The 54,156-nt window shown below is 45.4% G+C and overlaps 1 protein-coding gene across 8 annotated transcripts; it reads right to left on the bottom strand.

Annotated features, from left to right (window-relative positions):
• Positions 1–25,292: 25,292 nt before the first annotated feature.
• On the bottom strand, positions 25,293–42,811 carry COPZ2 (coat protein complex I subunit zeta 2). Of its 8 annotated transcripts, none has more exons than XR_015946509.1 (11): positions 42,623–42,811; positions 39,827–39,895; positions 38,068–38,149; positions 36,485–36,576; positions 36,035–36,090; positions 35,135–35,212; positions 34,256–34,307; positions 33,949–34,076; positions 29,072–29,110; positions 28,105–28,215; positions 25,293–25,357 (listed from the first exon to the last, which is right to left on the bottom strand). XR_015946509.1 is itself a non-coding variant. In XM_035136239.3 (9 exons), exons 1-9 carry the CDS (start codon positions 42,746–42,748, stop codon positions 25,310–25,312), a joined length of 642 nt encoding a protein of 213 aa, XP_034992130.1. In that variant the 5' UTR covers positions 42,749–42,811; the 3' UTR covers positions 25,293–25,309. The 8 variants fall into 8 exon arrangements, 3 of the variants coding, with proteins under 3 accessions (XP_034992130.1, XP_088511039.1, XP_088511040.1); XR_015946510.1 differs by lacking the exon at positions 28,105–28,215 and adding an exon at positions 38,230–38,370 and having other exon boundaries at positions 39,823–39,895; positions 42,623–42,772; XR_004693804.3 differs by lacking the exon at positions 28,105–28,215.
• Between the last annotated feature and the right edge of the window lie 11,345 nt (positions 42,812–54,156).

Genomic DNA, 54,156 nt, shown 5'->3' with positions numbered 1-54,156 from the left:
AAACTATCAGAATGGAGAGATTTCACAAATAGTTTCCATCTATTATAATATTCATTTTCCAAGTATTATTTTATTGTTTTGAAACTAGTTGCCCGTATCTTGCTGCCAAAGCTGAAGAGCAGGCACAGTGATTCCTCCATGTCTCTATTTATGGGGAGCAAACCTGCTTTCTCCCACCCCGTTTCTATGGTTTATTCCAATTGCCTCTCATCTTGCCCCCTTGATAACATTTACTTTGCCTTTGCTTTCTTAAGCATATACAGTGCAGCTGCTTAAAGGTCTCTAAATATCTCTGTTAAACCATCTTAACTGCATGACAGATGCCCCTGGGCACCTTGGGACAAATGTATTACAAGATGTATACAAACAATGGAAGTCAAATACTTTAGAAAGCATCTTCTGGTGCAAATTTTGCCCTTCCCTCTTCCCAATTACTTATTTAAGTGGATAGGGAGTGAGAAGAAACAGGTGGTCGCACCAATACGGTATTTAAACTTAAGACTCACGTTCACACAAACAGATGATTAAATGTAACAAAACATTAACACACCTCAACTCCTGTATTTTTGTCACTGAGAGAGAAGTTAGTTAGCAGGAGCACAAATGCTTCTGTTGGTGAAGGATAGGGACGGCCCACCCACCTCAGGCATCAGGAGCCACAGGGGCGGCAGATCCTATTGTAGATCTTTGTTCCCCCTTGTTCCTGATGTTGATCTTCATTCACTCCTTCTTCCCTGGTGGAGGAAGGCATTTTGTGGTTTGCCTCACATGCGAAGATATCTCACGCCAGCCCTGATGAAGGATGAGAACTTTTACTCGTAAACAGATTGTCCACACATTACAGAAGCAAGGCTATTTTACTGTATGTCTCCTTCCTCACAATCTTCATTGAGAGATAAAAAGCAGCCAATGTTTTCAGAAGTGACTAAGTACTCATCATACATTAAAAGCACATTTGAAGTACTTGTTGTTGTTGTTTAGTCGTTTAGTCGTGTCCGACTCTTCGTGACCCCATGGACCATAGCACGCCAGGCACTCCTGTCTTGCACTGCCTCCCGCAATTTGGTCAAACTCATGTTCGTAGCTTCGAGAACACTGTCCAACCATCTTGTCCTCTGTCGTCCCCTTCTCCTAGTGCCCTCAATCTTTCCCAACATCAGGGTCTTTTCCAAGGATTCTTCTCTTCTCATGAGGTGGCCAAAGTATTGGAGCCTCAGCTTCACGATCTGTCCTTCCAGGGAGCACTCAGGGCTGATTTCCTTCAGAATGGATAGGTTTGATCTTCTTGCAGTCCATGGGACTCTCAAGAGTCTCCTCCAGCACCATAATTCAAAAGCATCAATTCTTCGGCGATCAGCCCCCGCAAAATAATAATAATAATGGGAGCTGCAGTTCGTTAAGTGTGCTGAGAATTGCACCGCAATGAGAGATAAACTACATATCCCAGGATTCTTTGGGGGTGGGAGGGATAGGCATTAAATGTATGGTGCATAGACAGCCATACTTCAGAATGGTTGCCAGTTCCTACAAAAGTACCTATTTGCCTTGCTACACTACACTACACTACACGCTAAAATTTCCTCTTCTAAGTATGAGAAACTGCTTTGCAGAGAATTGTGGGTAATTTTAGTACCATTTTGCAGAAAGGGGAAATGGCAACTCTGAGTGGTGAGGCCTATAGTATATTCCCTTAAGCACCTATAAAAATCACAAGATACATACTCTGGGCCTCACTCTCTTCTAGTGTAAAAAGGAAGAAATGTAGAGTTGCCATATTTAAAAAAGTAAAATTCCTGACACTTGCAAAGTAATTTTAAGCTTTTGGAGCTGATTCCACTGCTTTTTGGCAAAATTCCTCCCTGACACCATTTTTACTCTCTCTCTCTCTCTCTCTCTCTCTCTCTCTCTCTCTCTCTCTCTCTCTCTCTCTCTCTCTCTCTCATAATACTAGAATACTAGAACCCAGGGTTATCCAATGAAGCTGAAAAATGAAAAATTCAGGAGAGAGAAAAGTAAGTACTTCTTAGGAGTGTGGGGCTTCCAGCCAGGCCATTTTCGCCAAATCATGCCCACCTGCCCAGGCCCGTCTTAAGCAGGTCGGGCGCCCTGGCGCCGTGGTGCGCGAATCGCTCTGGTGCCCCCGCCCCGCTCCGTTTCTTCCCGCGGCTGGTGGGCGGGCGGAGCGTGGTTTCCGCGCGGCTTCGCCGTGCAGCGCCCTGGTGCCCCCGCGCCACCCAGCCTACCCCTAGAGCCAGCCCTGCACCTGCCTCACATCCAACATCATCTGTAACATCTAGTATGGGGCCAATAGAAGTGCGGCAGAAAGCAGGATTTAACTTGTGGGGAGTTCAATCCTCTTTGGTTTGGGTGTGCAAAATTCCCTGCAGGGAGCTCTCTTGTGTACCCAAACTCTGAGGAAAGCAGGATTGAACTCCTCAGACATCAGCTGATGCATGAGGAATTCAATCCTGCTTGCGCTCTCTCTCGCGCGCGCTCTCTCTCTCCCTCCCCTCCATGCAGGCCAACTTTTACAAATGGGTGGAACCACTGTCCTGTCAATCATCTGATGAAGGAGATAAAGATCTGGCTCACTTGACCAAAAATGCCCCCATCCCTGGTATAGCACATAGTTTAATTATGCCACAGGATGTAGTATTGGACATAAACTTGGATGGCTTTAAAGGAGAGGGGTATCTAAATCCATGGAAGATAAGAATCAGCGGCTGCTAGTCTTGATAAAAGGTAAAGGGACCCCTAACCATTAGGTCCAGTTGCGGACGGCTCTGGGGTTGTGGTGCTCATCTCGCTTTACTGGCCGAGGAAGCCGGCGTACAGCTTCCGGGTCATGTGGCCAGCATGACTAAGCCACTTCTGGCGAAACCAGAGCAGGGCACGGAAACGCCGTTTACCTTCCCACTGGAGCGGTACCTATTTATCTACTTGCACTTTGACGTGCTTTCAAACTGCTAGGTTGGCAGGAGCAGGAACCGAGCAACAGGAACTCACCCCATCGCGGGGATTCGAACCGCCGAACTTCTGATCGGCAAGCCCTAGGCTCTGTGGTTTAACCCACAGTGCCACCTGCGTCCCACTAGTCTTGATAGCTGCATACATTTACCAGTTGGTGTGGAACGCATTTGAGGAGAATACTATTGTGCTTACGTCCCGCTTGCAGGCTTCCTGTTGGCATGTTGCTGGCCACTATGAGAACAGGGTGCGCCCTTCTCATGATTATTCTTCTCATCTTCCAGGGTTATGCTGTGACTATGAATATAAATTCAGAGCCTGAACTCTTGCCCTTAATTAGACTCCAGTAACCATCAATCCTTTTTTCCCAGAGATTTCAGACCAGCCGTCCCCTGCACAGATTTCACACAAGGCCTCTCAAAAATATGTGTTTTGGAATCCTGCAGAGGGGAAGTGGCAGGGAGTCAATTTGGAGGAAATACATGGTGGGTAGAAAAGAGTTAAGCACCTGTTTTCACCACTCCCTGAAGTTGCTTTTCTGGGGGGGGGTCAATTTGAGCCTTGCTGAAATTACATATCTACACGGCACTGAGGGCTAGAACCTTTATTTTTTAAAAAAAGAAAGAAAGATGAGATTCTTAGTTATCCAGTATATCTGTGTGAAAGCATTGTTTGTTCAATACCGTTAATGGCTGTGAGATGGGAGGGATGGGATAGCATATTCCAAATTACTCTATATATCAAGAGGGGGGTGTAGTTCCCTCCCCGTCACCTTGACCCTGATGTCTCACAAGCAGAGACCAGAGACTGACTCTTCCTGGGACAGCAAGTGTGTTTTCCCCACAACTCCCTCCCTTCCCATCAAAGCTGCTCAGGTAAGCAGCAGGTAGAGACGGCACCACTGCACAATAATTGTTCTTTAATTGCTTCTCCTCCCTGCTCAGCCGCCGTGCTCCATAATAATTTCTTTTACTCTCTCCTGTCTGAGTGCGTTGAGGGCTGGCTGAAGATGCTCCGGATAAGGCAACCGGTCTCTTGCGCCATCCAATTGTTGTCTAAACTATCAATCAAGTGTGGCAGCTCGAGGAAATGTGGAGGGGTGGGGTGGGAAGAAGAAGAGTTCTGCTTGCATAAACAGACCCAGTGCTTTGCTACGCTTTCTCTTTCCTCCCCCCCCCAACCCCAACCCTCCACCAGACAAAAAACAAAAAGTGGGGGGAGGGGGAATCTGACAACATGGAGTCCGGCCCATCAATCAAAGCAGCTGGTGGAACAACCTCTCCCTAGTGTTAATAAATACATTTCCCTTCCTTTTATTGGATGCTTGTCCTAATTTGTTTCTCCTCTGGATTTCCTCTCTCCCCCCCCCCTTTCCGAAAGTGAAATGCTTGCCCGTTTTTCCCCTCGCTGCCACCCCCGTCAACTCCCAGCAGCCCTTGAGAAAGCAGATGTTAGGCTGCAGAAACAGAGCCAGGCTGAGGCTGGAGTGGCCCAGTAGGCCTCGGTTGCCATAGCGACTACTGAGACCGCCTGTTGTCAGCGTTGTGCCTCGTCTCGCTGGCTCAGTGATTATCTCCATCTCAGCAGCCCTCGCCATACGGTCTGGGCTATAATCAAATCCCCTCTGTTCATCCCCTCCGGAGAGCCGAACACCAACATCTCTGCCTCCCGCATGCCCCCATGATCAGAATGCATATACGTAGAGCAAGCATTCATTAGGAGACATTGCTAAGGGCCTCTCTTGAGTTTCCATTTGCAGGGGGAAAGGGCGGGAAGCAAACTGTAGAAGATAAAGCCCATGCATTTAGCCCCGCTTTAACTTCTCGTTTCATCCAGTTTTGATCCAACAGAATCAAAGTGAAAATTGTTTTGCTAGGTCTGTCAGGATCTCTAGTTCTGCCTTCAATTTCCACCACAAGATAGCTGGGTTCCTCTGGTTGCTTATAGCCATGGTAGAAAAACGATGGTCTGTTCATGTTGTTTGCTCTTAGCACCTGGTATACAAAGGTAAACTACATTTTTAAACAGAGGTTTTGTTTCCTAGCTTTAAAATCAATACTTAATAGAATGTCCAGCGCTCAGTTTACTGGTGGTATGGCCTTTAAGGGTGGCCACTTAAAGAACACTCCCCTCCCCTCCCCTCCCTAAAAAAATAGGGCAAAAGCAGCACCTATTCACATATGCTAATTCACCTGTATTGATGCAAATATAAATTGCTATAATTATACCCTATTGATTGGCAACTTTGAGGCCCCTGCTCTCCATCCCTAGTTCTCACGACTCTATCCTTAACAGGGACTTAGATCAGATAGCCCTTCAACCAGAGGACTCATGGAAATGGGGAACAGTTCTCTGATATCCCTTGAAATAGAGGACTGTCCTGTGTTAATGGCCTATCATGGAGGTTCAGCATAAATGTACTTTGACCCTCAACTCAGGGCCAATTGAGGGGGGCCAGGACTGGAGGACCATTTGGCCTGGACCTGGACCTCAAGCTCAAAGGGGCTCACAAATTTAGGCACTTTGGGCATTTAACAAGTTTTGCAACTGTCAGACCCTCCAAGTGTCCCTATTTTCCAGGGGCAGTCTCAGAAAAAAGCCATCGTGGTTTCTGATTTGATCCTGGAATGTTCCGCTTTTCTTTAGGACGTCTCTATTTTTGTCAGAGAAATGTTGGAGGGTATGAACTGTTTCTATGCATATCAAACCAAAACATAGCACACACTCTCAGCTTAGAGCTGCATATTTAAGCAAATAAGAGTTGTGGTTTGGTAGCAGACATAATTCTTTCTCTTTTGGGGGGGCTGATAGAGATTTTATCATATTAAAGTGTCCAAAATGTTCATTAATGTTCATAAAAATATATTGATTCTGAAGGCACAAAATTAGACCATGATGAACGCATCCTCACAGATCAGCTGCTTATATAAACAAACAGCTGGCTCTTTTTCTGGAGCCTTGTTTTGTTTTTGTACGTAGCCATGTTTTCTTTTTTATCATGGCTAGGGGCTCTAAAATGGCCCGTTCTGGACCTCTGATGTGGCCTGCCTCAGATAAATGGAGACAAACACTGCAGAATTACTACAAGGGATGCCTGAGTTCTAGACAATTTGGAAGAACCATCCTCTGTCCTGGTGTTGCTTTTTAACTGCTGCTGGAAATTTCAGACCCTCCATGTGTCCCTATGTTCCAGGCATAGTCCCAGATTTACAGAAGCCGTCCTAGTTTCTGATTTGATCCCCAAATGTCCCGCTTTTCCTTAGGACGTACCTATTTTCATTGGAGAAATGCTGGAGGGTATGGAGTTATGCAACCCTTGAGCCAAGGACACAAGTAACTAAACCACCTTTAGAAGACATCTGAAGGCAACCCTTTATAGGGAAGTTGTTTAATGTTTAATGCTTTCTTATGTTTTTATATATGTTGGAAGTTGCCCATAGTGGCTGGGGTAACTCAGTCAGGTGGGTAGGGTAATAATAATAATAATAATAATAATAATAATAATAATAATAATGGCTTTTTTTTCAGCTGGAACTCACTAGAACTCCGTTCCGGCATCTCTCAGGTGGGTGCCATTGCCATTATAAGAGAACAAGAGTTCCGACACCTCTTTTTCTCGAAAAATAGCACTAATAAGAATAATTGAATAGAATGTCCCTATTTTCATTGGAGAAATGTCCGAGGGTATGAAATTGATCAGACTCCTGAATACAGTAAGAGGCTTCCCCTTCATTGTTATTCTCGGGTCCTAAGACACCCTACTCTGAGAACACGTTCTATTACCCCCAAGGTGGCATATACAGTAGAATGAAGCCAGGCTGGGCACAGGAAGCTGCTATATTATGTTTTAAGGGGCCTGTCAACATGATGTCCCCATCCATGACAGAAGGAGCAGCCGCACCAAGGCCCCCTTTGGTCTCCCACGGACCTGATGGGCCTTTTGTACAGCCTTTTCCAGAGTCCATTGACTGTAGCTCTGTCTTTGTCAGCTTGTCAGACGGAGGTCGAGGAGAGAGTGAGGGACTTTGCTCTCAGGGCACGAAAGGATAAGATGCAAGGATGAGACGCACATATTGGGTTACAGTGCTGGCAGCAGAAAGGTTCAGCAATGCAGAGATTGCCCTCGGGTTTCTGGCCCCTGCTCCTCTACTGGCTTTGTTCTTCGTGTGCTTTTTATATGGGCAGTCTCTTAAGCATTGCTGACAGATGCCTCATTTGAAGTCCCTCCTTAGAGAAGGCCTTTGTGTATTCCACATAAGGAACTTCCAGATCGCAAGGACAGAAGCTTTTTCCCATACTCTGTTAACTAAGCACATTTTTTCACTCTAGTTTCTAGAGGGGTACAAGACCCAGTACAGCCCTTGACGTATACAGTGGTGCAGGAAAAATTGGTTGCTGCAAGACGAGTTGACCTTGATGTTCTGCCATTTACCATTTATTGTTTTTTTTAATATTTGTACAGCTTTTGCATGTACGGGCATTCTAGTCTCGTGCGGGGACACCTCTACTGTCCAAGCAGCAACAGTTGGCCAAACTCACAAGTCTTCCATTTTTCTCCTCTCCTACCATCATAATTCAGCAGCTGGATGTTCTCTACTATATTAGGTCATGGGAACCAAGGCAGTGAAAACCTGAAGCAAGTCAATCCACCCGGCTTGCTCCTGCTTTTCATAAACCCCTGAGCAAACATACCTGTTTTGTTTTTTTTAATAAAAAAAAGTTTAATCCTTAGAGATGAAAAAGAAAGCACTCTGCTAATTTTAAAATTGTCTGTAGAATCAGAAGTGGATCCTAAGGGTCACCTAGTACAATCTCCTACAGGGCAGGAGTCACAGCTAAAGAATCTCTGACTGATGGCCATTTAACCTCTGTTTAAAAACATCCAATGAAGGAGAGTCCGCCACCTTCTGAGACAGCTTGTTCCACCATCAAACAGCTCTTACCAGCAGAAAGTTCTTCCTGGTGTTGTATCTTGCATTATTCTTGATTACCATTTTCCACCCAGGTTAAGTCTCTCCCCCACCCCACCCCATTTTACATTACTGGCCTAGTTCTGACAAAGGGTGTATCTTGTCCAGAATCAGGTTTCTACTGTGTTTGACCAGCCATTTTCAGAAGGCCCTTTAGGGTATGAAGCCAACAGCCTTCCTATGTTGTCTGTGTGGTCCAGGTGTTGGGAAACTCAAGGCTGGGTTACTGCAATGCACTCTAAAAAACAAAACCATGCTGATAAAATGGTGCCAACCCAAAAGGTGACAGTGGACATGTCCTGAAATAGCTGTGAGTGTCCTCACCCACCTAATGTATCGCTGAGCAAATCAACCTCATCAAAAAGGCTGAATACTAGCATACCTGCCAAGTTGCTGTCGGAGAAATAAGGGACCAGGCGGAAGTAGCAGACTGGAAGTAGCGCTGCCGCCATTTTGGAACTGGGCGGAGAATGCTCAGTGCCCAGTTCCAAAATGGCCGTCGTGCCAGAAGTCGCACTGCAGCCATTTTTGAACTGGGCAGAGCAGCATCAAAAGTCGCTTCTGAGCATGCTCCGCCCAGTTCCAAAATGGCCGCGGCGCCAGAATAAACTGGGGGAAAACAAAAAAATCAGTTTTTTCAGCTAGGAACAGCTGGGAAAATGGGGATTTCCCGGGGAATACGGGAGACTTGGCAGCTATGTGCTAAGGCAAACTACACTTGCAGAGATCGTGCTACTGTTTAGGGTTGTAAAACTCCGGACAAAAAACGTTGTGGAGCTTTTGGGTGGCACACACTTCCTGGTTCCTGGTTCTGTTCCCTATCATTGACACACAATTGGTTGGGGTTTCTTTGCATAACAGCTTCTAAGCTGAGTCATTGCAGAAGTGAGATCCTCCACTATTCTTAACTTGCCCCAGATTTTAACAAAGAGATGGTAATTTTTTAAAACAACAGCAGCAGCAACAATCCCCCTACAATCATATAGTTTACTAGATCAGTGTTTTTCAACCACTGTTCCGCGGCACACTAGTGTGCCGCGAGATGTTGCCTGGTGTGCCGTGGGGAAAAGACGGCGGTGAGGCGGCGAGCCGCCGCGTCGCACCTGCAGGATCCCTGGCTGGCTGGCTGGCTGGCTGGCTGAGCGCGGCGCCGGATCCAGCGGCCTACCGGGCCGGCGCCCAGCAGCGCCGCGCGGAGCACCGGATTGAGGAAGCGGCCTGTAGGGTCGGCGCCCAGCAGCTCCGCACAAAGCACCGCCTCCTCAATCCAGCGCCGCACTGCTGGGCGCTGACTCTGCAGACCGGCTCCTCCATCCGGCACTCTGCAGGACAGCTTTCTTTTGGGCAAGGAGTTTGCAAACAGTTTAACAGCGCAGCCCTGTCCCTGCGCATTCGGAAGCGAGCCCTGGACCGCTCGGGGGGCCTTACTCCACCTCGCGCGAGGAGTGGGGGGCCCTAAGCATTGCCGTTTTCAGCGGCGGCAACAGGCGGGCGGTGCGCGGGATCCGTGGGCGGGGGGGGGCGCCTCAGCTCTGGCGTCTCTCCCCCGGGCTGTTTCCTTGGCAATGGGGGATGGAAGCCGCGTCTCCCCCGGGAGCAGGAAAAAGGGCGGCAAGGCGAGAGCCGCCCGCAAGCCCCGGCACCGCAAGCTCCTCAGTGGCTGCGGGTCTCTAGCAGCGCGATGCCGCAGTGGCTGCTCAGTCTCCTGCTCTCTCCCGTGTCTCGCACCGGCACAGCTGGGCGCCGACCTGGCAGGCCGCCTCCTCAATCCGGCGCTCCCTGCAGCGCTGCTGGTCACTGACCCAGCAGGCCGCCTCCGGGACCCAGCAGCAGCAACGCTGGCTGCGGTAATTACAGTAAAAAAAATTTTTGAAAAGACACCCCCCGAAAATAAGCCATAGGCTTATTTTCTAGGGTAAAATAAATATAAGACGGTGTCTTAAAATGTGGGAAACACGGTAATAACCTCAATAATAACCTCAAGCAGCTAATAACCTCAATAATATAGGCACAGAGTTAAATTTTTAAACATTTTCTAATGGTGGTGTGCCTCGTGATTTTTTTCATGAAACAAGTGTGCCTTTGCCCAAAAAATGTTGAAAAACACTGTACTAGATGACATTTTGGATATTTGAACATGCGTGGGTCTTGGGAATGGCTTTATATATCTGGTATTACTGTACAACACAGTTGCCGACTTATTTTAGGCAGCCCCCTCTCTGGTCTCTTTAGCAACTGCCATTGCATGACACTGTTTATCTCCGTTCATTGAAAATGTTCACTGGTTGGTTTTTGGAGATCGAGTTGCTGTTAAAAGCACAAGCGCAAAACCAACCCAACCACCAACCACTGGTCAGTTCATCCTACTGCAAGATACCCAGCAGTGTGTGTTTATAGTAAGACCCATTATTATTAATCGTCCTGCTGCAGTATGGTTTTTTTAAAAAAAAAATTGTTGTTCTTGAGAATCCCTTTTCCTCCACCTTTTGTTTTGACAAAGATGGCAGTAGGTATGGACACATCTGTAAGTTTGGGTTCCCTCCGTTTCTCATTGTGCAAATCTTCAGTTCTCTACATTGTCTCAGCAATCTGCACTTTTTAAAAAAATCCTTGTGAAAAATTCATCAGCATTTTAGTGCGAATTTCTCCTAATGTAAGCATGTTTGTATGCCGTTTGGGCCAATACACAGAGTTTTGCAAGCAGTTAAACCACTGAGCCTAGGGCTTGCCGATCAGAAGGTCAGCAGTTCGAATCCCCTCGGTGGGGTGAGCTCCCGTTGCTCGGTCCCAGCTCCTGCCAACCTAGCAGTTCGAAAGCACGTCAAAGTGCAAGTATAAAAATATGTACCGCTAGAGCGGGAAGGTAAACAACGTTTCTGTGTGCTGCTCTGGTTCACCAGAAGCAGTTTTGTCATGCTGGCCACATGACCTGGAAGCTGTATGCCGACTCCCTCGGCCATCAACTTGAGATGAGTGCCGCAACCCCAGAGTCGTCTGTGACTGGACCCAATGGTCGGGGGTCCCTTTACCTTTTTATCCCTAATATAATGCATAATTGTATGCTGCTTTCAGGAGTATATGTATTTTTAAGCTTACTGTCTTCTAAAATGTGGATTTTGTACACATTGTTTGTCTGGAGAACCCCACTGCAACATCTGTAGAAGTCTGAGTTTCAAAGGAGAATTGTGTTTTGGTCTGTGTATTGGTTCAAGAAGTGTGAATTGGATAGCTTATCATTAAACTGCAAACAGAATCAAATCCCCCACAATCACCATCCTTGGCTGCCAGGGCCTGTTACTAGGCTCTTTCACAGGTCCCATTCATTTCAATCAGAATTGCACAGGAGAACTTTCCAGCAGATGTCCAACTAGATGTGTCATAAGTGTGCAAAGTGCTTTCCCCCCTTCTTCGTTTAAAGTAAATAGCAGCCATGAAGAACGCCGTTCCACACTGGAAATGTGGTGGGTTTAACTCTTTGCTCCTGTCATGATCTAAATCCAAATCCCCCACCCCCTTTTCAGATACGAAAGTTCCAAAGAGAATTTTCAGAGAGAAACTCCAATATTTCTATGATGCTTTTCCGGGTAGAAAAGCTCAGCCCAAAAGCAGCTGTCTTCGAGTGCCCTCTCCTGGTGAAAACCATCAAACTCCTGGAGTTGCAGCTGCAAATGTTTGGCAAAGTAAAGGGCATTTTATTCCCCAGCCCACCAGTTGGGGAAACACTAAACTTGGAATATAAACCAGGACTCATCTCTGGAATAAGTGGATTTAAATGGAAGAAGAAGGTGCTATTAAGTGGCTGTAGGTGTGCCCCTGACCTGGCCCTCCTCCTAAAATTAGGCAGAGGTATTTCCTACCTCTTACCTCCCATGCCAGTCAAATCTTCCCTTGTGTAATTTCTGTATGACAGTCTGCTGTTAAGGGAAAGGCTAGGAACATAGCTGGGGGTCGGGGGGGAGTGGAGCAACCCTATATGCAGAATCGAGCTGAAAGCAGAGCACAGCTCTTTTGATGCAACTGGAAGCTGTTTATGTTATGTAGGTTGCCGATTTGGCACGTGTGATAGCTGAGTCTCCTTGCTCTGCTGTAATTGGATCTGAAAGAAGCATTCTATTGTAAGCAATATAATAGGTTGCCTTGCGTGTTTGGTTGTGTGAGGAGGTGTCGAGCCTGCAGACCCGAAAAAGCTAGCAACTCTCATCTCACATTTCCATCTGCTGAGAAGGTTTTCGTATTGTTTCAAAAATGTGCTGAACCTGTTTGATCAGAGGTGACGATGGGAACGAAGAAATGTCTTTCTCACACCATTGGAAGTTAAAGAAATTATCTTAAGCTGAAGTTAGACAATAGTTTTAAAGGAAGTTGAAAGTGATTTGAGACACATTTCACTGACTGTTCCCTTTGATAAAACAGGTTTAAGTTTTTGAAATACAAAAACCTGCCAAACGATTTTACGGGAGGCAGAAAGGGAGTGAATGTACACAGTACAAGTAGCACCTTTCAAGATTTCATTGATGCTCTAAAAACAAACAAACCTCGTCTTAATCAGCAATCATTACAATCACCATCTTTTATATAGATGTTGAAGTGCTCAAAGTCCTTCAGGCAATGCAACTGATGTATACACCTTGGTAATTAGGGTTAAAAGTTCTGAGCAGGCCCAGTTATCAGTACTTCTTGCAGTGTTAAACTGACCTACACTCTCATGTGGACTGCGGGAAATACATGGAAATAAAAAGGGATGGGTTAACTCACCTTATCCCTTGCTTTGTGCACACCTAGAATAGCAGATCTGACTGCAGAAACCTGTTTCTGCATAAGATTTCTGGGTTTTCTGGACTGGAGTGTGCATTTTAACAATGGCTGAGAAACAAAAGAGATTTCAAGTGGTAGGGGGGAATCCATAGCAAGAGATCACTGGGGATGAGACCTGGTGAAGGCTAATTTGCTTTGCACAGATACAGGAAACAAGAAGGGGGCAAGAGGGCACCCCCCCCTATTATTTGAAGAACTCAGTCCATTGATATAATACCATTTATGTTTCCTCGTCTTTTGAACAAGCATTTGAAATTGGGGAAAGGGAGGAAGGGGAACCCACTGATGAGGCTCTTGGTTTCCTCAAGGGACTGAACTGCTTAATTAATCATAAAGTCCTCCTTCAGCAGGAGCAGCCCAGCTGTGATGCTAGCTAATCCTTGAGAAGGCCATCCATCACTGTCAATACTAAGGACCAATCCGTGAGAAGGTGCCCTGTTGACTGTCAGCCAATGGCATCAGCTTGTGTTCAGGATAGAAACTATAAAAACAGAGGCTGATGAGAATTAATTCTCTGTTAATTGATTCTCCTAGAACTGCTAAAATGAACAAAGTTTATGTTCAGATTTTATTTATTTATTTGCTTTTAAAAAACAACAACCAAGAAACATATATACTTTCTCATTCAGATTCTGAGATTTCATGCCTGCAAGTAGGTATAGGGAAATCAGAAGACTTCAAAATCTGAATTTTAAATTTTGTCAGATATGTGCCTAGCTGCTATTTATTTTTTATGCCAGGGTGATGATGATTTAACTGTCTTGAGAATCTTTTGATAAAAGGGCAGCATATACATATAAACATATATATATATTCTCAAATGTTATGTATTTTAAAGAGAACTAAACTAGATACAATCTGCAATTCAAATTTTAATAGGAACAAATTTTAATAAGAGGGAGTGGTGTTGAGTCTCGCAGGGAAATCATTTGTGAGATTCCCCCTCCCTTAAAATTGCTACAGCCTAATATTTAGGGATTTATTTATTTTTTAAAGTTGATTGAAAATGAAGGGTTTTCTGCCTCAAAATTCAAAACAGCCTTCTAAAGGATAAAAGCAACATTTAAAATATCTCAGTTGATAAAATTAAACAGTTTAATATAATCTCAGAAGCCAGGCGTTTGACTTGAAGTTTGGAAAATATGGTTCTAGGGGATTTCATCTGATTAAATTTAGGTGGGGTGTGGATTTCAAATATAATTCCAAGTTTTCAGATACAAGGTTCAACAGAGAGACAGAGAGACAAGGAGCCCCTCCCCCAACACAGCTCAGTTCTATCTTGCTACAAAAGAGGTTGCAGAGGAAATAAATGTGTGGTGCTTTTTCTTACCTTCCGGGTGAGGAAGAGAGTTTAACTATATAGTTCAAAATGCACAATAAGGCAATACCTTTACTAGGCCATCCAAGATGTCACAAAATAGTGTGCAAGCGTTCAAGTTCTCCAGAACTCATAATCAGGTTAGATTGTAAATCGTGTGTGTGTGTGTGTAAGTTGGCTGATATTGAAGCCATACAGTCAGCTTTTAGGTAGCCTTAACATGGCAGGATGTAGCAGAAGGCAAATGATGCTCTACTAGGTGCTATAGAGATTGTAGGTTGAACCCAGAACTCCTGATTGATCCTTCATTTTTTAAAAAATAATTAATCGATCTGTCATCCAATATTTGGTAGTTGTGATGTGATGATTTAATTAGTGAGGGTGCTGTGCATTTTGAGTGGGATGCATGCCTATTGCACAGATTTTTAAAAACTGGACTGAAGTTGTATAAATGTCAGAAATTGAAGCTTGTCAGCATTCCTCAGTGAATCCTGTCAATGCCTCTTCTAGTAATTGTCTAGCAATTATTTTTCCACTGAATTCTGACAGTCTCAACAATCCCACTTTTCTTTTCTTTTTACATTTACACAGTTAAATACAGTGGTACCTCGGGTTACAAATGCTTCAGGTTACAGACTCCGCTAACCCAGAAATAGCACCTCAGGTTAAGAACTTTGCTTCAGGGTGAGAACAGAAATCGTGCTCTGGCGGTGCGGCAGCAGTGGGAAGCCCCATTAGCTAAAGTAGTACCTCAGGTTAAGAACAGTTTCAGGTTAGGAATGGACCTCCAGAATGAATTAAGTTCTTAACCAGAGGTACCACTGTACTGTATGTTTGACAGCAGTAACTTGTAATTGCCAGAATCAGCCACTGTGGGTCGCTGTTTTAGTAGTAAGTTTGGCTGGGGGAGTAATTAAAACTGTTTTTTCGATGAAGGTAGGAATGTTGGGTTGATGGAAGGATACTTTATTCTCCTGGCCTCTTATGCGAGCATGAGTTTCAGAAAGAGTTTGTCCAGAACTGAAATATATTTTTGTGAGTTTTTCACTGCATATTATACACTATCTGCTGCAGAGTCCAGAATTAACTACTACATGCTCTTTTGAGACTCATGACTGCAACACACTATGGAGTCCTAATTTGTGGAGTGGGAGAATAATCTTATTGAGAAGTATACAGAAGATACAGTCATACCTTCGTTTTCAAACAGCTTAGTTCTCGAACGTTTTGGCTCCCGAACGCCACAAACCCGGAAGTGACTGTTCCAGTTTGTGAACTATTTTTGGAAGCTGAATATCCGACGTGGCTTCCGTGGCTTTCAATTGGCTGCAGGAGCTTCCTGCAGCCAATCAGAAGCTGCACCTTTGTTTCTGATCGTTTTGGAAGTTGAACAGACTTCCGGAATGGATTCCGTTTGACTTCCAAAGTACAACTGTATTTATATCTTTTATCTCAGATTTGTAATAAATTGAGGTGGCCTTGCAGTGGGCAGGCAATCTGGAGCTGTGGGTGACCCACTTAAATTAATGAGCTTATGTTAGTTGTGCCCATTAACTTCAATGAGTAGGTCTAGCGTTGACTACCACCCTGTTTCTCTACTAGTGGCAAGGGTCGTTTTTATTACAGGTACATACAGGCTGTCAGGGGTACTTAGGGTGTTGCTAAACACTTAGAAGACTTGAGTCATAACATTTGCATGTGTTAATTTATACATACAGGTACAAATTTATGCAGAGAGGGTGGGTTGTTTGGGGTTTTTTTTTGAGGGGGGAGCAAACTCTGACTCTTGTCAGGGCATATTCTGATCCATGGAGTGCCAACAAGATTTTCTTGGCCCAATATGTGGGATAGTGTGCTTTGCAATGTGCCCAACTGCCCTGTAAGCAGGGGGCTTGAATTGTTGAAAAGGGAAGGGTCAGCACAAAAGACCCAGGATCGGATAACCAACCTGGCTCTCTCTACAGCAGGCATAGGCAAACTCGGCCCTCCAGATTTTTTGGCCTAAGCTACTGAAGGGACCCAGGTGGCGCTGTGGTTAAACCACTGAGCCTAGGGCTTGCTGATCAGAAGGTCGGCAGTTTGAATCCCTGTGACGGGGTGAGCTCCCGTTGCTTGGTCCCAGCTCCTGCCAGCCTAGCAGTTCGAAAGCACATCAAAATGCAAGTAGATAAATAGGAACCGCTACAGCGGGAAGGTAAACGGCGTTTCTGTGTGCTGCTCTGGTTCGCCAGAAGTGGCTTTGTCATGCTGGCCACATGACCTGGAAGCTATACGCCGGCTCCCTCGGCCAATAATGCGAGATGAGCGCGCAACCCCAGAGTCGGTCACGACTGGACCTAATGGTCAGGGGTCCCTTTACCTTTACCTTTACTGAAGGTAATGGGGCCCTTTATATGTCCAGCTGTCCTTTGTCAACAACATTTTACGAGAGTGAGAGAGAGACTATATATATTTCTACTGTATATACTGTATAGGTACCCTATATATAGAAATGAGCAAACCAGAGATATTTTAGGGAGCAGGCTAGCAGGTGGGGCCCATTCCTTACATCATAGGAGCCTACGCAACACAAAACTCTGTTGCTGTATGTAGGTTTTATTTTATTTGTTTTTTATCTTATATTTTGGAAATGTACATCCAGATTTTTTCCCCTTTAAAATTTTTGGGGGCCCCAAGAGAGTGGGGCCCTAAGCTATAGCTTGTTTAGCTTATACGTAAATCCGGCACTGGTGGGAGAGTGTGTGTGTGTGTGTGTGTGTGTGTGTGTGTGTAGCCTAATGATGCATAATCATAGGATGTATTGTGTGGCAGCACCCAGGTATGGTGTGTATATATATATATATATATATATATATATATATATATATGCGTAGATGTGAGTGGTAGCTGTTTGTGGCTGCTACTGAATGATGCCGAGAATGCACTCTGCACATGCTTAAAGGCACTCATGATTACTACTTTGCATATTCTAAGGCAGGCATCTCCAAACTTCGGCCCTCCAGATGTTTTGGACTACAATTCCCATCTTCCCTGACCACTGGTCCTGTTAGCTAGGGATCATGGGAGTTGTAGGCCAAAACATCTGGAGGGCCGCAGTTTGGGGATGCCCATTCTAAGGCCTAATCCTGGCACTGAAACAGGCCCTCGCTCAAATCCAGCTTCACTCACATGGTTTACCCCACAAACTTCTTTAGCCACCGTTTCACACTCACTATCAGAGCATCAATAGTCCTCATGCACCTAACATTCTGCATTCTTTCCCCCCATGAACATTGCTACTAATGAGCAAAATTAGAGGAATTCTCAGTGTACTCCTATACATTGCTAGTGAAAAGTAAGGCCCATTAAATTCAGCGGGGCAAGGACTTACTCTCAGGTAAGTAAGTGTATAGGATTGCAATTTCAAAAGCTCTATGCTAGGATGCTATCTGCTAGCCACAGGGGAAATGGTGAGTGTCGAATGACCTCAAGGCTGAAGTTGATTCTTATTCAAAACAGAGATGCAAGGTCCTGTGCATGCAATGTAACAAGCAAAGGATAAATAATGAACTGACATTTGCACTTAGCCTTGGCCACCTGCCTCCACCTGGAGATTGTCCTCATTGAGATGCCCTAGCAACGTGTCCAGCACAAAGGTTCATTTTTCCAACATCAGGAACTAGTTTTTAGTGTTATGACATGCCGTTTTGCACTAGCTGAATAATAATAAGAAGCTGTATGTGTGCAAGTGATCTGCAGGGGAAATATTCTGAGGTTTTCAAAATTATTATTTTAAAGCAGAACAGCTTTTCTTTTATGGTAGATTCAGATATTCAAAGGAGAATTATAACATGCACAATGAAGCTAAGCTGCTCTGAGTCTGGCCAGTGTGGCTGGATGAGAGGCTGCCCGGAGAACCTTAAATATTGCCTTGAATTCCATGGAAGAAAGGCAAACTGTTGTAGGGAGTTTCTATCAGATTTCTGTAGCAAGGGGTCTGAGTGTGGGTTGTCCTGAGGCAATACTTGGGGAAACTTCTTAGGCTTGGTGGTTTTTGGTTTAAGCATGGGTTGTTAAAAAGTAATGTTCAGGTGATGTGCCTCCACAGGAGCTAAGATGGTCCAAGAAGGCTAAGTGGTGGTTGACAGGGCCGTCTTAAGCATATATGGTGCCCTGGCACCGTGGTGCAAAGATCCCTCCGGCGCCCCCCCCCATTTCCCGGCGCGGCTGTCTGGCGGGCTCAGCAGCGCGGCCCCCCCCGGCGGCCCGGTGCCCTGGCGCCCTGCGCCACCCAGCCTTGCCGTAGGGCCGGCCCTGGTAGTTGACTCATCCTTATCCCACCCACAGCCAGAGAGAAGTGCAAACTAGGTTTGTATATTAAAGGAAAGCCACAATTGAGGGGGACTGAGGGGGACACAGCTGGGTTTGTGTTCTGTAAGTGTCTTAGGGTGCTGGCATGGGCATAGCCAAGGGGAAGGCAGGGGAGCAGCTGCCTCCCTAAATCAATCAAAATCAATACAAATCTGCGGTTCTGACCCCCCCTCCCCAACAAAAGCCCGTCCCCCCCTAACAAAAATCCTGGCTGCGCCCATGAGTGCTGGCTGTCTCCCTAGATATCTGATGGAAGCCCGTGTGGTGTAGTGGTAAGAATTTTGGACTAAGAAAACCAGGGTTCAAATCCCCACTCAGTCGTGAAATTCCCCAGGATAACATTGGGCCTATTTGCATCTCTCAGTGTGCCTGCTGTCCAGACTTGGTGCACATGCCAAAGTATTGCATTTACATGTGTCAGTACACTGGTGGATGTTGCCCATCTTGTGCCAGCAGTGGACGTCTGCATACCCATCGCTACTGATCCATGGAGTGGGAAGTGTTAGGAAGCTGCCTCGTTCTGTGTCAGACTGATATCTAGCTGAATATTGCCTGCACTGAACTGGCAGCAGCTCTTTGGGGTTTCAGGCAAGGGACGTTCCCAGCCCTACCTGGAAATGCTTGGGATTGTACCTGGACCTTTCTGCATGCTCTGCCACTGAGTTTCAGCCCATCCTAAAGTGTTGCTGCACAAGGGGCCAGCACAGTTATGAGCCAAGATGAGGCATACGGCTTGGATACTTACTCTCTGCCCATGGAGGCAAAGAGATCTGATCCACAGGGCACAATTCCATCAGGAAGCCCTGTTGAAATAGATGGGAGCTGTGCAAAAGACTTCTCTTCGTTTCCGTGAGGCTTCTACCAGAGGACTTCTTGGTAATTGTACCCAAGGAAGAAGAGGGGCCTTTTAGATTTCTTATGCCAGGCCCTAGCTGGGCCTGTTCTGTACACCTGCTGCCTTGGCTGGACCAGAGCCCAGGTGTTTTCTCTGACGTTTTCTTAGAAGCAAGCTACAGATTACTGCTGCAGATTTGACAAACTTCCAGCTCTCTTCCTGGCCTGATGAGCTAAACCTAATGCAATCCCCTCTTCAAGGTGAGGGAGCCCTGTCCTCGTTTGCATTTGCCCCCCCCCCCTAGTGATGGGGAGGGGGAGCCCACACAGCTGCAGTCTGTGGAAAGTGAGTTTGGCTTGCTGCCTGCTTCTCTCTGCTATTACGATTTTATTTTATTTATTTAGGGTGTTGTATCCGGCTCTTCATGGCAAAAAAAAGCCTTTACAAAGTGGCTGATAACATCTGCATTTCGTATCTGGTAATCATAGAATCGTAGAATTGTAGAGTTGGAAAGGACCGTGAGGGTTATCTAGTCTAGTCCAACCCCCTGCAATACAGGAATCTTTTGCCCAATGTAGGGCTCGAACCCACAATCCTGAGATTAAGTGCCTCAGAGTGTATTGAACTACAAATTTCAGCTTTCTGGTCTTCTAGAGAATCACCCCACTACCAATTCTGTAGAAGAAAACAGGACAGGGCATAGAAAGCCTGACCAATACATTTTTTCTAAGGACAGTACCAAAGACAGTGAATCCCATCTCACTGCTCAGCGGTTTACCCAGTGTTTTCCTTCCTCATATAGCACCATGCATGATCATATTATAAGCAGCGGTGACAAGTGTCTGGTACCTATCTTGGTGTTTAAAAACCCTTTGGTTAATTCCCTGAAAGAGAAGGCCAAAACCTGCTTGGATGCTATTATCTCTGACATAGGAGCACTAAGCCCTTCATCCCAGATGTGCAGAAGGTAGCTAAGGTTTCTTGGAGGTGAGGGGAATGCACTCTGCACATGCTCAGATACACTCTGCTATTGACATGCTCCATTAATTATGTGTGGAACACACAACCTCCTAAGACAGCAGCATGAAAGCATCCCAGTTCAGAACAGGAAAGATAAAACACTTGGCAGTGAAAACCGAAATCCAGGGGCTTAACCCAGCCTGAACCCAGCTGAGGAGGAACTTCTGAAACTTCCTGGGATTTCATGTTGATCCAATGTGAGGGTGAAAGAGGAGAGCGCAAAATATGATCTGAAGCTCAACATAAAAAAAAAACTAAGATTAATGGCCACTGGTCCCATCACCTCCTGGCAAATAGAAGGGGAAGAAATGGAGGCAGTGAGAGATTTTACTTTCTTGGGTTCCACGATTACTGCAGATGGTGACAGCAGTCACGAAATTAAAAGACGCTTGCTTCTTGGAAGAAAAGCAATGACAAACCTAGACAGCATCTTAAAAAGCAGAGGCATCACCTTGCCAACAAAGGTCCGTATAGTTAAAGCTATGGTTTTCCCAGTAGTGATGTATGGAAGTGAGAGCTGGACCATAAAGAAGGCTGATCGCCGAAGAATTGATGTTTTTGAATTATGGTGATGGAGGAGACTCTTGAGAGTCCCATGGACTGCAAGAAGATCAAACCTATCCATTCTGAAGGAAATCAGCCCTGAGTGCTGCTCACTGGAAGGACAGATCGTGAAGCTGAGGCTCCAATACTTTGGCCACCTCATGAGAAGAGAAGACTCCCTGGAAAAGACCCTGATGTTGGGAAAGATTGAGGGCACTAGGAGAAGGGGACGACAGAGGACGACATGGTTGGACAGTGTTCTCGAAGCTACAAACATCAGTTTGACCAAACTGCGGGAGGCAGTGGAAGACAGGAGTGTCTGGCGTGCTCTGGTCCATGGGGTCACGAAGAGTCAGACACGACTATAAACGACTAAACAATGTGAAACGACATGACCAATGTATGCCAGTAGGTGGCGATACAGGACCACAAATCGGCTTCCTGATCCCAGGGAGAAATTTGTGTTTCTAAAGAGGGAGAGGGTGGTGGAAGAAGCAGCAGGCCAGGAGAGGGTGCTAAGGGCCTTTGCTTTTCGTAGGATAAATTTCATACAGCTGCATCAGGGGAACCTTGTCTGTCACTCAGGATGCCATTGCACACCAACGGCAATGGGGGAGGATAGTGATTGGATCCCAGCAAACTATTGCTACCGGTAATACGGTTTGTACCACCATGGCTTCACAAACCACAGTTGCACAAGCTCATTCCTTTCCTGCCTTTTCTGATGCTGTTTACCCCAACTTTGTTTTTCTGCCCTCTCTTAATCCTAATATAGCCTTCCCATCCTGTTTTCTTCCTTCTTGGCAGTGGTGCTGTCAGTGTAGGACTTGGGAGCAGAAGCCCAGGGCCCCACCAAGCAGAATAAACAGCCCTGGCTGACCATGTTTTCTAAGCAAGCAAAACAGTACATGTTAAAAGAGCCTCCGCCCCGTAAGACCATTAAGTTCATTGTCTAAAATTACCAGAGAAAGCATCTCTAGCTTTCTAGCATGATGCACAATTCCTCTTGAAAGCAGCTGTAATCAAATTCGCCTCTCTCTTTTTTAATGCTTCAAAAATTTACTTTAATTGTAGATGAGCATATAAATCAGAGCAATGATTCTCAAACTTTCTGCCCTCAGGATGCACTTGAGAGGACTGAAATCTACTGGGGCCTGTCAGTCACATGGTGATGTGGGGGCAGTCACAAAATAGTGTTAGATGGAGGTGGGTGGCTTTTACTGACTTCTCTTTCTACTACTAGTATCTAATCCATCTTTGGAAATTGCTTTGTTCTTTTGCTAGGACAGTTTCCCTTGTGACAAGGAGTTCCACAGCAGTCACTTTGCGATTTCCTTCAATACCTCCTCTGGCTCTTTCCCATCACAGGAGGGATGATCTCCTGTCCACCTGCCACCCCAGCCTGCAATTGCTGTCTTCAGGCAGTCTTTACTCAGAATTTAAGAAGTTGTTGCTGCAAACCTTGGTCGAGCCCAAAGGCTACAGCACAGCTAGAAGGTTGGGACAGGCAAGGCAGGATGAACTGGGCAGGCCATAATACTGAAGCCCACCTGAAAATGGGCCCACATCCTGGGCTGCTGTTTGAGAAACACTGATTCAGAGGCATATTGGCTCGCCATCGTTTTTGCACACCTGGGCTGAGGGAACGTGTCTTTCAGAACGGTTTTTGTCCTAGCACCTGATTTTGAAACAATCTCCAGATGTTAGAAAAGCAGGTGCAGAATTTTACATCCTTTCCTCCCTCCGTGACTTTTTAATGGACGTGTTTCAGTTCCCTGTGATTTTCAAATCAAAACAGTTCTCTGGCGCCTGTTGACACCCCCCCCCCTTTTCTGGTGTATTTACATACATTGGCCATGTAGTCATGCAGAAGGAAGTTTCCTCATCTGCTAGGCTCTGCAAGCGCTTGCTTTGGTCCTAATGTGAAACAAATGCTAGGTTTTCCCCCCCCCCCTCACCCGTCCATGCTATAAATAAAGGAGCAAGGCCAAATCTTGCTGCAAAAACAACAAACTGAGGCTCCACACGGCAAGCTGCACGCAAGGCGGCCCCTGAAAGAAAAATATTTAAGTACAATAAAATGCATCATATGGCCTGTAGCTGGGGAGTCATTTATGGATGACTTATTAACCTTTCCCAAATCAGGCTCTGTAGTGGCAGGGTGGACAGTGATTTCACTTACAATTCCCTGCTGTTTGGGGAGAATGAATACTACTGCTCTGTTCCATCTCAGAACCCAATCCAATGGTCTAATGTGCAAGCCAAAAAGGCAATGGGAAGGCCAGGTTAGGGCTGTCACCTGGGCCTGATCCAGTGCCCTGACACACACAGGAATTGAACAAAGGAGGAATCACCTCCGCCCTCATTCATTTATTGATTGCATTTACACCCCACTTTTTTTATCCAAAGCGGCATACATTCGTTCCCCCTGCTCATTAAATCTTCAAAAACCTGTCCGTTAGGCAGCGATTGGCCCAAGGTCACCTAGAGAGCTTCACGGCTGAGTGGGAATTTGAACCCAGGCCCTAGGCTGAGAGTCAGTTCACCACACTGCACTGGCTCTCAGCCCTGCATTAACCTGTGTGTGCAATAAATATTTGGAGACTGAGGTGTTATGCCTGGCTGTGAGCAAGAGGGCCTTCTCAGGTGTATTCCAGCGGCGCTGAGAAAGACCCCCTAATTGAGACCCTGGAGAGCTGTTGACAGTCATTGTTAGGGAAGCTACAATTGTCTGATTCAGTATAAGGCAGCATTCCACGTTCCCTTGTGAATGGCGTTTTTGGCGCTTTGGTAGAGTGAAACACATGAAAATTGGAAGCAGTCCGTTTAACTCAATATTGTTATCAAGTCAGTGGCTTTGCAGTGTTTTAGACGGGATTCTCGCCCATCCCTACCTCTATATGCTTGAGACGAATGTGGAAGAAGCCTGTGTTCTTCCACTGAGCTATGCAAGGCACACAGTGCAGAGACCATTAAGGAGCATGCATAGGCTTAGATGTGGAGAGCAGGCCTGGTTGGGTTCGACGTACTAAGCGGCAAGATCCAGAGCAGAGTCAAAGTGGAGCCGGCAGGATTCGAACACCGTTATGTCTTAATGATTGGCGATTTGGGTGTCGGAGCTGGGAAAGGTAGAGGAGACTGAACAAGCACAATTCTGCAAACCCCACTGTGGTCTACAGGAGCAGCGCGAGAATATCGCTTTGCAGCAGACATGCAGGAAGGACGGAGCCTGTCTGTGTACTAGAGGCAGCCCAACTCTGATAGGCAAGGTGAGGCGGCAACCCCAAATGGTTGTCGCCGAGTGAGAAGGGTTGGCGAGACAAGAGTCACTCCGTGGGACTCAAGTCCTCCAGGGGGTTCTCCTAGAGCAGCTCCACAGAGATGCCATCCTCTTGGACAATTCAATTCAATGAGGTTTGCAGAGAACTTTCTGTGGGATTCTGCCTGTATGCACAGCATGTGTTTCTGTGTGGGGCGCCATTTGCATTGGACCCTTCAAGGATTTTAACTGGAAGCTTCTGAGCAGATCCGGTAGCTTGGGCTGGCTCTTTATTCACAGAAACAGGATCATTATAAAACAACAACCTCCAATACTGCAATGGCTGCACCTGACAGGTAGGAAAGACAAAAGAGGACACTGGGCTGCAGTACTAAATTTGTCATTTGTCATGAAGCTCAGAACCACACCAAGCAACCAGTTTTGCCAGTATGCCACTTTAGCAAGGTACTGTAGTAAATTGGAAGACCAAGGTCCCATGGCCAACCCTCCACCACAAAATAGCTTAGTGCCAAGACCCATTGCCGTGGCTTCAGCATCACACTTCTCTATTGAATGCAAATCGGCAACTGTGCTTGTGGGGTCGAGGAAGAGGGACAGTTGCCATTGCCCAATTGTCCATTTTGGTTCAGAACAATAAGCAAGTCTTTACCGCAAGCAAAGGTTTTACTGTCACGTTAACAAATGGGAGACACCCAGAAAGGATATGATTACTGTGTCTCGGGACTGCAATGTCATTATATCCCATAAGAGGCCAGGCAAGGGAAGTTTAGAGTGGGCTATTTGCAGCAATTGTGAAGGAACCAGAGCAAAAAAAATCAAATTAAAACTGCACCTCTGAAATATTACTTAGATGGATCAGCCTGATTTGACTTTTCAAGCTTACCACACCATCGCATTTATTCCAGTTATTAGCAGGAATTATGGGAGTTGTAGTCCAAAAATGGAAAGGGCCGTAGTAGATTATTCTGTTACTTTGTTTAGAACATTTTTAAAATATACACACACTTTCCCCAGCCCTCCGAAGTTACACAGATGAGTCCTGGGGAAATTAGCATTCTCCTCACTTGTCAGGGTCACCAACCAACTTGTACCCACTGAAATGTTCCAGCCTCATCCTTTGGGGCAAATGGGGAAGGCTCACAAGGACAGAGCAATCTGAGAAAATGTAAAAACAAAACTCTCCAACGCCGTGTCTTTTGCTGTGGGTTACTTTATTTTAATAAGGACCACTTAATTTGTTCTTTGGCAGACTGCAGAACCTATGAACAAGTTGGGGGGGGGAGAGAAAAAAAATATGAGAACAATTAATTGATTCTATCTCCAGTGTTTTGTCAACAGGCTAGGCCAAAGGGATGGGGAATCTGTAGGCCCTGCATTGGGGCAATTTGATTAGCCATTCTGAAGTTAAAACTAAAGGGATCTGTTGTTTGCATTTCTTTGAATCTTTACAAGCTTATCTTGGGAGATGGTTAACAAAGAGCAAGCCCAGAAGTAAATTCACAGGGGCCAAAAGATCACCAGACCGAATGTGACCCTATGAGGCAGGACCACCCAGTGCATCCCCTACCCAGATCATCCAAACCACAGCATCTCTCAAACAGAAAGCAATGCATTGTGGAACATGTGTTCTAATAATCCCGGTCAACAAGATGCACAACGTAGATGCAAGTCAACCAGCATGTAACTGATGAAAGCAGATGCTGGGGCTCAAACCACCCTGTAAATCAGGAAAACATGTGGCCCTTCAGGTGTTGTTGGACTGCAACTTGCATTGTGTTGACCACACTGGCAGGGGCTGATGGGAGTTGGGAGTCCAATTCCCTATTCCTACTGGGAGTCATTTCTTTTGACGTGGAAGATCTTCCTCCAGTCCTGAATATGCAGCTGCCAATTGCAGTTATACAAAGCTATGGAAAAGGCACTCTGCAATGCTGATGTTTGTTAGTCTGGTGTCACATCTGCCACTGCCATAAAAAAAAGAAGAAGCTCTGGGAGCTAAATCCAGATGAACATTCTAAAGGAATCAAATCTTGGGAAGTGTCTCAACCTAACTAGCTGAACACCAGGGGGCAGGTGTGTCTTTCAGATGAAGAAGGGGTGATCAATGAATGCAAAATCAGGCCCTAGGACAGACACAAAATTTTGTGGTGGCCTGGGCAACTGGATGCTAAGGACTTCCCAACTCTCTCTGAGTTGTCCCTCTGTTTGAAAATGATGAACACAGTAATATGATCACAAAGTTTAAGCAAACGTTGGTGCATATAGAGCTAGGCTATCATCAGCTTAACAGACCCTGCAAATGCCAAGCATTTATGTGCGATGCCCTTTAGTTTCCCCATTGTGGACAAAGGGGATATTGGGCCCCAGCATGTGCTCTGTCCCTCACTGTAATGTGTCCCTTAGTGCCAGCCCCTCTCCCCTGACCCCCTCTTCGACTTTCTGCCCAGCTATGATGCTAGACCTATGTAAAGTGTGCTTGCGGTTGCTAGGCAACATGTGGCCCCACAGCACTAGTTATGGGAAATGGTGCAGTTGGCTGCAAGTGTGCCCTATAGGCCTATACAGATTTAAACTGTCTTAATATTCATTCCCTCGTTCTAAGGAATCTTGGGGGGTGTAGTCCTGTGCAGAAAGCTGCAAATCTCTAATGAAGAATTCTTAGCATTCTAATCGAACTACAACCCATGATTGTCAAACTAGATAAAGCCCATATAGATATGTAGGGTACATGTATGTTGTAAGATGGTGGAGGCATATTTCGGGGGGGGGGGAGTTGTTGAACTACAAATTGTATTCTCCCATTTCGACAATTATTCAGGAGGGACTGCAAAACACGGCCAAAATGATCTCTCATTTGGAGTGAAGGCAGAAAGCATTGCCCTTCATTCTTGCTTAGTATCATCACTTAGCACAATCTGATAGGCTATGCGGTATTGTCAGGGAGCCTATTCAGAGTGAAAGCAGTACTCTCTGCCTTCATTCTGATTTGGCTTTGTGAAGCTGTCATGGAGCCATATAGCAGGGGTCTCCAAACTAAGGTCTGGGGGCCGGATGCAGCCCAATCGCCTTCTAAATCCGGCCCACAGACAGTCCAGGAATTAGCATGTTTTTACATGAGTAGAATGTGTCCTTTTATTTAAAATGCATCTCTGGGTTATTTGTGGGGCCTGCCTGGTGTTTTTATATGAGTAGAATGTGTCCTTTTATTTAAAATGCATCTCTGGGTTATTTGTGGGGCCTGCCTGGTGTTTTTACATGAGTAGAATGTGTCCTTTTATTTAAAATGCATCTCCGGGTTACTTATGGGGCACAGGAATTCGTTCATATTTTTTTCCAAAATATAATCCGGCCCCCCACAAGGTCTGAGGAACAGTGGACCGGCCCACTGCTGAAAAAGTTTGCTGACCCCTGCCATATAGCATTCCTGCATGAAACCTGATGGCCAGCTCACACTACCTATGTGATCCTTGATTGGCTGGTGTCAAAGCTACAGACAAGGAAAACAAGCAAGTTCAAACAGGCAATGAGCAGCATGTGGAATAGTTAAGCAAGTGAAAATTCCCACCAAGACTCTTTCACTGTGAAAAAATTCCATTGGCAAAACTGAATACACCCCTAATACAGTATGCCACAGAGAATTGGGAGATTAAAAAAATGTTGAAGGAAACAGCCACATATCAGTTAGACTTGGCAAGAGCAGCCACAAGAAAGTAACATTCAAACAGTGAGTAGGCTCAAACATATCAGACTAGCAAACAAGGTTCAGCTTTGTTTATACCCCGCTCTTCAATCTCCCCCTTCCCACCCCAGTTTTGAGGACCTGCCTCCTGGTCGCCGGAACTGCGAATGTCAACTCATGGGGTTATTCGAGCATTGATTACACAGGTTGTTTTTCAGGCAACGGTTCTCATTCTATGGATCAGAGCAACTGGGTTAAAATGGGATATATTTTCACGGGCGAAAGCAGCAGTGCAGACTCAAGGGGTTTATGTTGCCAACTACTTACTCTAAGGCAGCAGACAAGAAGAGGCAGTTAGTACGGTGTTAGGAGACCTGCCAGGGACCCACCCCCTGTCCTCTTGATCTATGCCATCAGGATTAACTTGGAGAAGACGGCCTGTAAGAAGATAGCTAGTGAGATGGGGGTGGGATAAGAAAACCTAGGGGAGGTGGAACAGGATCGCTGCCAGTATTACCAACATTTTTCAGCCTCTTGTTTGGCTGAACAGGGTCAGGAAGCTTCTTTCCGGTTTGTGGGAAGAGAAAACAGTGCAGTCTCTCACTTTGTGCACTGTATCCTGTACACACTCTCCCCCTCCCTCTCTCACATACAAACCTCTATGGCCACATGCTCATGTCATGCATGCACTCTATGCAAACACATGCAATAGAGTCCCGATGCCAATTTTTAAGAAAGAAAAGCTCCCCCCGCAAAAATTTCCCCAGCAGAGTTTTAATTGCACGTTTGCAAGGGCAAGTATATGCTTCGCTGGGGGGGGGCATGCATGTCTGTGGGAAAATATTGCGTACCACATGGACAATACAGTACCCATAACTGCCTCTGGAACACATCTTACATGCTAATAACAAACTCATTATCTGAGTGAGAATCCTTATATAGTCAAAATGCACTATCCATGCACGAGAGGATAGGTATAGGCAGGCTTGGGGGTGCCCAAATATTTGCAGGAACACAGAAAAACCTTGGGGGGTGGAACCAGGGAGGGTTCCCCCCTCAAAACATCTTAGAACATTTTCTAGACACTGAACACACACTTAGGTTTTTGTTGGGGGAGGAAGGGAGAACAAGGAGGAAGTTGGGATGGAGCAGGGAGTAGCTGGAATCTTGAAGCACTGCACTCTGCACTGCAACATTCTGTTGCAGGTCCCACTTGTCTAACTAATCCGCACGACGACACCGCCAGATGAGAGCAGGATACCTGCACGTAAGAGAAACTCCAGAGCAGACTCACCTGGGTGACACTGTGTTCAGATAAAGAGCTGTCATCCACCTAGAAATAGGCAGGGGGAAGGTGAGGAAATTTAAGGGGACCTGAAGAGCAAAATGCTGAAGACACAAACAATGACATTCCCTTTAAATATACCACAAGCAAGAAATTGAGCAGCTAAAGACCATTATGACAAAATTTATGAATAAGATGTTGGGAGAGATACACCCAGGCAGCTTTCTTCAGGGAGATCTCTTGAAGAACTAGTTCAGAAACCGAGATGGAAAAAAACTCATCCGGTCTTGCTCTGGCCAGGACAAAAGGTGGCTAGGTGATGGCTTGAGGGAAATAAGTATGGTGTTTTTCACTTTATCTGCTCCGCCCCCTTGCTATTACCTCTGACAGCAGAGCAACAAGGGCTGCAAAGTTTCTGCACCTGTAACTGGGAGGCTTGTGAGGGCAGATCTCCTTCTTTGCAGGCAGAAAGGGGGATCTGTTCTGTTCCATCCTATGGCCCCTGGGATGACTTTCCAGGACCGCGGGATTGTATCCTAACTAAATTTACAGACAAAATGGATGCAGCACCATTCACAGAATTATTGACGGTGTGGATGACTTTTTAAAAAGCCCACTCCCCCACAATCTGGATTAGGCTCCTGGCACGGGGTAGGTGGGTGCTAAGGTGGGCTTTAACCCTTTCCCCCCTTCTGCAGTCCCGATCCAGATCAAATGCCCCATGCTTGCTCTTTGTAGTGAATGGGATGGGAGCATGAATAGAGCTTTTCTTCCATAACAACAGCAAGTACAGCCCCCCCCTCCCAAATTCTAGATCAGGCATCATGAGTCTGCCATTTGCTTTTTAAAAGCCATTCACACAGCTGGTAATTCTGTGAATGGTTTCTTCATCTAGTTTGGTCCTTAGGTAAAGGTAAAGGGACCCCTGACCATTAGGTCCAGTCGTGACCAACTCTGGGGTTGCGGCGCTCATCTCGCTCTATAGGCCGAGGGAGCCGGCGTACAGCTTCCAGGTCATGTGGCCAGCATGACAAAGCCGCTTCTGGTGAACCACAGCAGCACATGGAAACGCCGTTTACCTTCCCGCTGTAGCGGTACCTATTTATCTACTTGCACTTTGACATGCTTTCAAACTGCTAGGTTGGCAGGAGCTGTGACTGAGCAATGGGAGCTCACCCCGTCGCGGGGATTCGAACCGCCGACCTGCTGATCGGCAAGCTCTAGGCTCTGTGGTTTAACCCACAGTGCCACCCGCGTCCCAAGTTTGGTCCTTAGTAGTCACCATATAATAGGATAGGTCCTTTGACAGGTCAGTAGTGGATTAAAGAACAGGGAGAAGAAGAAAGTAATAAATGGCCAGTTTTCACATTGCATTGGGAATAGCGGTGTTTTAACATTCATAAATGATCTGGAGGTGGAAGGAAGCCGTGAGCTAGTGCAAAATTTGCAGACAACTTCAAATTATTCAAGATGGGAAAATTCCAAGATGACAGACAGTAAATAATCCCAAAAGGTCTTTTCCAAATGTACAATACCATATCGGTCCGAATATGAAACTCATTTTTCCCCCAAGTTCCAATCGTGAAAAGTTAAAGTGTGGGTTATATTCGCAACAGGAAGCCCAGGAAGCAGCCCGGGAGCGCGGGGCAACAGCGCTCATCCTGTCCATGACTCCCAATCCTCCCCAAGCTGCCGAATTTTAAATGTGTGGCTTATTTGCAGGTGTGGCTTATATTCGGGCCAATACGGTAACATGCCAAATAAAATTCAATGTGCAGCTAAAGTGGTATACATCGGTGTACATCGGAGCTCATTGCTTCCCATCGGATTATTCTCCCTCCATCAGTGCCTCAACCAGCAGGCAAGTGGTGGCAATGGTGGCACTGAGAAAGGGTAGGAAGAGGTGGCTTTTAACTCGGTGAAAGACCCTATTCACTGTCCCAGCATCTCTAGGTAAAGCAGGGGTGTCAAACTCAAATTCATCGGGGGCCGCATCAGCAGTTTGGTCACCCTCAAAGGGCCGGTTGTATCTGTAGGACTATGTGTCCACTCTTTATTATCATAAATTATTGTCACTGCATTCAATTATTACTGTTTTTTGTAATAATGTAAGTAATAACTAGCTCTGAAAGCAGAAACATAGTCAGAATAATGGCAAGTAGATATTCAAATGTACAATTATTGTACAATTTATTGAAAAATGATTTTTGGTAACTGCACTGGGTGGTGGAGGCTCGCTAGGGTTTCATGCAGGACCTTTGCAGAGCTACTAGTACCTGGAGATGCTGGGGTCCTTCTGCATGCAGGACAGATGTTCTGCCAGTGAGCCACCACCCTTCACCAAAGGGACTGGCTGAGGTTGACTCACTGAAGCTGCTCTCCTGGTTCCAGGGTTTAAGGGCCAGAAGTATAAAGCAGCATCCTATGTTTCTGAGGAGAGGGAGAGGGAGGGGAGGGGAGGGGAGGAAGGAAGGAAAGAGGGGAGAGAAAGAAGAGTAGGAAATAAGGAAGAGAATAAAGAAGGAAAGAAAAAGAAAAAGGGAGAGAAGACGGAAAGGGAGAAAGAAGGAAGGAAGTAGAGGGAAAGAAAGAATAAGAATGAGGGAGAGGAAGAAAGTTGGGAAGGACGGAAGGAAGGAAGGAAGGAAGGAAGGAAGGAAGGAAGGAAGGAAGGAAGGTAGAAAGAAAGAAAGAAAGAAAGAAAGAAAGAAAGAAAGAAAGAAAGAAAGAAAGAAAGAAAGAAAGAAAGAAAGAAAAGAGGGAGCAGGAGGGAGAGAGGAAGGAAAGAGGTGAGAGAAAGAAGAGTAGGAAAGAAGGAATAAAGAAGGAAAGAAAAAGAAAGAGGGAGAGAAGACAGAGATAAAGAAGGAAGGAAGGAGAGGGAAAGAAAGAATAAGAACGAGAGAGAGGAAGAAAGAAAGGGAAGGGGGGGTCGCCGCCTTGATTCAGCGCCAGAAAAGAGCGCGAAGGGACCCAGGGGCAAAAAGCATTTCCCCGGCCCCAGCTGTTTGTCGCGCTTTGTTGGCACGGCGCTTCAGCAGCAAGGTCCCACTGCTGGGTCCTGCTGGCTGGGGCGCTCGGCGGGCCACATGACGAGGTCTGGCGGGCCGGATTTGGCCCCCGGGCCTTGTGTTTGACACCAGTGAGGTAAAGAATCTGTCTGAAACCATGGGAGATCTGCAACCACTTTCTGTGGACAATGCTGAACTAAATGGACCATTGCTATGACTTGGCTCCTCATGTGCCTAATTCCTTTAGCTATTCTTGGGTCTGTTACCAGCCACAGTCACTCAGGAGCTTTTCACCACCAGGCTCCTGTGTGAAGCAGGCCATAAACAGAATCACCCCCATAGCTGCTGGAGGTGGGTACAACACATGCAAGAGCCCTTAAGCGTTGGAGGCCAGGCTACTGATATTACATCTCCTCTCCCGATCCTATTTCCCACCACAGGTGCAAAACCATACGAATAGCACCGATATTTAACATCGAGAGCATTGTTACACCCAAAAGTTGTCCATGCAGCAGGCTTTTTCAAGTTTGTTTCAAGAAACAAACTTGAAAAGCAAGGCCAAATATGGGGAGAGTTTGTGCATATTCTGATGAAGTGGGAACATAGTTTGCTATGTAGTAGCTGGTTCTTCAGCTCCCTCCTTTAAAACTGCTGTTGACACAGCATGCTTAGAAGCTCACACATACCAGATCATACCAGGCACACACATGCTGCATGTGTTTTGTGGCTGACTCATCCTATACAAATATAGGCTACCCCTCTGGCCACTTATTAAAAATAATTTATTTAGCTTTAATTCTAGCTCCCACAAAACACATGCAGGACACTTATGTAAAATGCAATAAAATTGCACCATTTTCTCTTCCCTTAATTGCAGAAATTTTGCCATGTCTGCAAGCGAAGGCATTCACAAACCTGTTATTGTGCTGCCTGCTGGAGATACTTCTCTTTCCACAAGCCTCTTTAAAGAATTAATTTGATTCTGTGTTGGCCATTTCTTAATTTACTTTGAAATTTTATAATGTTTTAATGATTTTATTGTATACTCTTTTTTTATATTGAATTGGCAGTTCAGAAATCCTCTTGTAAAATAAATATAATAAAAAGTTCCACTCCTGGGAGGCAGGGAAGCAACCACTGATAATACAAAGGTTTTGTTTGTGCCCTATAGCAGATTCAGTCTCTTTTCCATCTCCTTGGCTACCTTTGCTTCCTACTTCATTTCCCAGCCACCTCCTTTCTGCCAACAACATACAATCTTATAGAACCATTGGGTGTGCGTTTATAACAACAGCTACTCAATATAAGCTGGAGAGAGATGCGCGACTGCTGGCCTCACACAGGTTCTGACCTAAATGGTAAAATGAGATCAAAATGTTTAGGGCTTTACAGTACAGTGGTACCTCGGTTTGCGACCGCAATTCATTCTGCGGAGCTGGTCGCTCCCTGAATCGCTTGCTCGGCTGCGGGCGCGAAGCGCCGATAGAGCACTTCTGCGCGTGCGCGAGCTGTGCAGATCGCTTCTGCGCATCTGAACATAGCGGAACCCGGATGTAAACACTTCCGGGTCCGCGGTGGTCGGAAACTGAAGCGGTCACAAACGGAGGCGGTCGCAAACCGAGGTTTGACTGTATCTGGGCTTCTTTTTTTTTCCTTGCAGTTGTGCCCCCCCCCATTCCTACAGGCACACAAGCTAGTTTTAGCCACAGCCCCAAAAAGGGTCTAGAGGTGTGGGAAAAGCCAGACAGGAAGAAAGGAGAGAGAGAATCTCCTTGGATGATTTGAAATGGGGTATAAAGGAAGCAGGATTATTTTAACCCAGCCAGCTGCCATGCTGCATTAGAGCGACGTGCTTAGAAGGAAGTCAAGTCTTACTCCTGCATCCTGTTTGCGAGAACAGTTCGCTATTTGTAGAGCCTCTCAGGCAAAATTTCATTGTACTCGGAGTTACCCGTGATGTAATCAAAGAGAACAAAGCCATAAGCTGCAGGCTCCGGGATCGTCTAAGGTGGAAAGAGGTTCAGGGAAATGAGCAAGGGAACAAAGTGCAGAGATGAGAGAATATTTACAGGAAGGAAGGAAGGAAGGAAGGAAGGAAGGAAGGAAGGAAGGAAGGAAGGAAGGAAGGAAGGAAGGAAGGAAGGAAGGAAGGAAGGAAGGAAGGAAGGAAGGGACCACTTACCCGAAAATTCAGCTTCTGGATGACTTGCTGGGCATCACTTTCCAAAATCACACTAAAATGGAGAAGAGAAATGAAGCATCTTGGGAAGGGAGATTTTGATCTGTGTCTCTGGCAAGAACTATGCAGTTGTTATGCAGCTGTTGCGAGGAATCCAGAAGCATTTGGGTAAGCGATTCTAAAGCAAGTAAATTTTCTTTTATACTGTACTAGTGATCCAAATGCAACATTTTGTTGCCACACAGTGCATTTTAGGAACAGTTTGTGCAATTGTGGCTGCGGCTTACTGGCTGTTGTCAGTGATGAACAGCACAATGGCATTCCTTGTGCCATTTGGCGACATTTATTTTATGTGCTGCTGTTTTTTAAAGTCCTGTTCTCATTTTATATCTGATCTCTCCCTAGGCTGAACCATGGAAGTATAAGAACTTTTATGAGAGTCTTTAGAAACAAAAGTAGTAACTCCCACAAAGTTCCTCCCTTCCTCCTGGTATTTTGTGAAACCTTTTTCATTTCATTTCCCTCAAGCAAGGGAGCAATGCACCAATTGCAATTCTGCCTTTTGAAAAGGAGAAATTACCTTTAATTGTGAGTCTCTCACTAGTTCAAAAAGAAGGAGAAAACACATCTAATGGGTTGCTTTTAAAACATGAATTAATCGAGCTCAAATTTTAATTTGTTACTTGTGTTTACATTTTAACTGGATTCCTTAATGTGATTTAGGTACTCAGCTAGTGTTTGAATCTCAGTGAGTTGGATGAGCTAGGGCAGATCCTTTTAACTCCAGATTTAAAGCAGGGTGACACAGGGTGACATGAGCCAGCCTGCTTAGATCTGCCAAATGAATTCATTTCCCTTTTCTCCCCTTCCACATGATCTCACCCGCCATCAACGATCTCATCCACCACAAGGAACACCCCATCCATGTTTTCCACCAGGGTTCGCTTCTCCACGTTCTTTCTAGATACAAGGCAAGACAAGGCAACTATCAGCACCAGGAAACATATCTACACTACTAGATTTAAACTAGTTTAGGAGTCATTTCTGTGCTGGTCAAGCCACATCTGGGTAACTGTGTCCAGTTTGGGGTGCCATATTTTAAAGGAGGACCTTGACAAACTGGAGTGTGCCAGAAGGAGAACCACCAGGACGGTGAGAGGGACAGAGCTTCTTGTTGTATTTGGACAATAAAAAGGAGTGCTGCCCAAATGATAGCAAAATGGATGGTACGCAAGCCTCCTTAAGGTCAGTATTCGATGGGCAGGGCGCCACTACTGAAAAGGCTCTCTCCTTCATTGTCACCAGCTTCACATTTGATGACAAGGGCACCTAGAAAACAGTCACAGATGCAGATTCTTGGTATCAGCTCCTTGGTATTTGAGGAGAGAGTCCATTAAAATACCCTATAAATCAAGGGGAACATTTTGGGAAGGAACATATCTTGCCAATAAAAGCTTTTCTGGATAGCGGAAGATACTTTGGGTTTGGAGATACTGTTAATATTGCAATAGACACAATCCACTGAGAAATTCTCATAGTTTGCCATTCCCTGTAGCATGCAGCTTCACTTGCTTCTTTGAGCCATCTTATGTTCTTTGTTCTACAGCTATACTTTTCTGCAATGTGCCCATCCTCTGTTTTGTAACAAACTATGATCTGGATTACAAACACATGGGGACGCATGCTATCTTTGGGCAACAGGTCAGAGCTATTATTTCTTTCGTTCCCTTCCACTGTGTGCGAATGTCATTTATCTCCACTGGGATTAATGATGATACTCACCGCAGCATATGGTTGAGAGATTCAAAGAGACAGGTCAGAACGGACATCAACATCAGCTATTAAAAAGGGGGGCCAAGAAAGGAAGACTCACGTCAACAAAAACAAAATCAAGTGATTTTTTAAACATGTATTTCTCCCTGACCATCTACTAGGAAACATACAGAGCAGACAGGACATAGGTTGTTTCCACGTAGGGCCCCAAAGCTTTGCTGTAGCTTTGTTTTTCTGAAATGAGCTGAGAACAGAAGCAAGCGGTGATTCTACACAACATGTAACATAGCACTATTACTTGGCAATGTGATGACTTTGTGCATTCTTTACTCAGAATCCTGTCCGCTTGTAAAGTCATGTGTAAGTTTAATTAGTGGTTTCTACTTTTACAGTACAAGATATCGCTTAAGGCTACATAAGTCACTATTTACCTGCTGGCTAAAAAAAAAAAGTATTTACCTCATTCTCATGGGGACTTCCCACTACATAAAAGAAAAGATCAATGCTGCTTTTATAGACAATGGTCAGACCTTCCAAAAAAGCAATCTCGCCTGAGGAAAACAAGAAAGAGAAATAATGTTTAGAGAGAGAAGCAGGAAAGCTCTTAGAATCATAGAATTGTATTGCTGGAAGGGACCACGAGGGGCATCTAGTCCAACCCCCAATGTTAAAATACAGGAATCTTTCACTCAGCGTGGGGCACAAACCCACGACCCTGAGATTAAGAGTCTAATGCAGGCATCCCCAAATTTCGGCCCTCCAGATGTTTTGGACTACAATTCCCATCATCCCTGACCACTGGTCCTGTTAGCTAGGGATCATGGGAGTTGTAGGCCAAATCATCTGGAGGGCCACAGTTTGGGGATGCCTGGTCTAATGCTCTACCAACTGAGCTATCTCACCTTCGAGAACCTTACAACTCCATCAGGTCCTGCTTCATTTGCTTGTGGACTCGTGATCTTATTTTTATTTTTTTTAATGATTTCTAACAATTTAATTCTACCCATGCTGCAGTTGTAAATGGATGGAATCTGAGTCAGCCAGGGCTCCATCTGACTGATATGGAGCTTGTTTACCTGTGCCAAGCTGTCCCAAAGCTGAAGGGGTTTTCTCTTGACTGTACCCACAACAGTGTGGCATGACAGAGCAGCTCACTAAAGGGACCAAAAGGAGGCCTGCCAGCCTCCGACTGTAGATAAGGCAAACGCCTTGCTCAATACACAGGTTTCTAACAGTTAGAGCATGCAAGATCTGTGTTTGGCATAACATCTTCTAAGTGGCAGGGGTTTTTGGGGTTGTTTTTTTAAGACTGCTTATTCCTCTCCAGATAATGGCTAACATTTCTACAGGAGTACCTATTTGAAATGCAAACCAGTGGAGTGGATTTGTCTTGGGGTAAATATGTCTTCTAACCGGCAACTAAATTTCCTTTAGGAGTGTAGGCCAAATTCACCCCATACTCCCCTTCCGCGGTGCAGAAAAAACCTTCTGCAATGTGTCCTCCTCTTGATCTCTCTCCATCACTTAGGCCAGTTGCTGGACCACTCCACATTGCCATCACCTGTCCCTTTGTCACTCCAAGTGTCTCTTTTCACTCTTGGTTGACGGAAATATTTTTGGTCCCACCTGCACTATACATTTAAATCAATATCATACCACTTTAAACAGTCATGGCTTTTCTCAACATATCCTGGGAGCTGTAATATTTTAAAGAGAGTCCCCCTATTCCCCTCACAGAGCTATAGTTCCCAGAGTTTCCTAAGAAGAAAGACTGGTTGTTAAACCACTTTGCGAACTGTAGCTCCATGAAGGGAATAGGAGTCTTCTAACAACTCTCAGCCCATTCAACAAACTACACTTCCCAGAATTCTTTTGGGGAGGGCATGTCTGTTTAAAGTGACATGATGCTGCGTTAAATGTACAGTGCAGATGTGGTCTCTGTTTCTCAAGGGAAGTGGCAAGTAGATCTATGGTTGAGTGCCTGGTGGTACTAGAGGCTGCTGGTTGTTCGTCTATCTATACTTTAATGGCCACATACTCACTGTCAGTCTTGTGGGTCTTGTTGAAGACATTCCTTTCGAAACTCTTCTGTTCTTTCATAGATGGAAAGGTGTCATCATAATACTGTGGACAGCAAGAACAAGAGGCTCAAAACAAGGAGGAGGCAGCATAGGAGTAGGGAACGGCTAACAAATAAGAATCACCTCTATCCAGACTTTAGAGCAGGGCTTGGGAACCTGTGGTCTTCCAGCTGTTACTGGACTACACAAATTCCAACATCCATGGTCACTGGATGTGCTGGCTGGGATTGATGGGAGCTGGAGTTCCCACAACATTCACATTCACTGAAAATGAAAATCCCCTCGCTGTGAAAACTGGCAAAAGCCTGTTAGAAAACAGTGCTCCTGAGCAATAGATATAGCAACAGCTATCAGGCAAGATAGCTAAATGGAACTTCCATACTCAGAGACAATCTATATCCAAGCACCAGATGCTAGGGATAAACAAGGGGATGCTATTAACTTCTTGGCCCACCTGTGAGCGCTCAGAAACACTTGGTTGGCTGTTGGTGGAAACAAAATGTTGGACTACATCAGAGGTGGGCTTGAATGCAGCCCACAAATTTCTTGGATGCTCCCACCTCTGGAATTTCCCATTTATCTCTGGGTTGGAGGGAGAGGGAGTGAAGATGAGATAGAGTGAGAGAGAGACTGGCCATGGATCTTTTGCCACTCTAGCCTTCATACTCTGCTTTCTCTCTCAACAGTTTCAAAAGTCTTTCACCGCTCTCGCTCCTGCACTCTATGGTTTCTCTCTCAAGAATAAGAATCTTGAGGCAGACATCTAAGGGGAATCCTCTGCCTTGCTTTCTCCCTGCTCTATTGGAAACTTTGCTTCTCTTCTCACCTCAGGCTGCTGCAGCAAAAAGGGAACACGGATGCTGCTGGGGGTTTATGAAAACTTAAGTATTGCAGAGGGAGAATGAGTAACGTGTACATTAGGCAAGGGGAACATGTGGCCCTCGGTGTGGCTAATAGTCAGGGATGATAGGAGCAATGTTCAGCAACATCTGGAGGTCCACAGGCTCTTCATCCCTTACATCAGTGATGAACAGAGAGTGAAAAAACGATTACCTGTCAGAATGCATAAAGGTGGAGTCAGTGGCTGAAATTGATGGGGACACATTTACAAGAACAGGAAGTTATTCCCATGATACAAAGACTCAACTGATGGAACTCAATGAAGACAAACAGTGTTTGGTCCCAAGTAGCGAAAGTAGATTTTCAAAGGGATTGGATGGTTACAGGGGGCACCAGTATAGCTGGGGCAATTAGCCAAGGTAGTAAAGATCTCTTGCTGACCACATGCTAGGAAAAGCAACAGAAGACAGGTGTTGCCCTCCTTTTGCACTCCCCACCCCCAAACTTGGTTGGTTGCTGTTAAGCAGTGATCCAGCATAGCAATTCTTAATTTATGGGATGGAGTCAACAGACCCACCCCAATGAATGGTCTAAGGACACATGCTGCTGCTGCTGCTGCTGCTGCTGCACTGCTCAAATTAAGCAGGTCTCAACTCTCTGGATGTGAGATTGACTGCAAATCTCAGATAAGCTGATCCAGCCTTCTCAAAGGACAAGTAGTAGGATTCCTTCTTTCATATGTGTTTGACCTCCGCTACTGAATGGACCCCAGCAGAGATCTTCTATTCCCAACCTGGAAAAAAAGTGTGTTCATAATTCTACCTGATGTCTTACCAGAGTGGAACTGAGCCTTAAAAAAAATAATGGTGGAGGTACCTGCCTTGGCCAAAAGTCGCTGCCCAAAGCTGTCCAAGATGAAAATTGCCTTGACAGTGTAAAGGGATGGTTCCTAGGATCAAAATGAATTAATTTTATTTAGTTGAATGTACTTTTAAAGAGCCAGAAAAGGTTAAGTGAGATCTATGAAATGTTCCATTTAGCTTGTACTACCATAAATACAAGTACCATATATCATGTAGCTAACATATTTAAATACAATGGGCATTTTTTTGTTGAAGAGCAGGGTAGTTGTTTTACAAAAATAAAAAATAAATATTTGTATGGCACCACTAACATATATGGAACAGCACAAAAAAATATACAAAAAAGGACCCTGCCCCCTATAAGTTTACAGTTCAAAATTGTTTTGATTCCCCCAACTGCACTCAATCTTTTCACTCTCTGGACTAGCACTGCACCTCTGTCATTCATATTTCTAGCTAACTAATTTCCGTGCATCTCCGACCTCATTGGTGTTTCTGCAAAGTAGATCTACACCCACACAAAAACAACAAAGCCCACTACCAGCAGCCATATATTATGGCCTACCAAGCGCTTCACAACTCTTTCTGCACTCCCCAAACAGGAAATGGTACTTCCTGTCTCTCTGGGTTCCCTCTACTAAGCTTGTTCAAGTTGTTTCCATAAGGACCACTTGTTACTACCATTTCATGGTAGCGACTTCTTGGGTCCTTCACATTCTACATGGCAGACTCCCTCCTTTGGGTCCCACTCTGCCTGAAACCCACCCCTGTATGAGTCTCCCCATCTTCGTTTAGTAAGGATTCTGTTATCTGTCCCTGGATGTGGAATGCTGAACCAGCTTCCCTCTTCCTGGGGTCTGTCCCTTCCCCTTTCACAATACTGTTTCTTTGAGACCCCACTAATTCTAAGTGAGATCTCTTTTAACTTAGTATGGCTGATGATACTGTGTCAGTTCTTCCTGGGGACAGAACAGATCTCGGATAAATGAAATGGAAGTCCATCGGTATCTGAAGAAGTGTGCATGCACACGAAAGCTTATACCAGAACAAACTTGGCTGGTCTATAAGGTGCTACTGGACAATTTTTAAATTGACCCCAGAAACCTAGAATTCTCCCTCATTTCCCCAGGGTTTCCTGATTCGCAATATCTTTTCTGAGGTGCTCCTTGATGTGCTGTCCACTTAAGACTTTACAGTTGAAGACTAGGATGAGGAACCAGAGGCACTCCTAATGTTGTTGGACTCTTGCAGACAGCACAGCCCACAGTCATAGATGCTGGGAGTTGTAGTCCAACAACATCTGCAGAGCCTCAGCTTCCTAATCATTGATCTAAGACCTCCCAAAACACATAGTAAAGTTAAAGGGACCCCTGACCATTAGGTCCAATCACGGATGACTCTGGGGTTGTGGCAGTCATTTCGCTTTACTGGCCGAGGGAGCCGGCGTACAGCTTCTGGGTCATGTGGCCAGCATGACTAAGCCGCTTCTGGCGAACCAGAGCAGTCAGCGCATGGAAACGCCGTTTATCTTCCTGCTGGAGTGGTACCTATTTATCTACTTGCACTTCGTGCTTTCGAACTGCTAGGTTGGCAGGAGCAGGGACCAAGCAACGGGAGCTCACCCCGTCGCAGGGATTCGAACCGCCAACCTTCTGATCGGCAAGCCCTAGGCTCTGTGGTTCAATCCACAGTGCCACCCGCGTCCCAAAACACATACCTTGGGCCAAACAAAAAATAAAGGTAAGCCATTTTGGCGTATAAGAAAAATTTATTATTTCATATCATGGCAATACATTTATTAGCCTCACCCTTAGGTCAATTATTCTCTTCTCCTCTGTTTTGTTTACAATTCTAGCCTGATTAAGACTTCTGGAGAACTTTGTTATATTTTGTTTAGTCTAATAAAGGCATTGCTCTAATATGGATTTTGGAATCTTTCCTTAAGTAACTGTCACACCCTGTCTGTGGCGTAAATATTCACTCTGGAAATTGCTTTTGGGTAAAGGGTTCCCCCTGCAGAACGCTCACTTTGGACATTACTTCAACACTGGTGGAGGTATGGTAAACCGGTGTCCAGACCAGCCTAGTTTGGACTGAAAGTGGAAGCTGGTATGATGGAATGTGGGGACTCCCACAAGAAAAACAGATTCACCTACCCACACAGAAAACGAGCCTATCAGGAAGAAAGATAGGCTAGGCTGTGTTCCAACCCTTCTCCCTTAGCTCTAGTTTTCTATGCGCAGGGGAGCTTTGTTTCGCATAGGTAAACCCTTCAGTCATGTGACACCCCCACTTGCAGTCCAACGTGGTGCAGCTGAGACACGTTTACCACTTCAGCAAGAACTAGGCCCCTCTCCGAGGACGCTTTGTCCTGTGCCCGTCCTTCTCAGGACGACGTTTGTTCTTAATGCGCCTTGCAAACGCGCGTCGCCTTCTCCTCGGGCGTGCACAGGGCGCTTTGGAACCGAGGTGCGTAAAGTTCAGAAAATGAACTGTACACAGCATAGTTTGGAGAGCCGTTTCTGATCGGGCAGGCATTTGCTTCGGTGGCGGATTTCCCCCGCCCCTACTGCGGGCCCGCCCTAGACATTTTTGCAGCCTCAGGCGCCGACATCTAGCGGCGTCTCCCCCGCCCCTCCGCCCCACTCAAAGGTGGGCACCTGAGGCAAACAGTTCCACAGATGCTAGAGAGCAAACGCGTAAAAATGAACAGCCCTTTCGCGATGGCCGAAATCCTCTGCTTGAGGCTTCTGCCTAACCCAAGGGCCAGCTTTCGCCCCTTTTCCCTCGTCGCTGCTTCCCCGCCCTCGTACCAGCATCAGCCCCGCGGGGATTTCCATGGGTCCGACCGGTACTCCGGCGGCGCGCTCCGCGCCTCGTCCCCTTGCGGCGCCCCCGAAGTGGTCGTGCTGACGTGGCCGGGCCTCTGCCTTTTGCATCTCGGATGTCTCCACGGCAGAGATGAGCTTCGGCCGAGCTGGGCTGCTCCGCCCCGCTCAGGCACTGGGTGGGCTGCCGCATCCTCCCTCCCCAGACCGCTCCCAGTAAATATACTGTATACTGCGCCGCGCATGAGGGGGACGACGACGACGACGGCAACAAAGTTGTGACAATTTGTAACAAGGGTTTTCTCTGCGAAATAATTCTTGCATGAGAATGGGAAAACCAGCTTTCATTTGAAAGAGAGATGTACCAGTTTTGGAAAGAGTAAAAATGCTTCTCCCTCATTTTCATAGCTGCCAAGTTTTCGCTTTTCTCGCGAGGAAGCCTATTCAGCATAAGGGAAAATCCCTGTAAAAAAGGGATAACTTGGCAGCTATGCTCATTTTTAACCCACGCAGTGTCTTAAAATACTTTAAACTTATGTATTGCTTGGCTCTCTCCTGTTTTTATGTGCAAACCTGATGCATGATCCTCCTGGAAGTTTTTGAGCAAAACGCTTTGAGAAGAGCAACTGCACAGGGCTGTTGGCTCTTGATAAGTACCGGTCTGGCAGATTTATTATCATCAGACTACTCTCCTCCCCTTATTTGATAGAGTGGATATTTATGATCAGGGCTAAATTTGAACCGACTTAGGACTAGTTGTCAATCCTGGAAATAGATTTGTATGCAAAGGAGGAGGCTTTGAACATAAAGGTAAAGTCAAGGGACCCCTGACCATTAGGTCCAGACTCGTGACCGACTGGGGTTGCGCGCTCATCTCACATTATTGGCCGAGGGAGCCGGCGTATAGCTTCCAGGTCATGTGGCCAGCATGACAAAGCCACTTCTGGCGAACCAGAGCAACACACGGAAACGCCGTTTACCTTCCTGCTGTAGCGGTTCCTATTTATCTACTTGCATTTTGACGTGCTTTCGAACTGCTAGGTTGGCAGGACCTGGGACCAAGCAACAGAAGCTCACCCCGTCACAGGGATTCGAACCGCTGACCTTCTGATCAGCAAGCCCTAGGCTCAGTGGTTTAACCCACAGCGCCACCTGGGTCCCTTTGTATTTGCATAATGCTTCCCGAGCATTCGGAGAGCTTTGCAGAGGATATTTTAGTAATCTGTACAACAGCCTTGTAAGGTAGGTAGGTCAGTCAGCATTGGAGGAGGCTGAGATAAAATGACTTGTTTGAAATCACGCTCTGAGCTCAAGGCAGAGGTAATATTTGAACAGATAACTTCTTGCTTCACAAGCATGACTTATGTCCAGCACAATTATTTTCAGGTTAGCTTAGAAGTTTTAATGTGCCAGGGCTTTTTTGATCTGAAGTCTGTACAAATTTGGATGCCATATGGCAGTTGTTTTCTGGTGAAACTTGGAGGCGTGGTATTCCAAACCTTTGACTACACAGTCATGATCCATAACTGATTGTGGCTTTCTGGCAAAATTCCCACTGCGTATTTACAGGCATATATCTTCCCTTCTATCATTTTATGATGCTCACACCACAGATGCTGAAGCACATGTTGCAAACACAAAGAGAACAAGTGTTGATCTGCACTTGCCGATTGTGTGGACACAGCTTTATTGCATCCAGTTTTGGTACCTTTACACACACAACACCAGATTGTAATTCTAGTTCCAGCATTTGGGTCATCAGGTTAAAGCTGTGTTCTCAATCCATTTACAGTCCCTGCATCTTTGGAACAGTTCCAGTCAAGCAAGGAGCACACCACCCCCCTCCATCGTCTGGACGTCTTAATAACATGTTAATGATGCCTAGTTCATCTGAAGAGGGTCCAGATGTTTCACTACTAATTGCTTCTGTGGAGGGGAATACTAAACGCCCACTAGAAGTGTTCTAAATGTCGAGGATCTCCAGTCTTGAAAGGATAAGCAGACTGGCGGAAAGGTTTTAATTAGTGTATGAGGGGAGGGGGCAGTTAATTAAGTTGGATTCTTTCCTTAAATTTGATTGTAGTTTGGCAAAAGAATAGTTATGAGAAAACAATGGCGGGCTCACACAGGCCTTGCATACCTAAACAGCTGCGTCTCTACTCTAGTGCCCCACTCTTTATTTCTAATGGCAGTAAGGTTGCCATCTTTGTGGGCTGAACAAACTCTGGCTCCCTGGTTACAGAACCAGCAAGTTAGAGCAGTTTGGAGTAATCCAGTGAGTCAAAGACAGAACCTCAATAAATACAGGGCCCAAGAGATAAGTTGCCATGTTTTAAGTACAGTCTTGATAGAACCTAGCAACACAGATCTGGGATTTACTGACAATCCTGAATATCTAACTAAACGCAGTTTTGTTGGTTGGACTTGTAAAATACCACTTGATTGAAGAGATAGTGTCAATTTAAGACTTACCGGTAGTTTAAACCAGGTGTTAGGTGCACCCTGGTTTTGCGAGCTGTGAGATTTTTTGGGGTGCAATGCCTTTGGAAGGCAAGAGGCATACCACGTTTTGTAATATCTCTATTCATTTACAAATTTGCAGATTTAGCATACATGGAAATTCAGTTTAAACATTCCAACAGATAGTCCAAAAAACTATTGCTCCCACACTAAATCTCCACAGAGCCAGTCGGCACCCTCAAATACTGTCAGTTTACATGCCTAGCTATAATAATAATAATAATAATAATAATAATAATAATAATAATAATAATAATATATTTATACCCCGCCCATCTGGCTGGGTTTACATCATATATCACATCAGCTGGGTATCTCACCCTTTTAGTTATTTGTTAGTCATTCAGAAGGCCAGCTATTGAGAGCAGTCATCCAACAATTAAGTTCCCATGGCAGCATATCATGTCTATTTTACCATACAAAAATGAGATATTGTACTTGTCAGGTCTAGTCAGGCCTATTCGGATAATTTTCTGTCCAGATTTCACTCTTAGATTTTCATAGAACCACTGAGTTGGAAGGGATCCTGGAGAACATGCAGTTCATCCCCACTTAGATTCATAGAATCATAGAACTGTAGAGTTGGAAGGGCGTTTTTGATGGTCATCTAGTCCAACCCCTTGCAGTGCAGGAATCACAACTAAAGCAAGCATCCATGGCAGATGGCCATCCAACCACTGCTTAAAAACCTCGAATGAAGGAGAGTCCACCACTTTCTGAGGGAGTCCATTCCACTGCGGAACAGCTCTTGCTGTCAGAAAGTTCTTCCTGGTGTTTAGTCAGAATCTCCTTTCTTGTAACTTGAATCCATTGGTTCAGTTCCTACCCTCTGGAGCAGGAGAAAACAAGCTTGCTCTATCTTCTATGTGAAGGTGAAAGATCTTACAACACAGTGCTTGTTACAGCCGGGGCCAGGTCCTGGAACAAGTGGCATAGCATTAAACACAGCACATCTAAGTCTCTCTGTGCTCCCTTTCTTTTAATTATCAATAAATGAGGCCACATTTAGGAAAGAGCTCTGAAGAAAGAGAGATGTGTAAATACCTTAAGGCAGGCATGACCAAGGTCCGTTTCGAGGGCCCAATCCGGCCCGCCGGTTGGTTTAATCCGGCCCCTGTGGCAGTATATTTCCTGGGGTAAAATCCTAAAAAAACAACAACTCAACAACTTCAACCCTAAAAAAAAGTTCAACAACTTTGGCCCTTTGGTCGGCCTTCACGGCCCTTCACTTCATCAAATCTGGCCCTCTTTGAAAAAAGTTTGGACACCAATGCAAGCACTCAGCGAACTGTTTCATCTGTACCTTCAGCATGTACTTTTAAGGGGAGGTGAGCAATACCTCTAGACAGGGCCATCTTAAGCATATCTGGCACTGTGGACCAAAGCTCCCTCCCTTTCCCAGAGTTTTTTTAGGGAGGACGGTGCTGCCGGCGGGGCTGGAGGAGGCAGGCAGCAGCTGGACTCAGGGCAGCTCCTCCGGTGGGGAAGAGGCGGAGGCTGGACGCGGTGCCTCCCGGCTCAGCTGACCACTTCGTGCAGCGGTGGCCACGGCAGACGGCGGTTCCGAGCGCTACGCTGCTTTGGTGCACCATGGCGGAGGCGGGTAAGGGCTGTGAGCTGATGCCAGGAGGTGCCGCGTCCAGCCTCCCCCTCTTCCCTGGTGCCCTCCAGAACTTGGCGCCCTGGTGCCCTGTGTCACTAGCCTCTATGGGTAAGACGCCCCTGCCTCTAGATAGAGATTGCTGAGTTTGCCTGGGATGGCACACCCTACCCTGGCAGAGGAAGCAGAAAAGCACACCTGACCTAAAGTAATACCAGCATCTTTAACTTCCAAATGCCTCTAAGCAAAAACTTACCAGTAATCTCTTAGTTTGCACCCAGATTTCACCTGTTTCTGTTTTCAGGTCTTTTGGTACACATTCTAGTGCTAGGACTGGGCAAACCAGTTTCCCAGCCACTTTCTCATTCTGCAAATGAGCGTGCACTGCTTGGTCAAACAGGGAAAGTGACCTCATGCACCAGTTGTCTAGGAGTTAGCATGCATTGTTAGTGGTCAAGTCACATTACACAGAGAGAGCCTTTGAATACGGTAATAGGATACTTCGCTTTATAACAACTGATAGATAGATATGTTGGATATTCGATTTTTATTTGCTGGTAATCAATGTTTTTCTATCTATTCTTTCCCCTCCCAGAGCTGCAACTCCCATAGTTCAGGCATCCTCAAACTGCGGCCCTCCAGATTTTTGGCCTACAACTCCCATGATCCCTAGTTAAGAGGACCAGCAGCCAGGGATGATGGGAATTGTAGTCCAAAACATCTGGAGGGCCAAAATTTGGGGGTGCCTGCCATAGTTCCCTGGGAAGAAAGGTTAATGGTTCAGCTACTCTGGGAATTGTAGCTCTGCTACAATTGGAGAGGGGTAGCTCTCCACCCCTAACTACAGTTCCTGTAATTCTTTGGAGGAAGCGACAACTGTTTAAAGTGGTATAATAGTGTTTTAAAGGTGTGGTGTGAATGTGGCCTAAATGTTGTAAGCTCTACATGTGGGCAGAGCTTGTCATTAATGAATGGAAGTTGGAAAAGCATAGGACTGGCCTTAAGGCTAACTTGTGTTTCTTAACACATTTTTAAAACCAGAAGCAGCATAAAGCAAGCAAACAGACTGTATCAGCAAGAACCAGTGTGCTATACAGGTTAGGTCTATGGGCTGCAATATGTTAGGAAGTTCTGTTCCACAAGCTCCTCTGAAAGGAAACAGGGACTATATAAGAGCTCACATTCATTTCAGTGGGCCTACTCTAAGACAAATTCCTGGTGGATTATGCCTCAGGTAGGATGAGGGAAATATTTGCTCAGCCTTGAAATTCACTGGGTGACCTTGGGCCAGTCCACCTTACCGGGTTGTTGTGAAGGTAAGTGGGATAAGAGAATTTTCTGTTGCATTGAGCTCCTTGGAAGAAAGGCAGGCTATAAATTTAACGAAGTAAACGTGCAAAAAAAAAGGGTGGGTGGGGAGCAGCAGAGTAGAAGAGAGAAAATATTTGATGTACGACACACAATCTATTAGGAAGTTCTGCAGAAGCGCTGATGAAAATAATAGGATCTACCATAGCTGCCAAGTTTTCCCTTTTCTCGCGAGGAAGCCTATTCAGCATAAGGGAAAAGCCCTTTAAAAAAGGGATAACTTGGCAGCTATGGGATCTACGCAGGAACTACACTACACATTTCAGTGGGCGTTCTGCAAGAGAAATTCCTCATAGATTGTGACCATGTTAAATAATAGGTGGGGAATATGCCATTTGGATTTTTCATCTCAAGCACCAAAATATATTAACCTAGCCCTCTTTTTAAACTTTTGATCCACAGAAGACTCCTGTGTCCCTTTTGTAACACTCTGCTTTTCAACAAAGCAATGGCTCTGCTAGTGTTTACAGAAGACCCAACAAAGAAATTCTTTCATCATCCTATATATTTATTCATAGTACAGAACGTATTTTAGATCAGTCCAGTTCTTGCCAAGCCACAGCCAGGATTGTAGGCTGGAGCTTATTTTTAGATTTCGTTCTGGACTTACCGGATGCCCTCCCCGCACTGCAATTAGGCTCCTAGCTGTTTCCAAGCACAATTACCATATTGCGGATGAGGGTGGATTAAGAGGAGGAGGAGGAAGGGTTAACTTTCTCTATGTGCTGTGGCCATTTATTTGAATGAAGTCTCCCCTTGGCTCCCAGAGAATTCTCTTCTCAAGTCTTATACAGGCGGGGATATGTATTATTAAAGGTTTGTCATTGGGCCTAACTAATTACCCACAACTCTATTTGATTTTAATCTGATTTGAGAGAGCCAAGAAGCTTCCAAGGTATCAGTTCTTCGTGATCTAACAACTGCTGCAATTTGAGCTGTGCAGGAGCTCCTCTCCCCCTTCTACTCAACAGCCACTTCACGCTTGAAGATCAAATTCCAAATTCAGGTTTTGCAAGTATTAAGGGCTATTCTTATGGCTATGTGCACCTTTACAAAACTTGAGAATGTGAGTGGAAGCTTTTGTTTTTGTTTTGGTCCCAAATTCATTTAAACTAAGAGTCAGTTTGAATCTGAGCTCAGAAACAGTTCCAGACAGTCTGGACCTTGGCACTATTTGGTTTAGAAACTGGCAATAAATAAAAACAATAACAAAAGTTATAGCAGGTAGAACCAAGGGGGTTATTTCCTGGTCTAGGGCTCAGTCCTTGTGTGATAATACTGTTGCAGCTGCTGGCTGACTTTTCCTTTGTTAGGAAGATAGCTCGTTAATTACCCGGAATGGTTGCTTATTCTTTCATCAATTGGTGTTAATGGTTATGAAATGCCTCCTCCTGATAGCACTACGTGGTTTTACATGACACAAGAGCTGATATGTGGAATGGGAGTGCCTGATTTGCTTTCTGATGAATCTTCAGACTTGTGGGAGTGCCTGTTTGTGCCCATTTACCTTATATTTGTATATACAGTAAAGCAATTAATTGATACCTGAAGTCTCCCGTGCTTTTTTTTTTTTTACTAAGGAAAACAAGATCTGCCAACACATCACCTGGAACCTCTCATCTCCTGGAGTAGTAGCTTAGTTCTTGTGTGGTTCATATTCTTTTCAGTGGCGCTTGTGCAGGAGAACTTCCTGATGGATTGTGCTCCATACATTTCCATGGTCTGTTTCAGGTGTTCAAAAGGCACTGATACATTATCTTAGTAATGCTTACAACAAACCTGTAAGGTTGGCCAGTTGCTTGCTGAAAGTCAGTCAATCAGTTTTTGTCTGAGTGACACTTGAATCAGGAACATTCCAGCTCACACTTTGAGCCACTACACCACAGCTGCTCATTTTGAATCGCTTTATTATAACTACAATTCAGTCTTGGAAGCAATAATAATTTCCGTGCCTCCGAGCATGTGCAAAAACCCCTTCCTTGATTCTCAGCGCTCAGCGACTCCATCCGGAATCTGGGAGGTAAACTTTGAATCTGAGGGTGTAGTAGCTTCAACACAAGTTTGATCTTTGGCACTTTTCTTTCTGTTTTGTAATGAATGACCTGATTTATTTTAATAGAGTGGGGATCCAGGTGTTTTGAGGAGTGGCTGGAGAAGAAGGTTAAGGACTATGGCAGGCTACTGCAGTGTTTCCCAACCTTTGGTCTCCAGCTGTTCTCGGACTACAATTCCCATCATCCCTGACCACTAGTCTTGCTAGCTAGGGATGATGGGAGTTGTAGTCCAAAAACAGCAGGGGACCCAAGGTTGGGAAACCCTGGGCTACTGGAGGCAGTGCTTGAGACAGGAATGGTGAGTAAGGAAGGCGCAGAAGATATGCAGAATCTTGAAGCATGACGCTGTTATTTGATCTGAGTTGTTTTTGCTTAGCTCAACATTAGATACCTACCTGATGGGAGAAAGCAGTAAGGTTGCCATATTTCAAAAAGTGAAAGCCTGAACACAAAAGTTGTTTTGTTTGTTTGTTTTGTGCTGGGGGGGGGGAATTGTTGAGCTTTTTAAATTTTTGGCCAAAGTTGTTGATCTAAAGAAGTCTTGAGCTATTTTTAAGAGAATTCGCCAAAATATACACTTGCAACATGGGTTGCCATATGTCCAGTGTTTTCTACCCAGACGTTGTTTACAAGGGCAGAATCTCGGCTATGTCCTGGAAATTCCGGATGTATGGCAACCCTATAGAGCAAACAGGATATGGGACAGGCATGGAGCCACTTGTTGCACTCCATTAAGATCCACCCCCCTCCTGAGTTTCATGTTTCTTACTACTTCTTTTAAAGCAGTGTATCCTGTGCCACTGTAATGCAGTTAGCAGCTTTATTGAGCAAGTCAAACCCATGTTTATGCAAGGACTGTTTTATTCACCACACCTGTTCAGGCAACTGGCTCCCTCTCCCTCCCTCTCCCTTTCTAAAACCCAGCATCAGATTACCCTGTTGAATAGATCTCGTGATGCAACAGCTTCCAAATGAATTCTGCAAGTGCTGCATACGGAATGTGGCAAGAGCTGGTCATTCTATCTCCTGCTACCAGGTCATTAATTGGGGGTGCCTATATGAGATGACTTATCACAAGCTAGCTATCATTTAATGTACTTTTAGTGGCTATTTTAGGATGTCTCTCTCACTCTTCTCTTGTTATGTCTTCAGTATTTGTACATACAGAAAAATGTAATCTGGATTGAAGTTCCAGAAGAGCCTTGCGTTTCCAAAAACAAAATGGGGTCAAGGGAGGAACAAACAAGTGGGGTGTGTGGCAACCTTTTGAAACATCATCACATGTCTGATAAACTGCCTGTCCCAAAACCAAGTGCTGAGGAGCCTCTATACTAGCAGCATTTTTTATTGCGGAACCGACTAGGATCTTGGAGACCATGGTTTAAATCTCCACTCAGTCCTTATGTTCACTGAGTGACCCTGGGCCAGTTGCTCTTTTGGGGCAAGGTAGTTGGCAGAGGAGAGAGAGAGAGAGAGAGAGAGAGAGAGAGAGAGAGAATGTCAACCACCATTACCACCAGTTTTCAAAACCTTTAGTGGAGCTGACCAGCATTAACTGATCTTCACAGAATTGTCCTGTTTATACTACAGTGGTACCTTGGTTCTCGAATTTAATCTGTTCGACTCGCAAAATGGTTTGAAAACCAAGGCGCGGCTTCCAAATGGCTGCAAGAGCTTCCTGCACTCAATCACGTTGGATGTTCGGCTTCCGTAAAACGTCCGCAAACCGGAACACTCACTTCCGGGTTTGCAGCGTTCGGGAGGCAATTTCTTTGGGAGCCAAGCAGTTTGACTACCAAGGTACCACTGTACTTCCTTGTCATCAGGACTTGTAGTTTGATTCAAAATTTCAGGGTGGCTCTTCAAGGTTTCCAATGGAAGCTATTAAATCTAAGTGTGAGGAGGGAGAAGCAAGGGCTCAAGCTGTATCTCAACACGTTTTCCCATCCGAGTTTATCCCCACTCCTCCAGCCCCTGGACTTGGACAAGTATGTGGAGATGGCGCGGCTGTGCCCGAGAACGACCTCAAGCGCTTGTGTGACTACGTCTGTGACCTTCTTCTAGAAGAATCTAATGTGCAGCCAATTTCTACACCAGTTACAGTCTGCGGCGACATACATGGACAGTTTTATGTGAATTGTTCAGAACTGGAGGTCAGGTTCCTGACACAAACTATATATTTATGGGTGACTTTGTAGACAGAGGCTATTATAGCCTTGAGATGTTTACCTATCTTCTTACCCTGAAAGCAAAATGGCCTGATCACATCACACTTTTACATGGGAATCTTGGGAACAGACAGGTAACTCAAGTGTATGGGTTTTATGAAGAATGCCAAACCAAAGATGAGTGCCTGGTGTGCTCTGGTCCATGGGGTCACGCAGAGTCGGACACGACTAAATGACTAAACAACAACAAAATGCCTGGAGATATTGCACCAAAGTTTTTGACATGCTCGCAGTAGCAGTGTTAATAGATGAGCAAATATTCTGTGTACATGGGGGCCTATCTCCTGACATAAAATCACTCGACCAGATTCGGACCAACGAGTGCAACCAAGAGATCCCACACAAAGGAGCTTTTTGCGACCTTGCTTGGTCTGATCCAGAAGATGTGGACACCTGGACCATAAGTCCCCGAGGAGGCTGGCTGTTTGGGGCAAAAGTCACAAATGAGTTTGTCCATATCAACAACCTAAAGCTCATCTGCCGAGCCCACCAGCTGGTGCACGAAGGTTATAAATTCATGTTTGATGAGAAGTTGGTCACAGTGTGGTGTGCTCCAAACTACTGCCATCGCTGTGGAAATATTGCCTCAATCATGGCATTTGAAGGTGCAAATACAAGGGAACCAAAGCTTCCGTGCAGTTCCAGACTCAGAACATGTGACCACACCGTATTTCCTCTGAGATGTGGCTTTGCCACCCGATACCCTTTTCTTTTTGGGGACGCGGATGGCGCTGTGGGTTAAACCACAGAGCCTAGGCCTTGCCGATCAGAAGGTTGGCGGTTCGAATCCCTGCGACGGGGTGATCTCCCGTTGCTCAGTCCCAGCTCCTGCCAACCTAGCAGTTCGAAAGCACGTCAAAGTGCAAGTAGATAAATAGGTACCACTACAGCAGGAAGGTAAACGGCGTTTCCATGCGCTGCTCTGGTTCGCCAGAAGCGGCTTAGTCATGCTGGGCACATGACCTGGAAGCTGTACGCTGGCTCCCTCGGCCAATAACGCGAGATGAGCGCCGCAACCCCAGAGTCGGTCCCGACTGGACCTAACGGTCAGGGGTCCCTTTACCTTTACCTCACCCTTTTCTTCTGTGGTGCACCTTTTTAGCACTTGGCTGCTGAAATGCTGCCTCTTGCCTTTTATATTTTTAAATTATCTAAATGTGTTGTATATTGTCAATAGGGATGCATCTTTCAATCACTTTCTCTCTTTCTCTCTCTCTCTCTCCTCTTATCCCTACCCTACTTGACTTGCCAGCTTTTGAAATTTCTCTGAGCACCTACCTAGCTATCTGTTTTGTAGTACTTGTGGGTTTTTTTTAAAAAAGTTCAGTTCTGTTTAAAATAGGGACACTCACGCTCCATTTTCCCTTTAAAGAAATTAATCTAAACAGCAAAACATCAGTCGTATCTTCTTTCATTCAAGGGGAGGCTATTTGTTGAAAACTGTTAAAATATTCCAGCAGCAAAGTTGTATTTGGTGTGCTTGATGGGACTGTCCAAGCCCTGCTAGTGAGCACATTTCCAAGATGTAAAAAAATGTCCTGGTTTATATTTTGTTTTAATTCAGCATGAATACATGGTTTTAATGGCTGCCCTGATCTCCCTCCACCCAATGCTTTTATTATCCGTTTCATTTTTTAGGATTTAAACTAAAATGCAAAACCTTGTACAGGTATTTGGATTCGTACGTTGAAATAATGGTTCTGATTTTTCTCGGATACCTTGTCTTTTTTAATGAAGTCATTTCCTGAA

The sequence above is a fragment of the Zootoca vivipara genome, chromosome 12, assembly GCF_965207765.1.
Source record: "Zootoca vivipara chromosome 12, rZooViv2.hap1.1, whole genome shotgun sequence".
Classification (NCBI taxonomy): domain Eukaryota; kingdom Metazoa; phylum Chordata; class Lepidosauria; order Squamata; family Lacertidae; genus Zootoca; species Zootoca vivipara.
This window is presented reverse-complemented; position numbering and strand designations above follow the sequence as displayed.

Excerpts from the sequence above, each read along its gene's own strand:
- COPZ2 (XM_035136239.3), bottom strand. The coding sequence starts at position 42,748 with ATGCAAAAGGCAGAGGCCCGGCCACGTCAGCACGACCACTTCGGGGGC. Across the intron at positions 35,213-36,034 it reads TCTCTCAACCATATGCTGCG|AAAGAACGTGGAGAAGCGAA; the intron begins GTGAGTATCATC and ends CCTTGTATCTAG. Across the intron at positions 34,308-35,134 it reads GATGAGATCGTTGATGGCGG|TGTGATTTTGGAAAGTGATG; the intron begins GTGAGATCATGT and ends TCTCCATTTTAG.